The sequence below is a fragment of the Pristiophorus japonicus genome, chromosome 13 (assembly GCF_044704955.1).
Source record: "Pristiophorus japonicus isolate sPriJap1 chromosome 13, sPriJap1.hap1, whole genome shotgun sequence".
Taxonomy (NCBI): Eukaryota; Metazoa; Chordata; class Chondrichthyes; family Pristiophoridae; genus Pristiophorus; species Pristiophorus japonicus.
In genome coordinates, this window is record NC_091989.1 from 56,861,593 (window position 1) to 56,933,681 (window position 72,089).

Below are 72,089 nucleotides of genomic sequence, written 5' to 3' on the forward strand. Positions count from 1 at the left end.
GGATTGGCGAATGATACTTAAGGGGTTGACTGTGGATGGGCAATGGCAGACATTTAGAGACCGCATGGATGAACTACAACAATTGTACATTCCTGTCTGGCATAGAAATAAAAAAGGGAAGGTGGCTCAACCGTGGCTATCAAGGGAAATCAGGGATAGTATTAAAGCCAAGGAAGTGGCATACAAATTGGCCAGAAATAGCAGCGAACCTGGGGACTGGGAGAAATTTAGAACTCAGCAGAGGAGGACAAAGGGTTTGATTAGGGCAGGGAAAATGGAGTATGAGAAGAAGCTTGCAGGGAACATTAAGACGGATTGCAAAAGTTTCTATAGATATGTAAAGAGAAAAAGGTTAGTAAAGACAAACGTAGGTCCCCTGCAGTCAGAATCAGGGGAAGTCATAACGGGGAACAAAGAAATGGCGGACCAATTGAACAAGTACTTTGGTTCGGTATTCACGAAGGAGGACACGAACAACCTTCCGGTTATAAAAGGGGTCGGGGGATCTAGTAAGGAGGAGGAACTGAGGGAAATCCTTATTAGCCGGGAAATTGTGTTGGGGAAATTGATGGGATTGAAGGCCGATAAATCCCCAGGGCCTGATGGACTGCATCCCAGAGTACTTAAGGAGGTGGCCTTGGAAATAGTGGATGCGTTGACAGTCATTTTCCAACATTCCATTGACTCTGGATCAGTTCCTATGGAGTGGAGGGTAGCCAATGCAACCCCACTTTTTAAAAAAGGAGGGAGAGAGAAAACAGGGAATTATAGACCGGTCAGCCTGACATCGGTAGTGGGTAAAATGATGGAATCAATTATTAAGGATGTCATAGCAGTGCATTTGGAAAGAGGTGACATGATAGGTCCAAGTCAGCATGGATTTGTGAAAGGGAAATCATGCTTGACAAATCTTCTGGAATTTTTTGAGGATGTTTCCAGTAGAGTGGATAAGGGAGAACCAGTTGATGTGGTATATTTGGACTTTCAGAAGGCGTTCGACAAGGTCCCACACAAGAGATTGATGTGCAAAGTTAGAGCACATGGGATTGGGGGTAGTGTGCTGACATGGATTGAGAACTGGTTGTCAGACAGGAAGCAAAGAGTAGGAGTAAATGGGTACTTTTCAGAATGGCAGGCAGTGACTAGTGGGGTACCGCAAGGTTCTGTGCTGGGGCCCCAGCTGTTTACACTGTACATTAATGATTTAGATGAGGGGATTAAATGTAGTATCTCCAAATTTGCGGATGACACTAAGTTGGGTGGCAGTGTGAGCTGCGAGGAGGATGCTGTGAGGCTGCAGAGCGACTTGTATAGGTTAGGTGAGTGGGCAAATGCATGGCAGATGAAGTATAATGTGGATAAATGTGAGGTTATCCACTTTGGTGGTAAAAACAGAGAGACAGACTATTATCTGAATGGTGACAGATTAGGAAAAGGGGAGGTGCAAAGAGACCTGGGTGTCATGGTACATCAGTCATTGAAGGTTGGCATGCAGGTGCAGCAGGCGGTTAAGAAAGCAAATGGCATGTTGGCCTTCATAGCAAGGGGATTTGAGTACAGGGGCAGGGAGGTGTTGCTACAGTTGTACAGGGCATTGGTGAGGCCACACCTGGAGTATTGTGTACAGTTTTGGTCTCCTAACCTGAGGAAGGACATTCTTGCTATTGAGGGAGTGCAGCGAAGGTTCACCAGACTGATTCCCGGGATGGCGGGACTGACCTATCAAGAAAGATTGGATCAACTGGGCTTGTATTCACTGGAGTTCAGAAGAATGAGAGGGGACCTCATAGAAACATATAAAATTCTGACGGGGTTAGACAGGTTAGATGCAGGAAGAATGTTCCCAATGTTGGGGAAGTCCAGAACCAGGGGTCACAGTCTAAGGATAAGGGGTAAGCCATTTAGGACCGAGATGCGGAGGAACTTCTTCACCCAGAGAGTGGTGAACCTGTGGAATTCTCTACCACAGAAAGTTGTTGAGGCCAATTCACTAAATATATTCAAAAAGGAGTTAGATGAGGTCCTTACTGCTAGGGGGATCAAGGGGTATGGCGAGAAAGCAGGAATGGGGTACTGAAGTTGAATGTTCAGCCATGAACTCATTGAATGGCGGTGCAGGCTAGAAGGGCCGAATGGCCTACTCCTGCACCTATTTTCTATGTTTCTATGTTTCTATGAGAACTGGTTGTCAGACAGGAAGCAAAGAGTAGGAGTAAACGGGTACTTTTCAGAATGGCAGGCAGTGACTAGTGGGGTGCCGCAAGGTTCTGTGCTGGGGCCCCAGCTGTTTACATTGTACATTAATGATTTAGACGAGGGGATTAAATGCAGTATCTCCAAATTTGCGGATGACACTAAGTTGGGTGGCAGTGTGAGCTGCGAGGAGGATGCTATTAGGCTGCAGAGCGACTTGGATAGGTTAGGTGAGTGGGCAAATGCATGGCAGATGAAGTATAATGTGGATAAATGTGAGGTTATCCACTTTGGTGGTAAAAACAGACTATTATCTGAATGGTGACAGATTAGGAAAAGGGAAGGTGCAACGAGACCTGGGTGTCATGGTACATCAGTCATTGAAGGTTAGCATGCAGGTACAGCAGGCGGTTAAGAAAGCAAATGGCATGTTGGCCTTCATAGCGAGGGGATTTGAGTACAGGGGCAGGGAGGTGTTGCTACAGTAGTACAGGGCCTTGGTGAGGCCACACCTGGAGTATTGTGTACAGTTTTGGTCTCCTAACTTGAGGAAGGACATTCTTGCTATTGAGGGAGTGCAGCGAAGATTCACCAGACTGATTCCCGGGATGGCGGGACTGACCTGTCAAGAAAGACTGGATCAACTGGGCTTGTATTCACTGGAGTTCAGAAGAATGAGAGGGGACCTTATGGAAACGTTTAAAATTCTGACGGGTTTAGACAGGTTAGATGCAAGAAGAATGTTCCCAATGTTGGGGAAGTCCAGAACCAGGGGTCACAGTCTGAGGATAAGGGGTAAGCCATTTAGGACCGAGATGAGGAGAAACTTCTTCACCCAGAGTGGTGAACCTGTGGAATTCTCTACCACAGAAAGTAGTTGAGGCCAATTCACTAAATATATTCAAAAGGGAGTTAGATGAAGTCCTTACTACTCGGGGGATCAAGGGTTATGGCGAGAAAGCAGGAAGGGGGTACTGAAGTTTCATGTTCAGCCATGAACTCATTGAATGGCGGTGCAGGCTAGAAGGGCTGAATGGCCTGCTCCTGCACCTATTTTCTATGTTTCTATGTTTCTATTATTGGAGCCACTATACGTGCTCCTGCGTAAGGGTTGTGATTGGTTTTGGGGGGACTGTCAGGAATGGGCTTTCAATCGGGCGCGGAACCTACTTTGTTCAAATAAGTTGTTGACCCTGTACGACCCCCGTAAGAAATTGGTTCTGACGTGTGATGCATCGTCCTATGGGGTTGGATGCGTGTTGCAGCAGGGTAACGCTGAGGGCCAACTACAACCTGTGGCTTATGCCTCCAGGTCGCTCTCTCAAGCAGAATGGGGATATGGGATGTTTGAGAAGGAAGCACTTGCATGTGTCTATGGGGTGAAAAAGATGCATCAGTATCTTTTTGGCAGGAGGTTCGAATTAGAAATGGACCACAAGCTGTTAACATCCTTGCTGTCAGACAGCAAGGCTGTCAATGCTGTCATGTATGTAACCATCATGCAACTGTAATCTTCATGTAACTGTAACCTTCATGCAACTCCTGTACGCTGTATTTATATCTTAGAAATGCACACCCTGACCACAGGAGGTGAACTTGTGGGAGACACTCCTCACCTGGATTTCCAGGTATAAAAGTGGAGGTCCCACCCAGGGTCAGCACTCCTTGGTCCTGGGAATAAAGGTTAAGGTCACATAGTGACTGTGTCTGCAGTACATGCCTCGTGTGAGTTTGTAGTACGGTGCAGGGACACCACATTTGGCGACGAGAAACGGGAATCACCGAACCACGAGGATGGCCACCGGTAGCACAGAGGAACATTACTTTGTGGGTGAGGACTGGGACAACTTCGTGGAAAGACTCCAGCAGAGCATTGTCAGGAAAGACTGGCTGGGAGCGACAGCGGCTGACAAGCGGAGGGCGCATCTACTGACCAGCTGCGGACCACAGACGTATGCGCTGATGAAAGACCTGCTCGCACCCCAAAAGCCAACGGACAAGTCCTTTGAAGAGCTCAGCCAGCTGATCAGTGAGCATCTCAAGCTGGCGAGTAGCGTACACATGGCCCAGTACCGGTTCTACACACACCGGCGTCGGGAGGGACAATACATCTTGGACTTCGTTGCGGACCTGCGGCACTTGGCCAGCCTCTAAAAGTTCACAGACGCCTGCAGGGGTTGATGTTAAGGGACTTTTTCATTGACGGCATTAATCATGCCGGGATTTTCAGGAAGCTCATAGAGGCCAAGGACTTGACTTTAGAATGAGACGGCGTTGATGGCTCAGACCTTCATGGCAGAGGAAGAGGAGACCAAGCTAATTTACGCGCGAAGCCCTGGTCTCAACGTGGTGATGAACCAGGGAGTTAACATTGTGAACGTGGCTCAGGACCACACAGGCAGGCAAGGGCATTTTGAAACCGCCCAGGCAGCAACAGACTCTAGGGTGGGCCGCAACAGGGACAATGGAAAGTGGATCGGCAATTCACGCCATCACGAGGAATAATGTGTCCCGCGATGGGACCATTAACACTCACCATCAGAGTGCTTAGAAACAACCAAATGGGCAATCAGAGAGGAATGCCTGGTAACAGTCCCTTTGTTAGCAACAATCTCAGCTCATGCTGGAGATGTGGGGGTAGACATACTGCGAAAAGCTGCATGTTCCAGCAATATACCTGTAGGATTTGTAACCTTAGTGGACACTTGGCCAGGATGTGCAAAAAGGCTGTGGCAAGGCTAATCTGCGAGACAGAGGAACCAGACGAGGGGTCTGCAATGCAGGACGATGCCTGGGGAAAAGCCATGGATGCTGAAGTTCAGCGGGTTCACGTGGCTGACGTCCACAGCTCGTACACTAAAACACCACCCATGATGATGTAAGTTTTATTGAATGGCATCCCGGTGCACATGGAGCTGGATATGGGAGCTAGCCAGTCACTTATGAGCGCCCAACAATTTGAGAGACTATGGCCACACAGAGCTAGCAGGCCCAAACTGGAACGCATTGACACGCAGCTACGGATGTACACCAGAGATCATCCCAGTGCTGGGCAGTGCAAACTTGGTGGTAACACATAATGGATCACAGAACCGGCTGCCACTCTGGATCGTCCCGGGAAATGGCCCCGGGCTTTTGGAGAGGAGTTGGCTAGCCGAGATGAATTGGAAATGGGGGGATGTGCACGCCATTTCATCTGTGGAGCGAAGTACATGCTCATAGGTCCTACAAAAATTCGGGTCACTGTTTCAACCCGGTGTCGGAACGTTCAAGGGCACTAAAGTAGTGATACGCATCACTCCAGACGCCAGACCAGTGCACCACAAAACCAGAGCTGTGCCATATGTGATGCGTGAGAAAATTGAAAGTGAATTGGACAGGCTGCTCAGAGAGGGCATACTTTCAGCCGTAGAATTCAGCGGAAAGTCCCATCGTTCCTGTCTTTAAAGCAGATGGCTCGGTCAGGATTTGTGGCGACTACAAAGCCACCATCAACCAAGTGTCGCTGCAAGACCAATACCTCAGGTGACAGAGACACATGCCGAGGCTCAGCTACCAGAGTCACAACTGCGGCGCTCCACGAGAGAGCGTCGACCACCTGAAAGACTTAACTTTTGACACAAAAAGACGTAAGAGGGGAGGTGATGTCATGTATGTAACCATCATGCAACGGTAATCTTCATGTAACTGTAACCTTCATGCAACTCCTGTACACTGTACTTATACGCAAGAAAAGCACACCCTGACCACTCCTCACCTGGATTTCCAGGTATAAAAGGGGAGGTCCCACCCAGGGTCAGCACTCCTTGGTCCTGGGAATAAAGGTTAAGGTCACGTAGTGACTGTGTCTGCAGTACATGCCTCGTGTGAGTTTGTAGTACGGTGCAGGGACACCATAAATGCTAATGCGTCAGCTCGCATACAGCGATGGGCTCTCATGCTCGCTGCGTATGACTACACCATCCGGCACTGGCCTGGTACCGAAAACTGCGCTCACGCGCTGAGCAGGCGTCCACTGGCCACCACTAAGAGGGCAGCAGAGCAAAGTGCTGAGATGGTCATGGCTGTTGATGCCTTTGTCAGTGCAGGCTCCACCATCACAGCCCGCCAGATCAAAATCTGGACCAACAGAGATCCCTTCCTATCTTTGATTAAGAAATGTGTCCTGACTGGGGATTGGGCGCCCGCACACGTAGCATGCCCTGAGGAGGTCAGACCGTTTCACAGACGGATGGATGAGCTCTCCATCCAAACCAACTGCCTACTATGGGGCAGCCGGGTAGTCATGCCCCAGAAGGGCAGGAAAGCATTCATCAGGGAACTCCACAGCGAGCACCCAGGCATCGTGCTGATGAAGGCCATTGCCGAGTCACATGTGTGGTGGCCGGGAATTGATTCAGACCTGGGGACATTACCTAGCTGGGCACGACGTGTGCCCAGCTAGGTAATGTCCCCAGGGAGGCCCCGCTCAGCCCGTAGCCCTGGCCCACCAGGCAATGGTCGTGTATTCACAGAGACTACGCGGGCCCATTCATGGGAAAAATGATTCTCATTTTGGTTGATGCGTACTCGAAATGGATCGAGTGCATCATTTTGAATTCATGCATGACATCCACCACTGTGGAGAGTCTGCGCGCGGTCTTTGCGACCTACGGCTTGCCGGACATCCTTGTTAGCGATAATGGCCCATGTTTCACAAGCTGCGAATTCTGGGAGTTCATGTCGGGTAATGGCATTAACCATGTCAGGACAACACCGTTCAAGCCGGCCTCCAATGGCCAGGCGGAACGTGCGGACCAAATCATAAAACAAGGCATGCTCCGGATTTAAGGACCCTCCCTTCAATGCCGGCTATCGCGCCTCCTGCTGGCCTATAGGTCCCGACCGCACTCGCTCACGAGGGTCCCGTCCACAGAGCTACTCATGAAACGAACATTCAAAACTCGGCTGTCCCTCATTCATCCAGTCCTGTCCGACATTGTTGAGGGCAAGCGCCAATCACAAAACGAGTACCATGACCGAAATTCAAGGGGGAGATGTATAGAAATTGATGACCCCATATTTATTCTCAATCACGCTTTGGGACCCAAATGGCTTGAGGGTACTGTAATAGACAAAGAGGGGAACAGGATCATAGTGGTTAAACTTAACAATGGGCAGATATGCCGCAAGCATCTGGACCAAATTAAAAAAAGGTTCAGCATGGACACTGAGGAACCTGAGGAAGATTATGAGATGGTATTCACACCACCGCCAGTGAACGAGCAACAAGAACATTCAGCAGCATGCACAGTCCCTGCGGTCAGCCCGGACAGGCCAGAATCACCACAGGTGACAGACGCATACCAAGGCTCAACAACCAGAGCCCCAACTGCGGCGCTCCACGAAACTGCGCAGACCACCCGAGAGACTTAACCTATGGTCCCAATAAGATGTTGAGGGGGAGGTGATGTCATGTATGTAACCTTTATTTAACAACACTGCAATACTGTATATACGTAAGAAATGCACACCTTGACCACAGGGGGTGAACTTGTGGGAGACACTCCTCACCTGGTCATCCAAGTATATAAAGGGAGGTTCCACGCAGGGTCATCACTTCTTGGTCCTGTGAATAAAGGTTCAGGTCATGGAGTGACCTTGTCCATAGAATGTGCCTCGTGTGGATTTGTGGTATTGTGTAAGGACTTTACAGTTCTTGCAAACATTACTGATGTCAGGATGCACTCCTTTGCACAAAGACTGTTTAATACCTGAAAAGGTCTTTGGCTGAGGTAAAAACGCTACCCTCATTAAAGAGGCAGTTAGATGCTGTGATGGTTTCTCTGGAAAGATGAGCTAGATTCAAGATGGCTCCTGGGGAACTCGTTTGCTGTGCAACTCTATCCTTGGCCATCCTATGCCTTTCCTCCCCACTCTCCTCTCCCCACTCTCCTCTCCTCTCTCCCTCACCGCTGCGATTACTTGCTGAGCTTCTGACTGTTCTACTGGCTTTTCAGTTTTATTTTGCACATTTGGTTCCCAGCCAGAAATTCACTCTCCTGGGTTGTAATTAATTTCTCCACCGCTTCTGGATCGAACCTCGCCACCGTTTTTCTGCCCCGCGATCGATTCTGCACACCTCTTGGATCTTCATTCCCACGGAAATACCTCCAGCGGTGCGTCCTCCGATACGCTGCCCTTCAGATAGCTTCTGGACTCACTCACCTTAACACCTATCTCCGAACCTGGACATCAATTCGTCAATGCTGCAAACTGACTCTATCCTATCTACGTCAACTTTATCCCACCAAGGGACCTCAGAATTTAAATTTGGACTTTCTTGTTTCCTCTCTATTCCCTGTTTATTACCAGGACATGTCTATTCTAATCTTGCTGTGTAACTACACCTCTGTAACTTGGGTTTCCCTGTGTCCATTCGCATGCATGTTTTAGCTGCCGCTCCTGACATAAAGCACATTACTTCAATTATCCTTTCTTCTCCCTTCTTTTCTTCTTTTCTTTTAACACCTTCTAGGCCCCTCTCTCCTGTCATCAAGCCTCTGTACTCTGCCCTCCCAAATCCCTACCCCAACCCTTCAGCACTCCCCAATATTCCTACTATCTAGCCGCCATCCCAGGCTTGACTCCCTCTTAGATAAGTCTACAGCTTCCCTCTGTGCTTCTATGGCAACCTCCAAAAGGCCCATTGAAGCACTGCCTCCTTACGAGCACAAACCCCAACTGCCCCATCCTACTCTCTCGCTGACATTACAACCCAGCACGCCCACTGGGGGCTAACCTTACCAATCTCCTTCCTGTCTCAGTTACCACTCCCGGTGCTGACCCTGTGGACTCTGCCAGCAGATCAGCTATTACCGCCTCTCTCCGCATCTCCCTCCAGATTGTCTGTTCACTTGTGTAGAATGCCTTTACCATCCATGAGCTTATCGTGGATGATTGCATCGACATCACGGCCTTGACGGAAAGCTGGCCGACAGGTGATGACACATTGGGGTCAAAATTCAGATGCACCAAAAAGCTGGCACACCTATGAGTTTTGAAGTGGTCCGCTGGAACTCCTGGTATAGTAAGTAGATCCATTTTCATTGAAATTTGAAAAAATGTCAAAGTCCTACAGGAAATGGATCATAATTGGACTGTAACTTGGGTTTCCCTGTGTCCATTCACATGCATGTTTTGTCATTTAGACTCAAAGCCAGGCTGAATGGCTGAAAATGAGTTGCTCAGGACCTCCGCCGTTGTCAATCAGCGGTGGAGTCATGGTGACGTCACAGCGCGTGTGCGTCATCACGCTCTCTCCCCTCCGTTAAAGGGAAGCGATTCGATCATTTTTTATCTTTGGCCACTGGGCCACCAGGGCGGGTTTCGGCTGGGCCAGCGGCCTGGCACCCAAGAGGGGATGCGAGGCTGCCCGTTGGTGGCCCAGCTGAACCCAGGGTCAGTATTTTGCTGGCCAGCCGATCGGCAAGTCGGCCGGCAAAAATGTTTCCATTGCGGCCACAGCAGTGGGCCCTGCCCTTTAGGGGCGGTCGCGCTGCCAGGCTGCACTTAGTGCGGAGATGGTGCACAAGCAGAAAAATCTGCCGGGGGCACCGCGCGGCGGGGGATCGATCTATTCTGCTGAATATGGATAGGTAAGTATTTTTATTGTTTTAAATTGGCGGTGCCACCATTCGGGCGGGATGGCGTCCAGGCTGAAAAATCCTCAACCTGAATTTAGATTGGGTCAGCCTGTTGACCCCAGTGCGGCGGCCATTTGATTTTTAGGAATGGCTACCGCAAACGGGTATTAATGGGTCTCTTTGAGGGAAATGATGCCCTCTCTCGATCTCTACCCTTTCTCTCATCATGTACGGTACTGCTCTCACATTGTGATGGATGGGTTGCGCCCCCGGAATTAGGTGGATCTGCACTTTTGCTCCTTGGAATTTCCCGATGCCTGGTTTGAACAGCGAAGGAAATATTTTTAAGACCTGGGCATACGAAGTGTCGTCAGCGGGCGATAGCGCTCGGACGTCGTCCCAGTTCCAGCGTACCTTTCCCAGCCAGCTCCTGCCGAGCAGCATGGGACCATCGTTACCGGTACCATCCAGAGTGGTAGCTTGTGCACCACTCCATCGTAGGAGACCTTTACAGTAGCACTGCCGATTACAGGAATCAGTTCTTTCGTGTAAGTTCTTAGTCTCGTGCGAACTGGAGTTAAGTCTGGCCTTAAGGCCTTGTTGCACCACAACCTTTTGAAAGTCTTTTTGCCCATGATGGACTGGCTCGCGCCCATGTCCAGCTCCATTGACATCGGGAGTCCATTTATTTCAGTATTATTGGGGGACAATTTGTGGTGAATTTGTACACCCCATGTACCTCTGTCTCCTCGATCTGAGGCTCTGGTTCATCGTGATCCTCCGTGGATCTGTCCTCCTCTGCAACATGGTGGTTTGCAGGTTTAACAAGATTTGCAGCTCGCCTGCACACTCGTTGGAGGTGTCCCATTGTTCCACAGTGCTTGCAAACGTACTCTTTGAATCAGCATGAATGGAAACGATGATCACCCCCGCAGCACCAACAAGGTGTTAATGGCCTTGCATTCATCACCCTTGATGTTGGACTCTGAGACATCTGCAGACGTGCAGCTGCAGGTATGTGTGACCTGCCCTGTACGTTATGATTCGAAAACAACATCACTTTGTTCAAGTACTTGTAGCAGCACTTGTGTGCTGAGAGATTTGCTTAGTATTGTCACTGGTGGCAATGAATGCCTGGGCTATCGCTATGGCCTTACTCAAGGTTGGGGTCTCTACAGTCAAAAGTTTGCGAAGTATGGTTTCGTGGCCAATGCCAAGTATGAAAAAGTCTCTGAGCAAGTGCTCCAAATGTCCTTCAAATTCTCAATGTCCTGCAAGGTGTCTTAGCTCGCCGCCATAACTCGTCACTTCCTGGCCTTCAGACCTTTTGTAGGTGTAGAACCGGTTCCTCGCCATCAGAACGTTTCCTTCGGGTTCAAATGCTCTCAGACCAGTGTGCACAAATCATCGTACGATTTCTCCGTGGGTTTCGCTGGAGTGAGCATGAGGCCATACGTTGGTGCCCCACAGACAGCGAGGAGGATCGCCCTTCGTTTGGCAGCGCTCTCTTTCCCATCTAGCTCGTTGGCCACGAAGTATTGGTCGAGTCACTCCACAAAAGTTTCCCAATCATCTCCCTCCGAGAATTTCTCCAGGATGTCCACTGTTCATTGCATCTTTGGGTTCGCTATCTATATCTCGTCGCCAGTTGTAGTGTATGGAGAAAGAGTCAGACTGAATACTGTGAGCTCAAAGGAAAGTGTGATCTTCGTCTTTTATTGCAGGTCTCCAGAGTGCCTCTCCAACCTGTGAGGCCTCTTTAAATACCTGTGCTCCCAAGGGATTATGGGATCCCTTGGGACTCTAGGGGATAAGCTGTACAGAGTAAATACAAGTTTACATATATAACAATTACAACCTCCATTTTTACTCATCATGCCTTCTCTCCTCTGAGTTCACTGCTCTTCTATCTTCCCTTAATCTCTCACTCCATATAAACTCCCCTTCCCATATTCACGGCCACCCACTTGACCTTGCCATCTCATGTGGCCTCTCTACGATTCAATCACAGACAAAGCAATCTCTGATAACTTCCTTGAATCGCTCTCCACCCACGTCGGCCTTCCCCTTTCCAACCACACTTCCTTCTGTGTCTGCCCCTGGAAAAAACTCTCTCCCAAGTCACTTACAATGGCACTTTCAAATTCCCAACTTCTAACTTTTGGCCCTCCATTAACCACAATAATTCTGCAGCTACAGATTTGCTCAATCATACCCTGATCTTCTTGCCCGTCCCCATTAAAACCATTTCTCTCTCTCACCGTGGTCATTTCTCCTTAATATGACCCTCATCACCACTCCCATAAGTCCGAGGGACGCAGACTTGAACTTTTATGGCAGACAATTGATTTAGCCATTCAATGCCAGATCTGGCTGGACCACATGAGGCACTATCGGATCCTGTTCTCCTCTGCCAAAATTGTTCATTATTCCAGGAACATCCTGGAATGCAAAGATAACCCTCGGCTTCTCAGACTGCCCAGCTTCCCTTCCTGGCCCCCATGTTAGCTGGTATTGTTAACAGTTGCCTCTCCTCAGGCATTGTCCCCTTTCCCTTCAAATCTGCCATCATCACCGATCTCCTCAAAAAGCCCACTCTGGACCCCTCTGTCCTTGCAAACTACCACCCCATCTGCAACCTCCCTTTCCTCTCCAAAGTCCTTGGGAGTGTTGTCGCCTCCCAAATCCGTGCCCACTTTTCTCAGAACACCACGTTTGAATCTCTCTGCATTGGTACCCTTTTTTGAATGGTAAATGATGCAGCACACTGCAGAGTCTGACCCCCACCTAATCGGTCCAGATGGCAGAAGCACTGATTCAACGTGTAGATTGTGCGTTCCACCAGGATTTGAAGGAATGAGCCTCGTTGTACCTGCCTCAGCATGGGAGATCCTGCCTGGTGTTAATAAAGGTGTCCCTGGTTTCCATGCAGATATTTGTCTAGTCTATCTGCTCCTTCAAATAGTGGTGACATTATGGACACACACAAAACAAAGGCTGTAGTGGCAACTCCCAGTGTATGTTGCAGTATTGTGCAGTTTTGATGGCCTGAAAATGAATTGGATGGTGATGCAATGGGAACATTTGTGATTCACATGTGCCATAAGATTGTTGTTAGGATCCTATTGACAATATAGGTGCCATCAATGACGCCCCACACTTTAGGGAAACCTGTCATCTAATAGACATGCCGTGCCCTCTCAAGTTGTTGCTTCTTCTTCAATGAGGAAAATGACGTGCATGTTGCCCCAACAAGGAGGAAAATGCATTCCACTAGCAATAATATGCAAAGTTCAATCCAGCTAATTAAAAACAGCAGGAAGTTTCCAATTTTCTCAAATTATGCAATCTGGCTTGTAAGGTTTTTTAGTGAAAAGCACAATTGACTCCCAGCATCTATTTTATATGGGAGCTTAGCACATGAAGAACTGGCCTACAAAAGGCTACTTGGAATTAGTCATGGTAGCAATCTACAACTATCTGTAATGTAGTAAATACATTAACTATGTGCACATTTCCTGGCTACATCATTTGACTTCCTGCTGTCACATTTTTATCACACTTTTGTGTCCGCATTCATAATGGAAAATGTCTATGTAAACTCATCAATCTATAAAAACTAACTATTTGATTCTCACGAGAGAGAGGTGGAAGAGTGAGGAGCACCACGGGAGCGGCCCGAGAATTTAAAGCGAGGTGTGGTCGAGCAGCAGTTGACAGAGGTGAACGGCACGGGAAAACAAATTGCAAAGTGACATCACAGCACAAGGAAACATAAAAGATTCTGCGAGGGATTGACAGGGTTAGATGCCGAGAGGTTCTTTCCCCAGCTGGAAGGTTTAGAAATGGGGGCATAGTCTCAGGATAAGGGCTCGGCCTTTTAAGACTGAGATGAGGAGGAATTTCTCCTGTTAGAGGGTTGTAAATCTTTAGAATTCTTTGCTCCAAATGGCTGTGGATGTTGAATCATTGAGTATGATCAAGACTGAGATCGATAGATTTTTGGATTCTAGGGGAATCAAGGGGTATGGGGATAGTGCAAGAAAGTGGAGTTGAGGTCGAAGATCAGCCATAGTCTTAATGGGCCCCAAGTTTCAAGCCGCGCCTAGAACGGCGCAGTCCCGACCTGGACGCCCGTTTTTCGCACCACAAAGTGCGCCGAAAAAACCCCCTCCGTATTCTCCACCTCCCTGCAGGTCCTCTGGCCCTCGGCGCAGCGCAGCGCAGCAGGAGCTGTAGGGGGCGGAGCCAGGTCCCTGCGCTGAAAACAGTGCCGGAACCTCTGCACATGCGCGCTACAGTGGGCACGCAAGTGCAGTAGCTCCAGGCGCCCAAAACTGTGTGGGAGGGGCCCAAAGCACGCAGCCCTTAGCCCTGGCCGAATGGGCTCACTGGGGCTGCGTGATTAAGGCTCCTCCCACGGCCAGCTCCTGCTTCCTCCCGACCCGACTCGACTCCCGCTCCCCCCACCCGGACCGGACCGGACCCGACTCTCGCTCCCCACCCCTCCCCCCGCCGACTGGACCCGACCCGACTCCCGCTCCCGCTCCCCCCCCCCGACTGGACCCGACCTGACTCCCGCTCCCCCCCGCCCCCGTCCCCAGACTGGATCCGACCTGACCTCCCTCTCCCCGACCTGACCTCCCTCCCACCACCCCCCCAACATGACCCAACACCACCTACCTGTAAATCTGGTGCTGGGGATGGGCCCTGCCCAAAGTCTCGGGCCCGTTCAGCCTCCCTCCCCTTCTCCTTTCCCTCCCCCCCCACCCCCATCTCCTTCTTCCCCCCACCCCCATCTCCTTCTTTCCCCCACCCCATCTCCTTCTTCCCCCCCCCCCATCTCCTTCTTCCCCCCATCCCCATCTCCTTCTTCCCCCCACCCCATCTCCTTCTTCCCACCACCCCCATCTCCTTCTTCTCCCCCATCTCCTTCTTCCCCCCCCATCTCCTTCTTCCCTCCCCCCCAATCTCCACCCCTCCCATCTCAATCTCCTTCTTCCCACCCCCATCTCTTTCTTTCCCCCATCTCTTTCTTTCCCCCCCATCTCTTTCTTTCCCCCCATCTCCTTCTTCCCCCCTCCCCCATCTCCTTCTTCCCCCCTCCCCCATCTCCTTCTTCCCTCCCCCCCAATCTCCACCCCTCCCATCTCAATCTCCTTCTTCCCACCCCCATCTCTTTCTTTCCCCCATCTCTTTCTTTCCCCCCCATCTCTTTCTTTCCCCCCATCTCCTTCTTCCCCCCTCCCCCATCTCCTTCTTCCCCCCTCCCCCATCTCCTTCTTCCCCCCATCTCCTTATCCCCCCATCTCCTTCTTCCCCCCATCTCCTTCTTCCCCCCCATCTCCTTCTCCCCCACATCTCCTTCTTCCCCCCTCCCCATCTCCTTCTTCACCCCCCATCTTCTCCTTCCCCCCATCTCGTCCTTCCCCCCATCTCCTCCTCCCCCCCCATCTCCTCCTCCCCCCCATCTCCTCCTCCCCCCCATCTCCATCTCCTCCTCCCCCCCATCTCCTCCCCCCCATCTCCATCTCCTCCTTCCCCCCCCATCTCCATCTCCTCCTCCCCCCCCCATCTCCATCTCCTCCTTCCCCCCCAATCTCCTCCTTCCCCCCCAATCTCCTCCTTCACCCCCCAATCTCCTCCTTCACCCCCCAATCTCCTCCTTCACCCCCCAATCTCCTCCTTCCCCCACCCAATCTCCTCCCCCCCATCTCCATCTCCTCCTTCCCCCCCATCTCCATCTCCTCCTTCCCCCCCCCATTTCCAGCTCCTCCTTCCCCCCCCATCTCCATCTCCTCCTCCCCCCCCATTTCCAGCGCCTCCTTCCCCCCCATCTCCATCTCCTCCTTCCCCCCCATCTCCATCTCCTCCTCCCCCCCCATTTCCAGCTCCTCCTTCCCCCCCATCTCCATCTCCTCCTTCCCCCCCATCTCCATCTCCTCGTCCCCCCCCATCTCCATCTACTCCTTCCCCCCCATCTCCATCTCCTCGTCCCCCCCCCCCATCTCCATCTCCTCCCCCCCCCATTTCCAGCTCCTCCTTCCCCCCCATCTCCATCTCCTCCTTCCCCCCCATCTCCATCTCCTCGTTCCCCCCCCATCTCCATCTCCTCCTTCCCCCCCATCTCCATCTCCTCCTTCCCCCCATCTCCTTCTCCCCCATCTCCATCTTCACCCCCAACCATCTCCTCCTTCCCCCCATCTCCTCCTTCCCCCCCATCTCCTCCTTCCCCCCCATCTCCTCCTTCCCCCCCATCTCCTCCTCCCCCCCCATCTCCTCCTTCCCCCCCCATCTCCTCCTTCCCCCCCCATCTCCTCCTCCCCCCCCCATCTCCTCCTTCCCCCCATCTCCTCCTTCCCCCCATCTCCTCCTTCCCCCCCATCTCCTCCTTCCCCCATCTCCTCCTTCCCCCCCATCTCCTCCTTCCCCCCCTCTCCTCCTTCCCCCCCTCTCCTCCTTCCCCCCCTCTCCTCCTTCCCCCCCTCTCCTCCTTCCCAACCCCTCTCCTCCTTCCCACCCCCAATCTCCTCCTCTCCCCAATCTCCTCCCCCCAATCTCCTCCCCCCCAATCTCCTCCTCCCCCCAATCTCCTCCCCCCCCAATCTCCTCCCCCCCAATCTCCTCCCCCCCAATCTCCTCCTCAATCTCCTCCCCCCCCAAATCTCCTCCCCCCCCAAATCTACAAGGCATAAGTCAGGAGTGTGATGGAATGCTCTCCACTTGCCTGGATTAGTGCAGCTACAACAAGACTTAAGAAGCTTGACACCACCCAGAACAAAGCAGCCCACTTGATTAGCACCTCATCCACTACCTTAAACATTTACTCCCTCCACCTCCAGCGTACCGTGGCTGCAGTGTGTACCATCTACAAGATGCACTGCAGCAACTTACCATGGCTTCTTCAGCAGCACCTCCCAAAACTGCGACCTCTACCACCAAGAAGGACAATGGCAGCAGACACATGGGATCATCATCACCACCACGTTCTCCTCCAAGTCACACACCATCCTCACTTGGAAGGATATTGCCATTCCTTTATCGTCACTGGATCAAAATCCTGGAACCCCCTTCCTAACAGCACTGTGAGAGTACCTTCACCACATTCGTCTAATCAGTAGAAGAATGGCAGGGCACCTCAGTCCCATCAAATGCATATCCTTTACCATGTGAGAAGTCCAAGATGCTTCTCGTATCCTAGTCAACCATACGTGTAGAAAGTAGCACCAGCTGGAGGAGCTCGAGCTCCGAGTTTCGGTGTTTGAACAGCGGCTGGTGTCACTGCAGTGCACCTGCGAGGCTGAGAGCTACGTGGATAGCATTTTCAGGAGGTGGTCATCATGCAGCTGAAGAGTTTGCAGGAAAGGATGGAATGGATGACTGCCAGACAGACAAGGAGGACCAGACAGGTAGTGCAGGAGTCCCTCGAGTTCTCTAACTAATATTCAAAATACTGATGAGGGCGATGGTCCCTCTGGGGAGCACAGACAGAACCAAGTCCATGGCACCATTGTGGCTCGGGTGGCGGGGGAGGTGGTGTAGGAAGGTCAGGAAAGTAATAATTAGGGGAGCAGACAGGTGTTTCTGCGGCTGCAGACATGACGCCAGGATGGTATTTCCAATTTCAGTACCAATGACATAGGTAAAAAGAGGGATGAGGTCCTGCACGCAGACTTTAGGGAGCTAGGAAAGAGATTAATAAGCATGACCTCAAAAGATAATAATCTCCGGTGGAGGGAGTGAATATTTAAGGTGGTTGATGGGGTGCCAAAGAAACGGGCTGCTTTGTCCTGGCTGCTGCCTAACTTTGATTGTCGTTGGAGTTGCATCATCCAGGCAAGTGGAGAGTATTCCATCATAGTCCTGACTTGTGCCTTGTAGATGGTGGAAAGGATTTGGGGAAATCAGGTGAGACACTCACTGCAGAATACCCAGCCTCTAACCCGCTTTTGTTGCGAAAGTATTTATGTGGCTGGTCAAGTTAAGTTTCTGGTCAATGTGACCCCCAGGATGTTGATGGTGGGGGATTCAGCGATGGTAATGCCGTTGAATGTTAAGGGATGGAGGTTAGATTCTCCCCTGTTGGAGATGGTCATTGCCTGGCACTTGTGTGTTGCGAAATACTTGCCACTTATCAGCCCAAGCCTGAATGTCGTTCAGGTCTTGCTGTATGTGGGCATGGAATACTTCATTTTGGGAGGAGTTGCGAATGGCACTTGTGGTGTACCTGCACCATACTACAAACTCACATGAGGCATGTACTGCAGACACAGTCATGACATGACCGTAATCTTTATTCCCAGGAGTCTGACCCTGGGTGGGACCTCCCCTTTTATACCTGGAAACCCAGGTGAGGAGTATCTCCCACAAGTTTACCCCCTGTGGTCAGGGTGTGCATTTTTAGGGTATAAGTACAGTGTACAGGAGTTGCATGAAGGTTACAGTTACATGAAGATTACCGTTGCATGATGGTTACATACATGACATCACCACCCCCCATACGTCTTTTTGTGTCAAAGGTTAAGTCTTTCAGGTGGTCGACGCTCTCTCGTGGAGCACCGCAGTTGTGGCTCTGGTGGCTGAGCCTCGGCATGCGTCTCTGTCACCTGAGGTGATTCTGGCCTGTCCGGGCTGGCCGCAGGGACTGTGCATGCTGTGGATTTTCCTCGTTGCTCGTCCGCTGGCAGTGATGTGGGTGACATCTCATACTCTTCTTCAGGTTCCTCCGTGTCTATGCTGAACCTTTTCTTTACTTGGTCCAAGTGTTTGCGGCATATCTGCCCATTGTTTAGTCTGACCACTATGACCCTATTCCCTTCTTTGCCAATTACTGTGCTTTCAAGCCAATTGGGTCCCAAAGCATGGTTAAGAACAAATACCGGGTCATCCATTTCTATACACCTCCCCCTTGAGTTTCGATCATGGAACTCGGTTTGGGACTGGCGCTTGCCCACAACAATGTCTGCCAGGGCTGGGTGAATGAGCGACAGCCGCGTTTTAAGCGTGCGTTTCATCAGGAGTTCCGCTGGCGGGACTCCCGTGAGTGAGTGCGGGTGGGACCTCTAGGCCAGCAGGAGGCGCGATAGGCGGGACTAAAGGGAGGGTCTTTGGATGCGTAGCATGCCCTGTTTTATGACTTGGACCGCACGTTCTGCCTGGCCATTGGAAGCCGGCTTCAACGGCGCTGTCCGGACGTCTTTGATACCATTGTCCGACATAAACTCCTGGAATTCATGGCTGGTGAAACACGGGCCATTGTCGCTGACCAGGATGTCCGACAAGCCGTGGGTCGCGAAAACCGTACGCAGACTCTCCACGGTGATGGATGTCGTGCACGAGTTCAATATGATGCACTCGATCCATTTCGAGTATGCATCGACAACGATCAGGAACATTTTCCCCATGAACGGGCCTGCATAGTCTACATGAATACATGACTATGGCCTGGTAGGCCAGGGCCACTGGCTGAGTGGGGCCTCCCTGGGGGCATTGCCCAGCTGGGCACATGTCATGCACCTGCGAACCCAGGTCTGAGTCAATCCCTGGCCACCATACATGTGACCGGGCAATGGCCTTCATTAACACGATGCCAGGGTGCTCGCTGTGGAGTTCCCTGATGAACGCTTCCCTGCTTTTCTGGGGCATGACTACCCGGCTGCCCCATAGCAGGCTATCGGATGGAGAGCTCATCCACCCGTCTCTGAAATGGTCTGACCTCGTCGGGGCACGCCCTGTGTGCGGACGCCCAATCCCCAGTCAGGACACATTTCTTTATCATGCATAGGAGGGGGTCTCTGTTGGTCCAGAGTTTGATCTGGCGGGCTGTGATGGGGGAGCCTGCGGTGTCAAAAGCCTCAACGGCCATGACCATCTCAGTGCTTTGCTCCGCTGCCCCCTTGGTGGTGGCCAGTGGGAGCCTGCTGAACGCGTCAGCGCAATTTTCAGTGCCCGGCCGGTGCCATATGGTGTAGTCATACACAGCCAGCGTGAGGGCCCATCGCTGTATGTGAGCTGACGCATTGGCATTGACAGCCTTGCTATCGGACAACAAGGATGTTAACGGCTTGTGGTCCGTCTCTAGCTCGAACTGTCTACCGAAAAGGTACTGGTGCATCTTTTTCACACCGTATACACAAGCGAGTGCTTCCTTTTTGACCATGCCATATCCACGCTCTGCCTGGGAGAGTGACCTGGAGGCATAAGCCACCGGTTGGAGTTGGCCGTCGTCATTACCCTGCTGCAACACACACCCAACCCCGTAGGACGATACATCGCACGTTAAAATCAGTTTTTTTACAGAGGTCATACAAAGTCAAGAGTTTGTTAGAACACAGCAGGTTCCTCGCCTTATTGAAAGCCCGTTCTTGACAGTCCCCCCAAAGCCATTCACAACATTTACGCAGAAGCATGTGTAACAGCTCCAACAATGTGCTTAAGTTCGGCAGAAAGTTCCCGAAATAGTTCAAAAGTCCCAGGAATGATCGCAACTCCGATGTGTTGCCAGGCCTGGGCGCCCGGTGGATCGCCTCCATTTTTGATTCAGTGGGTCGGATCCCATCTGCGGCAACCCTCCTGCCCAAAAACTCGACCTCTGGGGCCAAAAACACACACTTGACCTTTTTCAGCCGCAAGCCTACCCGGTCCAGTCGGCGTAGCACCTCCTCCGGGTTGTGAAGGTGTTCCTTGGTGTCTCGACCTGTTATAAGAATGTTGTCTTGGAATACAATTGTTCCAGGAATAGATTTAAGCAAGCTTTCCATGTTTCGCTGAAAGATAGCTGCCGCCGAACGAATGCCAAACGGACTCCTGTTGTAGATAAATAATCCCTTGCGCGTCGTGATGGTGGTCAGAAGCTTGGATTCTTCAGCCAGTTCCTGAGTCATGTAGGCCGAAGTGAGGTCCAGCTTCGTGAACAGCTTGCCACCTGCCAGCGTGGCAAAAAGGTCCTCCGCTCTCGGGAGTGGGTATTGGTCTTGCAGCGACACTCGGTTGATGGTGGCTTTGTAGTCGCCACAAATCCTGACTGAGCCACCTGCTTTAAGGACAGGAACGATGGGACTTGCCCAGTCGCTGAATTCAATGGCCGAAGTTATGCCCTCTCTGAGCAACCTGTCCAATTCACTTTCAATTTTCTCACGCATCACATACGGCACCGCTCTGGCTTTATGGTGCACTGGTCTGGCGTCCTGAGTGATACGTATCACTACTTTAGTGCGCTTGAACGTTCCAACATCGGGTTGAAACAGTGACCCGAATTTTTGTAGGACCTGTGAGCATGAACTTCGCTCCACAGATGAAATGGCATGCACATTCCCCCATTTCCAATTAATCTCGGCTGGCCAACTCCTCCCCAAGAGCGTGGGGCCATTTCCCGGAATGATCCAGAGTGGCAGCCGGTTCTGTGATCCATTATGTGTTACCACCAAGTTTGCACTGCCTAGCACTGGGATGATCTCTTTGGTGTACATCTGCAGCTGCGTGTCAATGCATTCCAGTTTGGGCCTGCTAGCTGTGAGTGGCCATAGTCTCTCAAATTGTTGGACGCTCATAAGTGACTAGCTAGCTCCCGTATCCAGCTCCATGCGCACCGGGATGCCATTCAATAAAACTTTCATCATCATGGGTGGCGTTTTAGTGTACGAGCTGTGGACGTCAGCCACGTGAACCCACTGAACTTCAGCATCCATGGCTTTACCCCAGGCATCATCCTGCATTGCAGACCCTTCGTCTGGTTCCTCTGTCTCGCTGATTAGCCTCGCCACAGCCTTTTTGCACATCCTGGCCAAATGTCCACTGACGTTACAAATCCTACAGGTATATTGCTGGAACATGCAGCTTTTCGCAGTCTGTCTACCCCCACATCTCCAGCATGAGCTGAGATTGTTGTTAACAAAGGGACTGTTACCAGGCATTCCTCTCTGATTGCCCATTTGGTTGTTTCTAAGCATTCTGATGGTGGGTGTTAATGGTCCCATCGCGGGATGCATTGTTCCTCATGATGACGTGAATTGCCAATTCCCTTTCCATTGTCCCTGCTGCGGGCCCACCCTAGAGTCTGTTGCTGCCTGGGCGGTTTCAAAATGCCCTTGCCTGCCTGCGGGGTCCCTAGCCGCATTCACAATGTTAACTCCCTGGTCCATTGCCACGTTGGGACCAGGGCTGTGTGCGTAAATTAGCTTGGTCTCCTCTTCCCCTGCCATGAAGGTCTGAGCTATCAACGCCGCCCCTTCTAAAGTCAAGTCCTTGGCTTCTATGAGCTTCATGAAAATCCCGGCATGATTAATGCCTTCAATGAAAAAGTCCCTTAACATCTCCCCCCTGCAGGCGTCTGTGAACTTTTAGAGACTGGCCAAGCGCCGCAGGTCCGCAACGAAGTCCGAGATGCATTGTCTCTCCCAACGCCGTTGTGTGTAGAACCGGTACTGGGCCATGTGTACGCTACTCGCTGGCTTGAGATGCTCACTGATCAGCTGGCTGAGCTCTTCAAAGGACTTGTCTGCTGGCTTTTGAGGTGTGAGCAGGTCTTTCATCAGCGCATATGTCTGTGGTCCGCAGCTGGTCAGTAGATGCGCCCTCCACTTGTCAGCCGCTGTCGCTCCCAGCCAGTCCTTCATGACAAAACTCTGCTGGAGTCTTTCCACAAAGTCGTCCCTGACCTCACCCACACAGTAACGTTCCTCTGTGATACCGGTAGCCAGTCTCGTGGTTCGGTAATTCCCATTTCTCGTCACCAAATGTGGTGTCCCTGCACTGTACTACAAACTCACACGAGGCATGTACTGCAGACACAGTCGCTACGTGACCTTAACCTTTATTCCCAGGACCAAGGAGTCTGACCCTGGATGGGACCTCCCCTTTTATACCTGGAAACCCAGGTGAGGAGTGTCTCCCACAAGTTCACCCCCTGTGGTCAGGGTGTGCATTTCTCGGGTATAAGTACAGTGTACAGGAGTTGCATGAAGGTTACAGTTACATGAAGATTACCATAGCATGATGGTTACATACATGACAGCACTGAAAACTGCAATCAGCGAACTTCCTCACTTCTGACCTTATGATGGAGGGAAGCTCATCGATAAAGCAGCTGAAGATGATTGCGTCTCGAACAATACCCTGGGGAACTTCTGCAGCGATGTCCTGGGGCTGAAATGATAGGCCTCCAACAACCATAACCATTTTTCTTTGTGTTAAATATGGCACCAGCCAGTGGAGAGTTTCCCCCGAATCCCTTTGATTATTGATTTCACTTTTACTTTTACTAGGGCTCCTTAATACCACACTTGGTCAAATGCTGACTTGATGTCAAGGGTAGTTACTCTCACCACACCTTTGAGAATTCAGATCTTTTGTCCATGTTTGGACCAAGGCTGTAATGAGGTCTGGAGCTGCATCGGTGAGCAGGTTATTGGTGAGCAAGTGCCGTTTGATAGCACTGTCGACGACCCCTTCCATCACTTCGCTAATGATTGAGAGTAGACTGACGGGGTGTTAATTGGCCGGATTGGATTTGTCCGGCTTTTAGTGGACAGGACATACCTGGGCAGTTTTCCACATTGTCAGGTAGATGCCAGTACTAAACTGGAACAGCTTGACTGGAGGCCAATTAGCAGGAAGCTGGTCTGATGACATCATCTGATGACACATCATCAGCCGGTTTCCTTAAAGGGACTGTGACTATTTTTGACTGTTCTTCAGTCAGTGTTTCTGCAGCATTGAGGTGCTGCAACACTGACAAGCACTGCACAAATGTGCACGGCTGCACCCAGGCTCTCCCATGACTCCCTCCAGATGTTTATGGAGGGAGTTACAACACGAAGGGAGGTTCTCTTTCTTTCCAATGAACAGAAGATACCACTCCAGGACACCAACTGTCACTCACTAAGCCACTTCCAAAGGTGCACACAAATCTGTCCAAGAACATAGTGTTCAAAATAAAGATTTCAATGTTTGACAACACATTAGCAGAAACTCTACATGAACATTGGCGAAAATCCAAGTGCCTCCCCAGGAGACCAACGCAGACTGGTTGCACATTGCACAGGACAGCACAAGCAGGGATGTCGTCAGGAGGAGCTGGCTGCAGTGCCACAAACCTTTCGATGATCTCAATAGTTCATGAAACATTACTGTAAAGCCACACAACCTCATCCTGCTGTGCCATTCATCACATCCCCATCACTCTGCCTTCCCTGCCATACTCCTGCACATCTGTACACACACCAACTTACCTTGCACCTCCACCCACCCCTCTCTCTCTCTCTATCTGTCTACCTACATTTTCACTTCCCCATCTCACTAGTCACCCCTCACACTCATCCTCATCTTTGTCCAATCATACCAACTAACAACACGCAAGGGTAGGCACTTGGGTTTTAGCCAATGTTCATGTAGAGTTTCTGCTAATGTGTTGTCAAACATTGAAATAGTTATTTTGAACACTGTGTTCCTGGATAGATTTGTGTACATCTTTGGAAGTGGCTTGGTGAGTGGTAGTGAATGGTCAGACATAAGGGAACCTGCATAATGGTGAGGAGTGTGAAATGAATGGCTTGGGCATTGCAGAGAAGCTTTATGGAGCTGGTGTGGGGTGGTGACAACCTGGCACATCATGTGGCAGCCAGGGTGTACAGCATCAAGTGAAGTAAATGTAACCATGGTGAGCCATCCTACGGGTCCCAGGCATCAATGTGGTCGGGTGCTGATGGCTTGTATCCTGTGCAGCATCAGGTGATTGCAAAGAAAGTTGGTGTTGTTGTTGGTGGTGGTGCTGCTGGTGTGCCTGGTGATTTTGGTGTTGGGGCTGGTCAGGTCTGAAACTCACAGAAGCAGGATTGGAGTGGGATTCCAACCCACTGTCAATCAGGGCCATTTTGACAGCGGGCCCGCATCCAAATCCGTACTGGCGGGCCTGGGAAGATTCCAGCCGATGGGCGGAATGGCTTCCTTCTGTGCCGTCAATTTCTATGATTCTATGATTCTATGATTCTTTCAAAGGATTTTCTGAACTTTGTTTATCCACTATTTTTTCCTCAGTAACTGTAATTTCTAAATAAGCGCTTAACCAAAGTAAAGAAAATACTTCACAACATGATTGCTGTTGTATTTGACCCAGAGATGAACTTCCGACCACATATCCACACCATCACTAAACCACCTACTTTCACTTCCATAACATCGGCCGACTCCGCCCCTGCCTCAGCTCATCTGCTGCTTACAACCTCAACCATGCCTTTGTTACCTCAAGACTCGACTATTCCAACGCTCTCCTGGTCGTACTCCCATCTTCCACACTCAATAAACTCAAGTTCATCCAAAACTGTGTTGTCCCATTCACCCATCACCAATGTTCCCTCTAATATTTTTTCCATGTGCGGTCCGTTTAACTAGCTGTGTGGCCCATTCAAATTTTCACACATGCTTTATTTGGTGAGCAGCCTGCGTGGGACCTCCAGACCACTGCGCAGCCACACAGCTTAGTGGGAACAATGCCCATCACCTCCGCACTCGCTGACCTACATTGGCTCCCAGTTGAGCATGCCTCGATTTTAAAATTCTCATCCTGGTTTTCAAATCACCTCCATGGACTCGCCCCTTACTATCTCTACAACCTCCTCCAGTCCTACAACCCTCAGATATCTGTGCTCCTCAAATTCTGGCCTCTTGACTATCCCTGATTTTAATTGCTCCACCATTGGTGGTGGTGCCTTCAGCTGCTGAATAAGCTCTGGAATTCCCTCCCTAAACCTCTCCACATCAATTTCCTCATTTCAGGCAGGGGGAGGGTGAAGGGGGGGGGATGGAAGATGGGGGGCAAGGTGGGGGGGAGGGGGATGGGGGGATGGGGGATAGAGGGGATAGGGAAGAAATAGGAGCACACCATTTTGCCCCTCGAGCCTACTCCGCCATTTAATAAGTTCATGGCTGATCTGATCTTGGGCTCAGCTCTACTTCTCTGCCCTCTCCCTATAACCCTTCAACTCCTTATCATTCAAAAATCTGTTTATCTCCACCTTAAACATATTCAATGACACAACCTCCACAGCTCTCTGGGACAGAGAATTCTACAGATTTATGACCCTCAGAAGAAATTCTTCCTTATCTCAGTTCTAAATGGGCAACCCCTTATTCTTAAACTATACGCCCTAGTTCTAGATTCCCCACAAGTGGAAACATCCTCTCTGCATCTAACTTGTCGAGCCCCCTTATTATCTTATATGTTTCAATAAAATCACCTCTTATTCTTCTGAACTCCAATGAGTATAGGCCCAACCTGCTCTACCTTTCTTCATAAGCCAACCCCTTCATCTCTGGAATCAACCTAGTGAACCTTCTCTGAACTGCCTCCAATGCAAGTATATCCCTCCTTAAATATGGAGACCAAATCTGTACACAGTACTCCAGGTGTGGTCTCACCAATACCCTGTGCAGTTGTAGCAGGACTTCCCTGCTTTTATACTCCATCCTCCTTGCAATAAAGGCCAACATTCCATTTGCCTTCCTGATTACTTGCTGTAACCTGCATACTAACTTTGTGTGTTACATGCACAAGGACCCCCAGATCCCTCTTTACTGCAACATTTTGTAATCTATCTTCATTGAAATAATAATTTGCTTTTTTATTTTTTCTGCCAAAGTGGATAACCCCACACTTTCCCACACTATACTCCATCTGCCAAATGTTTGCCCATTCACTTAGCCTGTCTATATCCCTTTGCAGATTCTTTGTGTCCTCCTCACAACTTGCTTTCCCACCCATCTTTGTATCATCAGCAAACTTGGCTACATTACACTCGGTCCCTTTATCCAAGTCATTAATATAGATTGTAAATAGTTGAGGCCCCAGCACCAATCCCTGTGGTACCCCATTAGTTACCATTTACAAACTGGAAAATGACTCATTTATCCCGACTCTCTGTTGGTTAGCCAATCCTCTATCCATGCTAATATATTACCCCCAACCCCGTGAGCTCTCATTTTATGCAGTAACCTTTTATGTGGCACCTTATCGAATGCCTTCTGGAAATCCAAATACACCACATCCACTGGTTCTCCCTTATCCACTCTGCTCATTACATTCTCAAAGAACTTCAGCAAATTTGTCAAACATGATTTCCCTTTCATTAAACCATGCTGACTCTGCTTGACTGCATTAAGATTTTCCAAATGTCCTACTACTGTTTCCTTAATAATGGACTCCAGCATTTTCCCAGCGACAGATGTTAGGCTAACTAGACTATAATTTCCTGCTTTCTGTCTCTTTCCTTTTTAAAATAGGGGCGTTACATTTCCAGTTTTCCTATCCACTGGGACCGCTCCAGACTCCAAGGAATTTTGGTAGATTACTACTAATGCATCCATTATCCCTGCATTCACTTCTTTTAAGACCCTAGGATGCAAGCCATCAGGTCCAGGGGACTTGTCCACCTTTACTCCCGTTACTTTACCAATACTTTTTTTAAGAGATAGTGATTGTTTTAAGTTCCCCCTTCTCTATAGCCCCTTGATTATCTATTATTGGGATGTTTTTAGTGTCTTCTCCTCTGAAGACCAATACAAAATATTTGTTCAAAGTCTCTGCCATTTACCTGTTCCCTATTATTAATTCCCCAGTCTCATCCTCTAAGGGATCAACGTTTACTTTAGCTACCCTCTTCCTTTTTATATACCTGTAGAAGCTCTACTATCTGATTTTATACTTCTTGCTCTCATAATCCATCTTCTCTCTCTATTATTATTTTTTTAGTCATCATTTGCTGTTTTTTTTTTAATTTTCCAATCCTCTGGCCTCCCACTAATCTTGGCAACATTGTATGCCATTGTTTTCAATTTGACACCCTCCCTTACTTCCTTAGTTAGCCACGGGTGGTTCTTCCTTCTCTTACAGTCTTTCCTTTTCACTAGAATACATTTTTGTTGAGAGTTATGAAATATCTCCTTAAATGTCTGCCATTGCTCATCAACCACTTACACTTTAATCTATTTTCCCAGTCCACTTTAGCCAACTCTGCCTTCATACCTTTGTAATCGCCTTTATTTAAGATCAGGACACTGGTTTGAGACCCAACTTTCTCATCCTCCAACTGAATTTGAAATTCAACCATGCTATGATCAGTTTTTCCGAGAGGATCCTTTACTATGAGATCATTTATTAATCCTGTCTCATTACACAGTACTTGATCCAAGATAGCCTGCTTCCTGGTTGGTTGCACAACATACTGTTCAAAGAAACCATCCTGGATGCACTCTATGAACTCTTCCTCAAGGCTACCTTGGCCAATTTGATTTCTCCAATCAATGCGAAGATTAAAATCGCCCATGATTATTACCGTGCCTTTCTTACAAGCCGCCATTATTTCTTGATTTATACTCTGTCCAGCAGTTTAGCTGCTGTCAGGGGGCCTACAGACTACACCCACCAATGACTTCTTCCCCTTGCCATTTCTCAGCTCCACCCAAACTGATTCCACATCTTGATCTTCTGAGCCAATATTGTTTCTCACTACTGCTCTGATTTTCTCCTTTATTAACAAAGCTACCCCATCTTCTTTTCCTTTCTGTCTATCCTTCTGAATTGTCAAATACCCCTGAATATTCAGTTCCCAGCCTTGGTCCCCTTGCAACCACGTCTCGGTAATGGCTATCAGATCATACCCATTTATATCTATTTGTGCCGTCAACTCATCTATCTTGTTACGAATGCTGCGTACATTCAAATAAAGAGTTTTTAATTTTGGCTTTTTACCATATTTCCCTGTTTTGACCCCACTTTCTGATACACTCTGATTATTATTTTCCTCAACGTTACCCTGCTCTATTACCTTCTCCTTACTCTTTGACTTTTTAAATTTCCGCTCATCTGAATCCTTCCCCACACGATTTAGTTTAAAGACGGGGCGAGACGGAAAGGTGAGCGGGAAGAGTAGGAGAGAGAGAGAGAGAGAGAGAGAGAGAGAGAGAGAGAGAGAGAGAGAGAGAGAGAGAGAGAGAGAGAGAGAGAGAGAGAGAGAGAGAGAGAGAGAGAGAGATCACGAGGGTGGGGGAGAGAGCGAGAGGGAGAGAGAGAGAGATCACGAGGGTGGGGGAGAGAGCGAGAGGGAGGGGGAGGGGGAGAGAGGATGGGGAGAGAGTGAGAGGATGGGGGAGGGGGAGAGAGTGAGAGGGAGGGGGAGAGAGCGAGAGGGTGGGGGAGGGGTAGAGAGAGAGAGGGTGGGGGAGGGGTAGAGATAGAGAGGGTGGGGGAGGGGTAGAGATAGAGAGGGTGGGGGAGGGGTAGAGATAGAGAGAGAGAGGGGGGAGGGGTAGAGAGAGAGAGAGAGAGAGGGTGGGGGGAGGAGAGAGGGTGGGGGAAGGGGTAGAGAGAGGGTGGGGGAAGGGGTAGAGAGCGCGGGTGGAGGGAGGGTAGAGAGAACGGGTAAGGGGGAGGGAAGAGCGAGCAGGTGGGGTGTAGGGAGAGCAAAGCTCTTCTTTCCTTCATGTCAAGTTATTTTAGCTGTTATAAAACACCAGTTGCCTATTGGAGCTGCCTAATTGGCTGACTTGTATTTTGTTGACATGAAAGGTCAATGCTAATAACTTGCACCTGTGTGGCAGAGATTCTAATTTCTAACACCTGTGGGAGAGTCACGCAGGCAATTTTGATCTCTATTCTAATTTGACTTGTTTTTAAGAAAACAAACTAAATTTTGAAAGCAAATGAAACTTAATTGGAAAAAATCATATGGAGGTAAGTTATCAGGGGGGGGAAGGGAGAAATTGAGGGGCCTCTGCACTCTCGATCTTGGAGTGAGTGGAAGTGGAAGTGGATGGAGGGTTAAAGGTGGTGAGGGGAATGGAGGATAAAGGGGTTGAAATAAAAAACAAAATTGCTGGAAATGATCAGCGGGTCAGGCAGCATCTGTGAAGAGAGAAACCGAGTTAATATTTCAGGTTGGTGACCTTTCGTTAGAACTGGAAAAAGTTAGAGATGTAACAGGTTTTAAGCAGGTGCAGCGATAGGGGAAAGGGGCAGTTGATGAAAGAACAAAAGGGAAGGTCTGTGACAGAGAGATTAAATTACAAAAGGTATGATTGAACAAGACAAAAGGAGATGGTAATGGGGCAAGTAAAGAAACAAAAGGTGAGTCTAGAAGAGGTGTAAAGGGGAATGGCAGAATCATCAAGAGCTGCCATCTGAAAAAATATGGGCAGAGGTTATGATCTGAAATTGTTGAACTCGATGTTGAGTCCAGAAAGCTGTAAAGTGCTGATGATGAGATGCTGTTCGTCAAGCTTGCATGAGCTTCATTTGGAGCAGTGTAGGAGGCCGAGGATGGAGTGGTCAGAATGGGAGTGGAGCGCAGAATTAAAGTGACAGGCGACCGGAAGCTCGGGATCACGCTTATGGAGGTGTTCTGCAAAGGGCCAACCAATCTGCATTTGGTCTCCCCAATGTAGAGGAGATCACATCGTGAGCAGCGAATACAGTCTATTAAATTGCAATAACTACAAGTAAATTGCTGTTTGGGGCCTTGGACAGTGGGAAGGGAGGAGATAAAAGGGCAGATGTTGTATCTCCTGTGCTTATACGGAAAAGGTGCTGTGGGAAGGGGAGGGGGTGTTGGCGGTAATTGAGGAGTGGACCAGCGTGTGGCGGAGGGTATGGTCCCTTCAGAATGCTGAAAGGGGAGGGGATGATGTGTTTGGTGGTGGGATTGCACCGGAGGTGATGGAAATGGCGGAGGATGATCCATTGAATGTAGAAGCTGGTGGGATTAAAGGTGAGGACAAGGGGAACCCTGTCATGGTTCTAGAGGGAAGGAGGTGAAAGGGCTAAGAGCAGAAGTGCGGGAAATGAAACTGAGGCAGTCGAAGGCCGTGTCAACCATGGTAGAGGGAATCCTCGGTTGAGGAAAAGGGACGACAAATGTACAAGCATTAGTATGGAAGGTGGCATCGTCAGAACAGATGCAATGGAGATGGAGAAACTGGGAGAATTTACAGGAAGCAGGTGGGAGGAAGGGATTGGGTGCATGTTTCATAGGGGAACAGTTAGGGACAGTAATGTGAGTAAGGGGATGTTCGGAAAGGGAATGGGTTGTGCAAAGATGAAGGGATAGGCGACAAGATGTGAGTGAAAGGGGTGGGGGACGTACGAGAGAGTGGAGAAGGGAGCTTCGCTGGGGCATATTCTCCCACAATCCCCATTCCTAATGCAGCCTGCTGCTGTTGGTGGCTTTGTTCCCTCCCACACCACATCACCCACTGCCTCCCGCCCATAGAAAAGGATAGAGAGCAGCAAAAAGAATTAAAGGGAGGGAAGTAGAAGAGAAGAAAAGAGAGAAACAGAACCAGAGAAACAGCAACATGAAGATAGCAGACACAGATACAAGCGAGAGAATATATTTTGCAACCTACCATATGGAACATCAGAGGAATTCAGCTAGTAACATTTCTGAGACCTCACAATTTAATAACTATTTGAGAATACCTAAAAGTAGCATCCAAAGTGTAACAGTGGTGCTTGCTTCCATTACTTTTATAATGTAATATCACCTATTCAGTCCTCCCCTCAGCAGTGACACTGTGGGCTGAGTTGCCTATGTCTGCCTACCATTTGATTTCGGCCCTACCTGCCTAGTTTTACCTTGGCCTATTCACTTCTCTTCGACATCTGTGCCTGCCATCATGCACCTCTTCCTTACCTTGAATTTGCACTGAACTCTCTCTCCCCGTTTCTATTCACCTCTATAGTATACACCAGTTGGTGAACCCGGCTGCTACTCTTTCCCACCACACTGACCTTCTCTTCACCATTTGCCACAACCTATTCATGCAATTACACATTTAGCTCTCCCAATATCTAGCAAATCTCCCCTCCTCTCATCACACGTGCCTTTGCTACTTCTTGTTAATATTCCTCAAATTGTAGCACAACTCCTATCTCCACAAACGCGTTTAACACATCGCTATATTAAATACTGTATAAGCATGCTATATAATATATATATATATATATATAATGGGCCGCCCCGACCTGTGTGAGTACACCATTGCAGGTCGGGGCTATAAATAGAGCTGGAGCGCTGGGTCCTAGAACATCGTGGGCGAAGGTGTGGCGAATGAGCGTACGGGCCCAGAAGAGCCGAGGGCCCAGGGGCAGCACGGACCAGCCCACACTGCGATATGTGTGCGCGCTAGGTCCGTGCAGCAGAGCAGTCCTGGTTAATCCTTGCCACTGGATAAAGGCCTAGCTTTGTCAAGCCCGTGTGGTGGCGGATGTGCAATGGTCATCACACGTTAAAAAAATTCACGCACAGGCATCTTCCATCCCCTCAACTGGAGTTCAGAACTGGAACATCGGGTCCTTCATTGAAACATCTGTGAACTCTCGTGGAAGCAAGTCATCCTCGTTCGAGGGACTGCCTATGATGATGATGATGATGATGATTTTATATATATACTGTATATAAATTCATCATAGGCAGTCCCTCGGAATCGAGGAAGACTTGCTTCCACTCTTAGGTGGCTGTACAGTCCAATATGAGAACCACAGTCTCCGTCACAGGTGGGACAGATAGTCGTTGAGGGATGGGGTGGGTGGGACAGCTTTGCCGCACGCTCTTTCCGCTGCCTGCACTTGATTTCTGCACGCTCTTGGCGACGAGACTTGAGGTGTTCAGCGCCCTCCTGGATGCGTTTCCTCCACTTAGGGCGGTCTTTGGCCAGGGTCTCCCAGTTGTCAGCGGAGCTGTTGCACTTTATCAGGGAGGCATTGAGGGTGTCCTTGTAACATTTCTGCTGCCCACCTTTGGCTCGTTTGCTGTGAAGGAGCTCCGAGTAGAGCACTTGCTTTGGGAGTCTCGTGTCTGGCATGCGAACTATGTGGCCTGCCCAGCGGAGCTGATCAAGTGTGGTCAGTGCTTCGATGCTGGTGATGTTGGCCTGGTCGAGGACGCTAATGTTGGTGCGTCTGTCCTCCCAAGGGATTTGTAGGATCTTGCGGAGACATCGTTGATGGTATTTCTCCAGCGACTTGAGGTGTCTACTGTAATATAAATTACCACAATGCTGTATAACAAATTGTACATGTACGTATCAATGTACCATTTTTAATTCCTAATTAATTTATTTTTAAAGCACGCTACCATTATATCAAACCATGTACATAACTTAATCTCAATCCTCTTAAAACTGTTATAGTCTCCCCGGTTGGCTTTTATGTTCTTGTTGGACTCTTCTGTAATTTGATCATCTGGCTGTGTTGCTTTTGCATTCGCTCCTTTTTTAGATAGGTGATGAAGACACAGCGACAGACAGATGAAGGAGGACACTCGAGCATGAGGCCTTATGCTAGAATGTTTAATGTCATTCCGATCAGGATGCAGGGAACTCCACCAAGCAGCATGCATTTTTAATGAAACACAATGGACAGATCCTGTCAAAGATGCGGGCGCACTTGGTAATTGGAAATGCAGTAGGCCATGGGAAAGATTTAGCTTAGGCCTTTAGGAGTCCTGTATAAATGATCTTTCTGTGTTTACAGCAACCATCAGAGTCCATTTCACATGACATCTGTTCTCGCTACGCTTTTCTCCTCTTGGCCTCTTGTTACATAATCAAATACACAAAAAAACCTAGAAATATGGCTGTTGTGGTATAAATTACATACATGAATACACTTGTGCTAAATTAAACTGGTATTATATTCATTCTAACTTCCACTAATCCTTATTTATTACGAGAGGATTGTGAAGGAGATGCCTAGCATCAATATTTCAGTAACATCTTATTTCTTGGATCAGTTCCAATTCTTTCTTGTATAAATGTTTTGTGTTCATGCTTCTGCATTCCCCAGCCATATTGAACAATTTATTTATTTAAATGACATACCTGCAGTGAATGTCAATACCTGTCACCTCTACACCCGAGACCCACACACACATTGACTTTCCAGCAGGGTCCCCACTGAATTACAATCTGTAGCAAAAACCATGTCTGATTTCTCCCTGCTGTCGCTGAGGGTTATTGAGGTCAACTGTAGCAATTTCACTGCTACCTCAGTACAGGCCAGAGATCAGACCTGGAACCTTCCTGGGCGGTGTGCCTCAGTAACAGAGAACAGTATCATTTATCCATCAACAAGCCCCAGCGGTTGGAATTTTATAGCCCGCTTATATTAGCAAACTGCTTCTGAATGAAGGGGCTCTGTAATATATGGCAGTACTTTAGATGCTGAAATAGACCATCTACCCTGTCTGTCAGCAACAATGGAGCAATTGCAGCTGCACCAACTTGTGCATGCAGAGTTATTAAAAGCCACACTTTGCAATGCCCTTATTTCGGCTGTAAACCTTCCCCAGTAAGGAGGTCCCTACTGTTATGTTTGGAAATATCTAGCTTCTTTTATATGTAGAATATTCCTGTTAAAGAATATCAGAAGCAATACAAGAAAGCTGTGGGGGTATGATTGCTACCATATGCTTACTCCCAATAGGGGGTCATCTAATGTTCAGTTAAAAATATCCAAGTACCATACACATGAACATACAAAGACCAGTTGGTCCATCAAGCTTGCCCCACACTCATGATGATGGAGCCACATAAGAATTAGAAGCAGAAGTAGGCCATACGTCCCTTCGAGCCTGCTCCGCCATTCAATAAGATCATGGCTGATCTTTGACCTCAACTCCACTTTCCCACCATTTCCCTTGATTTCCCTAGAGTCCAAAAATCTATCAAGATTCACAACCCTCTGAGTGAAGAAATTCCTTCTCATCTCAGTCTTAAACCGCTTATCCTGAGACTATGCCTCCTAGCTCTAGACTCTCCAACCAGGAAAAACAACCTCCCATCTACCCCGTCAATCCTCTTCAGAATCTTGTAATTTACAATGAGATCACCTCTCATTCTTCTCCAGAGAGTATAGGCCCATTCTACACACACTCTCCTCATAGGACAACGCTCACATCCCAGGGATCAATCTAGTGAACCTTCGTTGCAACGTCTCAAAGTCAAGTATGTTCTTCCTCAGATAAAGAGACCAAAACTGTACATAGTACTCCAGGTGTGGACTCATCAAAGCCCTGTACCATTGTAGCAAGACTTCTTTACTCTTGTATTGCAACCCCCTTGCAATAAAGGCCAATGTGCCATTTTCCTTCCTAATTGCTTGCTGTACCTGCATGCTAACTAGCTGTGTTTCTTGTATGAGGACATCTAAATCTCTCGGAAAACCTACATTTAATAGTTTCACGCCATTTAAAAAATATTCTGTTTCTCTATTCTTCCCACCAAAGTGAATAACTTCACATATGTAGAAATCTACAAAGGGATTTACACCGGCTAAGTGGGCAAACATTTGGCAGGTGGAGTATAATGTGGGAAAATGTGAGGTTATCCACTTTGGCAGAAAAAATAGAACAACAAATTATAATTTAAATGGAGAAAAATTGCAAAGTGCTGCAGTACAGAGGGACCTGGGGGTCCTTGTGAAGGAAACACAAAAGGTTAGTATGCAGTTACAGCAAGTGATCAGGAAGGCAAATGGAATGTTGGCCTTTATTGCATGGGGATAGACTATAATAGCAGAGAAGTCCTGCTACAACTGTACAGGATATTGGTGAGGCCATACCTAGAGTACTGTGTATAGTTTTGGTCTCTGTATTTAAGGAAGGATATACTTGCATTGGAGGCTATTCAGAGAAGGTTCACTAGGTTGATTCCGGAGATGAGGGGGTTGACTTATGAAGATAGGTTGGGCCTATAGCATTAGATTTCAGAAGAATGAGAAGTGATCTGATTGAAACATATCAGATAATGAGGGGATTTGACAGATGGATGCACAGAGGATATTTCCACTCATAGGGGAAACTAAAACTAGGAGGGCATAGTCTCAGAATAAGGGGCCGCCCATTTAAAATTAAGATGAGGAGGAATTTCTTCTCTCAGAGGGTTATGAATTTGTGGAATTCTCTGCCCCAGAGAGCTGTGGAGCTGGGTCATTGAATATATTTAAGGTGGAGATAGACAGATTTTTGAGTGATAAGGGAATAAAGGGTTATGGGGAGCGGGCACTGAAGTGGAGCTGAGTCCATGATCAGATCAGCCATGATCTTATTAAATGGTGGAGCAGGCTCGAGGTGCCAACTGGCCTACTCCTGCTCCTATTTCTTATGTTCTTATCTGCCACCTTATTATCCACTCACTTAACCTCTCTATATCCCTTTGCAGGCTCTTTGTGCTCATCTCACAGCTTACTTTTCCATCTAATTTTGTATCGTCAGAAAACTTGAATATATTACACTTTCCCTTCATCTAGGTAACTGTTATAGATTGTGACTAGCTGAGGTCCAAACATTGATCCTTGCAGCATCCCACTAGTTACAGCCCATCAACTGGAACATGATCCATTTATCCCTACTCTCTGTTTTCTGTCCGTTAACCAATTCTCTTTCCATGCTAAATATAGTGCCCCCAACCCCATAAGCCTTTATTTTGCATAGCAACCTTTTATGTGGCACGTTATCAAATGCCTTTTGCATATCCAAATATAAAACAAAAATGTTTTATAAATGTACTAAGAGCAAGAGGATAACTAAAGAAAGGGTAGGGCCTATTAGAGATCATGAGGGTAATCTGTTTGTGGAGGCAGAAGATGTGGGTATGGTTCTTAATGAAAAGGGGAGGCAGGAGTGCGAGCAGCGGGAGTCCGGGGACAGCGGAGCATCCTATAAAGGCCCAGCGTTCGTTGGAGAGGTGGGAGTGCGAGCAGTGGGAGTCCGGGGACAGCGGAGCATCCTATAAAGGCCCAGCGTTTGTTGGAGAGGTGGGAGTGCAAGCAGCGGGAGTTCAGGGACAGCGGAGTGGCCTATAAAGGCCAGCTGGTGCAGCTGCAGCAGGGAGGCAAAAAAGTAGTACCAAGAAATCGAATGGTGACGTCACAGCCAAGGGGGTAAGTGATTGGCTGGTGATTGGCAACTAGTTTTTAATTTTCTTTATCTTTTCTTTATCAGTAAGTAACCTTGAGCATTGTTGTTGCCAAATTAAGTTTATCTAAGGGTTAAATCATGGCAGGAGAGCTCGGACATGTGTTATGCTTCTCCTGTACTATGTAGGAAGTCAGGGACGCTTCCGGTGTCCCTGACGACTACGTGTGCGGGAAGTACATTCACCAGCAGCACCTGACAGACCGCATTGTGACACTAGAGCTGCGGGTGGATTTACTCTGGAACATCCATGATTTTGAGAATGACGTGAATAGCACGTTTAGTGAGTTGGTCTTACCGCAGGTAAAGGGTACACAGCCAAATAGGGAATGGGTGACCAACAGGAAGAGCAGTGCAAAGAAGGTAGTGCAGGGGTCCCCTGCGGTCATCCCCCTGCAAAACAGATACACTGCTTTGGGTACTGTTGGGGGGATGACTCATCAGGGGAGGGCAGCAGCAGCCAAGTTCATGGCACCATGGGTGGCTCTGCTGCATAGGAGCGCAGGAAAAAGAATGGGAGAGCTATAGTGATACAGAATTCAATTGTAAGGGGAATAGATAGACGTTTCTGCGGCCGCAACTGAGACTCCAGGATGGTATGTTGCCTCCCTGGTGCAAGGGTCAAGGATGTCTCGGAGTGGGTGCAGGACATTCTGAAAAGGGAGGGTGAACAGCCAGTTGTCATGGTGCATATAGGTACCAACGATATAGGTAAAAAAACAGGATGAGGTCCTATGAGACGAATTTAGGGAGCTAGGAGCTAAATTAAAAAGTAGGACCTCAAAAGTAGTAATCTCAGGATTGTTACCAGTGCCACGTGCTAGTCAGAGTAGGAATTGCAGGATAGCTCAGATGAAATACGTGGCTTGAGGAGTGGTGCATAAGGGAGGGATTCAAATTCCTGGGACATTGGAACCGGTTCTGGGGGAGGTAGGACCAGTACAAAGCGGACGGTCTGCACCTGGGCAGGACCGAAACCAATGCCCTAGGGGGAGTGTTTTCTAGTGCTGTTGGGGAGGTTTTAACCAAATATGGCAGGGGGATGGGAACCTATGCAGTGAGATAGAGGGAAGTAGAATGGGGGCAGAAGCAAAAGATAGAAAGAAGAAAAGTAAAAGTGGAGGGCAGAAAAACCCAAGGCAAAAAGCAAAAAGGGCCATGTTATAGCAAAATTCTGAAGGGGCAAAATGTGTTAGAAAGACAAGCCCGAAGGCTCTGTGCCTCAATGCGAGGAGTATTCGGAATAAGGTGGACGAATTAACTGCACAGATAGCAGTGAACGGGTATGATGTAATTGGCATCACGGAGACATGGCTCCAGAGTGACCAAGGCTGGGAACTCAACATCCAGGGGTATTCAACATTTAGGAAGGATAGACAGAAAGGAAAAGGAGGCGGGGTGGTATTGCTGGTTAAAGAGGAAATTAATGCAATAGTAAGAAAGGACATTAGCTTGGATGATGTGGAATCGATATGGGTGGAGCTACGGAATACCAAGGGGCAGAAAACGCTAGTGGGAGTTGTGTACAGACCACTAAACAGTAGTATCAAACAAGAAAATAGGGATGCATGCAATAAAGGTACATCAGTAATCATGGGTGACTTTAACCTACATATTGATTGGGCTAACCAAACTGGTAACAATGTGGTGGAGGAGGATTTCCTGGAGTGTATTAGGGATAGTTTTCCAGACCAATATGTCGAGGAACCAACAAGGGAGCTGGCCATCTGAGACTGGGTGATGTGTAATGAGAAAGGACGAATTAGCAATCTTGTTGTGCGAGGCCCCTTGGGGAAGAGTGACCATAATATGGTAGAATTCTTTATTAAGATGGAGAGTGACACAGTTAATTCAGAAACTAGGGTCCTGAACTTAAGGAAAGGTAACTTCGATGGCTTGAGGCGTGAATTAGCTAGAATAGAATGGCAAATGATACTTAAAGGGTTGACGGTGGATAGGCAATAGCAAACATTTAAAAATCACGTGGATGAACTTCAGCAATTGTATATCCCTGTCTGGAGTAAAATTAAAATGGGGAAGGTGGCTCAACCGTGGCTAACAAGGGAAATTAAGGATAGTGTTAAATCCAAGGAAGAGGCATATAAATTGGCCAGAAAAAGCAGCAAACCTGAGGACTGGGAGAAATTTAGAATTCAGCAGAGGAGGACAAACGGTTTAATTAAGAGGGGGAAAATAGAGTATGAGAAGAAGCTTGCCGGGAACATAAAAACTGACTGCAAAAGCTTCTATAGGTATGTGAAGAGAAAAAGAATAGTGAAGACAAACATCGGTCCCTTGCAATCGGATTCAGGTGAATTTATAATGGGGAACAAAGAAATGGCAGACCAATTGAACAAATACTTTGGTTCTGTCTTCAAGAAGGAAGACACAAATAACCTTGCAGAAGTACTCGGGGACCGAGGGCCTAGTGAGAAGCAGAAACTGAAGGATATCCTTATTAGGCAGGAAATTGTGTTAGAGAAATTGATGGGATTGAGGGCCGATAAATCCCCGGGGCCTGATAGTCTGCATCCCAGAGTACTTAAGGAAGTGGCCCTAGAAATAGTGGATGCATTGGTGATCATTTTCTAACAGTCTATCAACCCTGGATCAGTTCCTATGGACTGGAGGATAGCTAATGTAACATCACTTTTTTTAAAAAGGGAGGGAGAGAGAAAGCGCGTAATTATAGACCGGTTAGCCTAACATCAGTAGTGGGGAAATTGTTGGAATTAATTATTAAGAATGAAATAGCAGCGCATTTGGAAAGCAGTGACAGGATTGGTCCAAGTCACAATGGATTTATGAAAGGGAAATCATGCTTGACAAATCTTCTGGAATTTTTTGAGGATGTAACTAGTAGAGTGAACAAGGGAGAACCAGTGGATGTGGTGTATTTGAACTTTCAAAAGGCTTTTGACAAGGTACCACACAAGAGATTGATGTACAAAATCAAAGCACATGGTCTTGGGGGTAATGTACTGGATAGAGAACTGGTTGGCAGACAGGAAGCAAAAAGTCTGGATAAATGGGTCCTTTTCAGAATAGCAGGCAGTGACTAGTGGAGTGCCGCAGGGCTCAGTGCTGGGACCCCAGCTCTTTACAATATACATCAATGATTTGGATGAAGGAATTGAGTATAATATCTCCAAGTTTGCAGATGACACTAAACTGGGTAGCGGTGCGAGCTGTGAAGGGTACGCTAAGAGGCTGCAGGTTGATTTGGACAGGTTAGGTGAGTGGGCAAATGCACGGCAGATGTAGTATAATGTGGATAAATGTGAGGTTATCCACTTTGGGGGCAAAAACACGAAGACAGAATATTATTTGAATGACGGCAGATTAGGAAAGGTGGAGGTGCAACGAGACCTGGGAGTCATGGTTCATGAGTCATTGAAAGTTGGCAGACAGGTACAGCAAGCGGTGAAGAAGACAAATGGTATGTTGGCCTTCATAACGAGGGGATTTGAGTATAGCAGCAGCGAGGTCTTACTGCAGTTGTACAGGGCCTTGGTGAGGCCGCACCTGGAATATTGTGTTCAGTTTTGGTCTCCTAATCTGAGGAAGAACGTTCTTGCTATGAGGGAGTGCAGCGAAGGTCCACCAGAATTTTTCCCGGGATGGCTGGACTGACATATGAAGAGAGACTGGATCAACTGGGCCTTTATACATTGGAGTTTAGAAGGATGAGAGGGGATCTCATAGAAACATATAAGATTCTGACGGGATGGGACATGTTAGATGCGGGTAGAATGTTCCCGATGTTGGGGAAGTCCAGAACCAGGGGACACAGTCTGAGGATAAGGGGTAGGCCATTTAGGACTGAGATGAGGAGAAACTTCATCACACAGAGAGTTGTTAACCTGTGGAATTCCCTATCGCAGAGAGTTGTTGATGCCAGTTCATTTGATATATTCAAGAGGGAGTTAGATATGGCCCTTACGGCTAAGGGGATCAAGGGGTATGGAGAGAAAGCAGGAAAGGGGTACTGAGGGAATGATCAGCCATGATCTTATTGAATGGTGGTGCAGGCTCGAAGGGCCAAATGGCCTACTCCTGCACCTATTTTCTATGTTTCTATGTTTCTCATACTTTGCATCTGTTTTCACAAAAGAGAGAGGTAATGCAGACACTACTATCGAGGAGAAGTGTGAAATATTAGATGAAATAAACATAGTGAGAGAGGAGATATTAAAGGGTTTAACAGCTTTGAAAATGGATAAGTCCCCAGGCCCGCATGAAATATATCCCAGGCTGTTAAGCGAAGTAAAAGAGGAAATAGCAGAGGCTTTGACGATCATTTTTCAATCCTCTCTGGCTTCAGTTGTGGTGCCAGAGGACTGGAGGACTGCTAATGTGATACCTTTGTTTAAGAAGGGAGAAAGGGATTGTAATGTCTGTAAGCTTGTAATGTTTGTAGCTCCACACTGTGGATGTGGACGTATTGTGTACTGCAAGTGCACAGTTAATAATAAACAGAGCCAGGCAGATTTCCGGAGGCTTCCAAGAGAGCTGCCTGCCATGTCGGAATCTGTATGTGCTTGTGCTTCATGAAAATATCACATTTGGCGATGAGGATGGAATTTTTCAGATGATTTAAAGCTTAAATTTTGTTGTTGAAGGATTCAGTCAGCTGATAGAGAGACTTTGGAAGTTTCTGTCTTTGGAAAAAAGCTGCAAAATCCGAGGTAAAATACAGCACATGGTGTGAACAGCTAGAGATTAAAATGGCAGGTGTAATCGGACATTTGGGGGAATATTGACATGACCGGGAACGTTTTAAAGCGTATGTGGATTGGTTCGAAATGTACTTCACTGCAAATAACATAATCGAAATTCCAGACAATGCAGTCCAGAACTGGGCTGTGTTGGAACGTAAGAAAGCGATTTTCTTATCGGAGGCGGGTCCGACATTGTACGATACCTTTATAAATCTGCTTGTGCCTGACGAGCCAAAGGATGCAACGCTTAAAGAGATTTTAACGAAGCTGGAGCAACACTATAACCCCATACCATTAGAAATTGCTGAAAGCTATCGTTTCGGGATTCGGAATCAAAAGGCTGATGAAATATCAGTGATTACATCGTAGCATTAAAAAAGCTATCAATGCATTGTAATTTTGGAAACTTTCAAAACCGAGCATTATGGGATCGATTTGTTTGTGGGGTGAAAAATGATGCGATCAGAAGGAAGTTATTGACAACGGATGACTTGACTTTTGCGATTGCTTGTCAGACAGCGAGGTTGATGGACATGGCCGAACAATATTCCCGAGAATTAAATAATAATTACGGTCGTCAGTCAACCGAGGTAAATCACCTGAAGGTTCAAAGTAAAAGACAGTGGCGGCCCAAAGTCTCAAAAACTGGAAATTCTAACAGAGCGTCGAAGTCGTGCTATAGGTGCCTGGGACAACACATTGCTCAAAGTTGTCCATACGTGAAGGCAGAGTGTTTCTTCTGCAGAAAGACTGGGCATCTTGTGAAGGCATGCCAACTGAAGGTTAAACCAGCTTTCAAAGCTATGAGTCCAGCGTTCAAATCAATGAGTAGAAATTCCAAGAGACTACATAGCATGGAAGAACAACAACAGAACGAGGAGATGTTAGAGTTACACGTCATCAGGAGCACGAGGTTAACGGACAGCGATTCGGAAAGCATAAAAATCTACATAGATGTTGTGGGATTCAAGATACCAATGGAAATTGACACGGGTGCATCCATGAGTGTTGTACCAGAGTCGCTGTACCTCGACAAATTGCGTGATTTCCAACTGGAGAAATCCAAGATAGAGCTGCGAGGCTACTCGGGAGAGAAAATTCCTGTGGTAGGTCGTATCATCGTATCGGTGAAATATAAAGATCAATTTCAGAACTTGCCTCTAATAGTAGTGAAAAGAGACAAGTCTGCCTTACTATAGGAAGCAATTGGTTGAGCTCACTGAAGCTGGATTGAAGTACGATTTTCTGTGTGGAAGTGAGATTTTCATCAACAGATGAGGTTATCAAGAAGTATCCGAAGGTGTTCTGCGAAACGGACAGTCCGATCCAAGGCTTCAAAGCGAGTGTCAGGGTACAGAAGGACGCTAGATCGGTTTACTACAAGCCACGTTCTGTACCATATGCACAAGGAGAAAGTTGAGCAAGATCTCAAAAGACTAGAGACTGAGAACATTATTTGTAAGATAGATTGATATAATTGGGCTACACCCATTGTTGTTGTACCTAAATCTGATGGTAAGGTAAGATTGTGTGGTGATTATAAAGTAACCGTAAACCAGGTTCTAGAGGGTAATGTCCCCAATACATTGCCGAATATAGAAGATTTGTTCACAACACTGACAGGTGGTCAGATCTTCTCAAAACTGGATCTTACAAATGCCTACTTACAGCTTGAACTAGATGAGAAGTCCAAGTCATGCTTGACTATAAATACTCATCTAGGCCTATATCAATTTAATAGGCTACCGTTTGGAGTGTCTTCCACCCCTGCCATATTTCAAGGGGTGATGAACCAGATTTTGCAAGGTATTGAAGGGGTAGTATGTTATTTGGATGACATACTAATTTCAGCACCAAATAGGCAAATTCATAATAACATATTGAATGAAGTCCTCAAACGGCTAGAGAAGCACAGAGTACGAGTGTCTGCTCATAAGTGTGAGTTATTTAAAAACTCAGTGGAGTAATTAGGGTACAGAGTAGACAAAGATGGTTTACATCCAACCATGGAAAAATTGGATGCAATTAGAAATGCACCCACTCCCAGGAATGTCACTGAACTTCGTTCATTCTTGGGTCTTTTGAACTATTATGGGAAGTTCCTACCAAATTTGGCTACAGTATTACATCCACTGAATGAACTTTTGAAAAAACATGTCCATTGGAAGTGGTCAAAAGAATGCGATACAGCATTCAAGGAATGTAAAAGCAAATTGGTAGAGAGCACCATGTTAGTTCACTATGACATATCTAAGGAGATTAAGCTAGCCTGTGATGCCTCTCCATATGGAGTTGGGGCAGTAATCTCTCATGTATTAAGTAGTGGGGAGGAGAGACCAATTGCTTTTGCTTCCCGCACTCTCAGTGCCAGTGAGAGTAATTATGCGCAAATTAAAAGGGAGGCTTTGGCATTAATTTTTGGGGTCAAGAAGTTTCACAAATACTTGTAGGGTCGTAAGTTTACCATCGTTACAGACCATAAGCCCCTAACAGCAATCCTCCATCCAAAGTCCCCAGTTCCAACATTAGCTGCAGCCCGAATGCAGAGATGGGCTTTGATTTTGTCAGTATATACATATGATATTGAATACAGAAGATCAGCTGATCACAGTAATGCTGATGCAATGTCTGGATTGCCTTCCCCATCACAAGTTACACCCGATAGGGAAGAAGTGTTTTATTTTTCATACATTGATGAACTGCCAGTCACAGCTGAAGAGATTTGTAGAGCAACCAAACGTGACCCAGTGATGTCAAAGGTGTATGAGTACATTGCAAATGGATGGCCAAACCAAGTAACAGACAAAGATACACATCCATTCTTCATTCGTAAGAATGAATTATCAGTAGGTAAAGATTGTATCATGTGGGGTGCAAGAGTGGTTATACCAAATAAATTCGGGTTCAAATTATTAGGAGACCTCCATGACCAGCACCTGGGAATGTGCTTGACCAAGAGTTTTGCACACAGTTATTTATGGTGGCCAGGTCTTGATAAAGATATAGATTACATCGTGAGTCAGTTTACGACATGTCAATCAGCAAGGAAACAACCACCAACAATACCATTACCACCATGGAAATTGCCTCCCAGGGTATGGCAAAGGCTACATATTGATTTTGCTGAGTTAGAAGGACAACAATTATTCATTGCGATTGATAGCCATTCGAAGTGGGTTGAGGTGTTCCCAATGTGGAAAATAACAATAAGTAAAACATTGGACATTTTATGAAAATAGTTTTCTTCATTTGGCCTCCCTGAAGAGATTGTTTCGGATAATGGACCACAATTTCGTTCAGAAGAATTTGCACAATTCACGAGCAAAAATGGTGTGAAACATACCAAGGTTCCACCATACCACCCTGTTTCGAATGGTGCAGCAGAACGCACTGTACAAATTGTAAAACGTGCCCTCATAAAACAAATGTTAGATCCAAATCCAAGGAAACGACAGTTGTCAATGGATCACAAATTGGCCAATTTTTTGTTTACATATCGAAATACTCCTCAAACAACTACTGGTAGAACACCAGCAGAGTTGTTTCTCAAACAACAGCAATGAACCAGATTCTCGTTAAAGCCAAATTTGACACAGTCCGTAGAAGAGACACAATTAAGACAGAAAGAGAATCATGATAGAGGTAGAGTAAAAGCGAGAAGAGTGAAATTAAACCAGAAGGTGAGAGTGAAGAACCATCACCATAAATGGTTAAAGTGGTTACCAGGAAGAGTGGTGAAGATATGTGGTCCTCGCACATATTTGGTAAAGATGTTTGATAATGGACAGGTTAGGCTTGTTCATATTGATCTTATTTTACCTACAGATATGGAAGGAGTTGGAGGTGGGAATGATTCAATTATTTCTGACACATCAGATAGCTTTGATACACCAGTAGCAAATCCTAAATCCAATGTACTGGAAACAAATCCAGGAGAGAATCAGAATGAAAGTCTGAGTCCAAGTCAGGAAAACAAAGAGCATGAAGTTAGTGAGTTCAAATGAAAATCAAGGCAATTCCATGGAGGAAAACGTTCCTCAGGATGAGCCTCGAATGAGTGTGAAATCGACACCAGGCTTGGAAGGTTCTGTTCAAGAGCGAAGATATCCTCTTCGAAACAGAAAACAAGTGGTAAAGTTAAATTTGTAAATATGGAAAAAATAAGTTTATATCCTGTGTTATGTATAAACATGAAAGTTATATATGATGTTTGTTATAATAACTTCTTCATTAAGGAGGGAGGTGTAATGTCTGCAAGCTTGTAATGTTTGTAGCTCCACACTGTGGATGTGGATGTATTGTGTACTGCAACTGCATAGTTAATAATAAACAGAACCAGGCAGATTTCCGGAGGCTTCCAAGAGAGCTGCCTGCCATGTAGGAAGCTGTGTGTGCTTGTGCTCTGTGAAGATATCACAGGGATAGACCAAGTAATTACATGCCAGTTAGCCTACCCTCAGTGGTGGGAAAATTATTGGAAAAAATCCTGAAAGGCACGGATTAATCAAGGACAGTCAGAAAAGGTCATGTCTGACTAACTTGATTGAACTTTTCGAGGAGGTAACCAGGATGGTCGATAAGGGCAATGCGTATGATGTAGTGTATATGGATTTTAGCAAAGTTTTTGATAGTCCCACATGGCAGACTGGTCACAAAAGTAATAGCCCAAGGGATCCAGGGCAAAGCGGCAAGTTGGATCCAAAATTGGCTCAGAGGCAGGAAGCAAAGTGTAATGGTTAATGGGTGTTTTTGTGACTGGAAGGACGTTTCCAGTGGGGTTCCGCAGGGCCCAGTATTAGATCCCTTGCTTTTTGTGATTATACATCAATGATCTCGACTTGAATGTAGGGGCTCCAAAAGAGGTACCTGCAGAGATGGTGGATGCATTGGTTGTGATCTTCCAAAATTCCCTTGATTCTAGAATGTTCCGAGCAGATTGGAAGGTAGCAATTGTAACCCCGCTATTTAAAAAAGGTGGGAGAGAGAAAACGGGGAAGTACAGGCCATTTAGCCTGATATCAGTCGTTAGGAAAATGCTGGAATCTGTTATTAAGGAAGTGGTAACAGGGCACTTAGAAAATCATAATATGATTAGGTAGTCAACATGGTTTTGTGAGGGTGCTAACAGGAGGTGCAAAGCAGCCACATTTCTACCCCTTTAAGTTCCTCACTCGCATTAGCCCCTTGGTTCCCCACTATTATTGGTATGCTTTTTGTGACTTCTACTCTGAAGACAGATGCAAAATACTTGTTTAAAGTCTCTGCCATTTACATATTCCCCATTATAATTTCATCTGTTTCAGCCTCTAAGGGACCGATGTTTAGTTTTGCTACTCTCTTCCTTTTCACATACTTGTAGAAGCTCTTATAAATGGTTTTCATATTTCTTGCGAGTTTACACTCCTATTCTATTTTCTCCCTTTTTATCAATTTTTTGGTCATCTTTTGCTGGTTTCTAAAGCTCTCCCAATCTTCAAGCTTACTCCTATTCTTTGCAACATCATAAGCCTCTTCTTTTAATCTAATACTATTCTTAACTTCTTTAGTTGGCCATGGATGGATCACTTTTCCCATGGAGTTTTTATTTTTCAATGGAATGTATATTTGTTGAGAATTTTTGAATATTTCTTTAAATGTTTGCCACTGCTTATCTACTGTTATAGCTTTTAATCTAATTTCCCAATCAACCTTAGCCAACTCACCCCTAATACTTATGTAATTGGCTTTATTTAAGTTGAAGACTCTTGTTTCAGAGTTAAGTATTTCACTCTCAAACCCAATGTGAAATTCTATCATGTTATGATCATTCTTCTCCAGAGGATCCTTTACTATGAGATTACTAAATAACCCTGCCTCATTACACAATACAAGATCTAAAATAGCCTGTTCCCTGGTTTGGTTCCATGAGGTATTATTCTGGGAAACAGTCTCAAATGCATTCCATGAACTTGTTCTCTAGACTACCTTTGCCAATTTGATTTGCCCAGTCTATATGAAGATTAAAGTCCCCATGATTATTGTATTACATTTGTTATAAGCTCCTATTATTTGTTGATTAATACTCTGTCCAATGTTATAGCTACTGTTTGGGGACCTATAAACTACTCACACCAGGGAAATTGATGGGATTGAAGGCCGATAAATCCCCAGGGCCTGATGGACTGCATCCCAGAGTACTTAAGGAGGTGGCCTTGGAAATAGCGGATGCATTGACAGTCATTTTCCAACATTCCATTGACTCTGGGTCAGTTCCTATGGAGTGGAGGGTAGCCAATGTAACCCCACTTTTTAAAAAAGGAGGGAGAGAGAAAACAGGGAATTATAGACCGGTCAGCCTGACCTCAGTAGTGGGTAAAATGATGGAATCAATTATTAAGGATGTCATAGCAGTGCATCTGGAAAATGGTGACATGATAGGTCCAAGTCAGCATGGATTTGTGAAAGGGAATTCATGCTTGACAAATCTTCTGGAATTTTTTGAGGATGTTTCCAGTAAAGTGGACAAAGGAGAACCAGTTGATGTGGTATATTTGGACTTTCAGAAGGCTTTCGACAAGGTCCCACACAAGAGATTAATGTGCAAAGTTAAAGCACATGGGATTGGGGGTAGTGTGCTGATGTGGATTGAGAACTGGTTGTCAGACAGGAAGCAAAGAGTAGGAGTAAACGGGTACTTTTCAGAATGGCAGGCAGTGACTAGTGGGGTGCCGCAAGGTTCTGTGCTGGGGCCCCAGCTGTTTACATTGTACATTAATGATTTAGACGAGGGGATTAAATGCAGTATCTCCAAATTTGCGGATGACACTAAGTTGGGTGGCAGTGTGAGCTGCGAGGAGGATGCTATTAGGCTGCAGAGTGACTTGGATAGGTTAGGTGAGTGGGCAAATGCATGGCAGATGAAGTATAATGTGGATAAATGTGAGGTTATCCACTTTGGTGGTAAAAACAGAGAGACAGACTATTATCTGAATGGTGACAGATTAGGAAAAGGGAAGGTGCAATGAGACCTGGGTGTCATGGTACATCAGTCATTGAAGGTTAGCATGCAGGTACAGCAGGCGGTTAAGAAAGCAAATGGCATGTTGGCCTTCATAGCGAGGGGATTTGAATACAGGGGCAGGGAGGTGTTGCTACAGTTGTACAGGGCCTTGGTGAGGCCACACCTGGAGTATTGTGTACAGTTTTGGTCTCCTAACTTGAGGAAGGACATTCTTGCTATTGAAGGAGTGCAGCGAAGATTCACCAGACTGATTCCCGGGATGGCGGGACTGACCTATCAAGAAAGACTGGATCAACTGGGCTTGTATTCACTGGAGTTCAGAAGAATGAGAGGGGACCTCATAGAAACGTTTAAAATTCTGACGGGTTTAGACAGGTTAAATGTAGGAAGAATGTTCCCAATGTTGGGGAAGTCCAGAACCAGGGGTCACAGTCTGAGGATAAGGGTTAAGCCATTTAGGACCGAGATGAGGAGAAACTTCTTCACCCAGAGAGTGGTGAACCTGTGGAATTCTCTACCACAGAAAGTAGTTGAGGCCAATTCACTAAATATATTCAAAAGGGAGTTAGATGAAGTCCTTACTACTCGGGGGATCAAGGGTTATGGCGAGAAAGCAGGAAGGGGGTACTGAAGTTTCATGTTCAGCCATGAACTCATTGAATGGCGGTGCAGGCTAGAAGGGCTGAATGGCCTGCTCCTGCACCTATTTTCTATGTTTCTATGTCTCCACCCAGACTGATTGTACTTCCTGATCTTCTGAGCCAAGATCCTTTCTCACTACTGTCCTTATGTCATCCTTAATTATCAGGCCTACCCCCATCCTTTTCCATTCTGCCTTTCCTTTTGAAGTGTCAAGTACCCAGGAATATTTAGTTCCCAACCTTGATCACCTTGCAACCCATGTCTCTGTAATGGCTATTAGATCAAAGCCATTTATCTTTATTTGTGCTACTAATTTGTCTATCTTGTTATGAATGCTTCATGCATTCAGATAAAGAGCCTTTAATTTCAACTTTTTAACCATTATTCCCTGCTTTCACTTTGTTCGCTGATACACAATTACCATTAAACTCGCTGTCCCTTCCTGTCGCACTCTGCTTATCTTTACCCAAATCGCTATACTGCTCCGTTGCCTTGACTTTTCTCTTTAGATTTCTAAATTCCCTCTCAACTGACCCCTCCCCCTCCCTTTATAGTTTAAAGCTTCATCATGACTAGACACCTCCCACTGTCTGCAGCCATATAATCTCCTGAGAGAGGGAAAAAACCTAGGGCTAGTAAGGGAGTATATACTCTGAAAATTCCTCTGCAACCCCTTTAGGCGATTGAAATCAGTGCAGGATATCACGTGCACGTATCACTGACAGATGATATGTTCATGTGTTGAGATCACATTTTTGCCTATCCACAGAAGTCAAAAATATGATTTTAAAATTGTTGGCATGTGTGGATGTTAGGAAACTCAACACACCTGTGGCCTAAACCAAAATGGCAGACCAACCCACAGTGTGGCAGTGGTACAGTATTTATTTGCTTTTTCCACCCATGGTGTTTTGCCTCTGAAGTAGGGAGCAACACCCCCTCCCAACAGAAACAAAACCTAAAAGTTAAGTGGAGTACCAAAGTGCAGAAGCTATCGAAGTTCTACTTGGGATAAAGATTGGGATAAAGATTACCACATCCCAACCACTCATAGTAACCACATTTTATTTATGGGTTAATTATTTTCCCATTTTGCTGAGCACAATTCAAAAAATAAAGCAAAAGCAAAAAAATGTGCATTTTGACAATATAAATAGTATATTGATTCGGAATAAAGCTTTCAAGGTTGGTTTTGTGTATGGCTCATAAGTTCAAACTCTCTTCAACATTATGCTTATGCTGACAGCAACAGTGCTTAAAGATATGTTTGATGGCTTACAGCAAATGTGTCTCATCTAAAGATTTATTTCAGTCATCAGATCACAGAAATCGGGATTTATTTATGCAGCGTCAGCCTCTAGATTGATTGTGGTTTTACGGATAGTGGCTGATTCTATTGTATCGATGATAGCTTGAAAAAAGTCAAAAATGGGCAAACGTCACCTGAATTATTCATGTTTAATATTGCTTGGTAACACTCAAAGTACTTGGATGATTTTTATTTTAAATTGTCAAAATTCACAAACTGAAGTCATAACAAGATAACACGGTTATAACTAACTTCTGAATTCAGGGGGTGACATTGCTTTTCAGTTCCATTTCTCCACCTCATCAAGTGACCAATGGGAATTGAGCCCATGAAATTTTAAACAGGAAGTTTAAACAAAACAAAGCTAATGATACTAATGTCACAAAAACTGTAACCTGGAAATTACTGTTGGGAGGAAGGCACTTATTAACACTGCAGCACTGAAGACATGTTGGGTTTGTCGAGCTTATTATTGCTGGCATCATTAGTGCTTGAACCCGAACCAAGGCTTTCACTTCCCACATATACAGTGGCTCCTAATCCCCATTTCAAACCGTCGTTACATCAGAGGCTGTAGACTGCTTGGATGTACTGGCAGCTGATCTGCACTAAAATAGAGCTGCAATGTACAGCAGTAATGTGTATTGAATTCAATGCTTCACTTATGCTGCAATTGGCTGAGGAGGGCGAGCAAGAGCAATAAGGATCTGCCTGTGTTGTGGCACACAAAGTGTACATTGAGCTATTTTAAGTACTCAGTATTCATCATCATCATCATCATCATCATCATAGGCAGTCCCTCGAAATTGAGCAAGACTTGCTTCCATTCTAAAAGTGAGTTCTCAGGTGGCTGTACAGTCCAATGCGGGAATTACAGTCTCTAACAGGTGGGACAGACAGTGATTGAAGGAAAGGGTGGGTGGGGAGTCTGGTTTGCCACACGCTCCTTCCGCTGCCTGCGCTTGATTTCTGCATGCTCTTGGCGACGAGCCTCAAGATGCTCAGCGCCCTCGCAGAAGCTCTTCCTTCACTTAGGGTGGTCTTGGGCCAGAGATTCCCAGGTTCCGGTGGGAATGTTGCACTTTATCAAGGAGGCTTTGAGGGTGTCCTTGAAATGTTTCCTCTGTCCACCTGGGGCTCGCTTGCCATGTAGGAGTTCCGAGTAGAGCGCTTGCTTTGGGAGTCTTGTGTCAGGCATGTGGACGATGTGGCCCGCCCAACAGAGCTGGTTGAGTGTGGTCAATGTTTCGATGCTGGGGTTGTTGGCCTGAGCAAGAACACTGACATTGGTGAATCATAAAATGATACAGCACAGAAGGAAGTCATTTGGCCTATTGTGATTGTGCCGGCTCTCTGGTAGAGCTATCCAATTAATTCCACTCCCTTCTCTTTCCCCATAGCCTTGTATTGTTTTTCCTTCAAGTATTTATCCAATTTGAATGTTTCTATTGAATTTTCTTCCACCACCCTTTCAGGCAGTGCATTCCAGATCACAACAGATCACTGTTTAAAAAAACTATTTGCACATGTCGCCTCTGGCTCTTTTGCCAATCACCTTAAATCTGTGTTCTCTGGTTACCGACCCTTCTGCCACTGGAAAACATTTCTCCTTATTTACTCTATCAAAACCGTTTATGATTTTGAACACCTTTGTCAAATCTCTTCTTAACCATCTCTGCTCTAAGGAGCACAACCACAGTTTCCCCAGTCTCCTCAGAACTGAAGTCTCTCATCCCTGGTACCATTTGAGTAAATCTCTTCTGTACCCTCTGCAAGGCCTTGACATAAGAACATAAGAAATAGAAGTAGGAGCAGGCCATTTGGCCCTTTGAGCCTGCTCTGCCATTTAATAAGATCATGGCTGATTATCATCCTACCTAAAGTGTGGTGCCCAGAATTGAACACAATACTCCAGCTGAGGCCCACCCAGTGTTTTATAAAGGTTTAACATAACTTCCTTGCTTTTGTACTCTATTCCTCTGTTAATAAAGCCATGGATTGCATAAGCATTTTTAACAGCCTTCTCAAATTGTCTTTCCACCTTCAAAGATTTGTGTACCTACACTCCCAGGTCTCTCCGTTCCTGCACCCCATTTAAAATTGTACCATTTAGTCCATATTGCCTTTTATTCTTCCGACCAAAAATGTTTCACTTCATACTTCTCTGCATTAAATTTCATCTGACAGTTGTCTGCCCATTTTACCAGTCTGTCAATGTCCTCCTGAAGTCGGTTATTTTCCTCCTCATTGTTTACTATATTTCCAAGTTTTGTATCATCTGCAAACTTTGAAATTGTGCCCTGTATACCCAAGTACAGGTCACTAATATTTATCAAAAAGAGCAGTAGTCCTAATATTGACTCCTGGGGATCACCACTGTATACTTTGCTCCAGTCTGAAAAACCACCATTCGCCACTACTCTGCTTTCTGTCCCTTAGCCAATTTTGTATCCATGCTGCCACTGTCTCTTTAATCGCATGGGCTTTTATATTGCTAACAAGTATTGGATGTACCATGGAATTTCAGGAAAATTACCTTAGGATTGGAATTCTGGACCCGAGTGGTGCTGATGTGCACTGAGTGCAGAGGAGGTGGAAAATTAGGTACAATATCCATGCACCGTAAGTGCCCTGGATTTTTCGACGAGACTGCGCCAGGGACACAGGAGGCTTGTGCTGCACCATGGCACAAGCCTCATTTGACCTCCTTAATTTGATGGATTTTGGATGGTAGGGAGTGGGGAGTGCCCTTGCTGCTCTGAGAGTTAAAATGCATTGCGTTGTTGTCAGTGTGTTTTTACAAGTTAGACCAAAGCATACACCTGCAGGCACACAGCCAACAGATTTACCAACCGACCAACGTCACTCCAACAGTTTATCTGGTCATTATCTCATTGCTATTTGTGGGAGCTTACTGTACACAAACTGGCTGGCACATTTCCTTCATTACAACAGTGACTACACTTAAAAAATACTTCATTGTGACGTCCTGAGGTTGTGAAAGACACTATTCTCTTCTTTCTTTACACTTAGCTGTTTGCCGTAATTTAGCTGAGCTCGATTTTGGGTCTCTTTGCTTTCTTTGTGTTGAACTTTGGTTGTCTTATTATATGCTTGTTATGGATCATTCAATTTTTGTGTATTTTTAATTTAAGTTTTGTTCTCTGACCAATAAAAATAGCGGGGCTGAAATTGCCCTTTTTTACAGCCCCATTAGCACCACCTGGGGGCACTAACAGGCCACAATGGTGTTACCGCCCGGGAGAAGGGGCCACTGCACCAGTAGCTCGCACCCCGCAATTAGCGCCCCAGGCCGGCGCACAGCTGGTGATGACGTCATCGCCGAGCGTGCCGATCCCTTACTGTCCCATACCGATCTCTTTGCTTCCTACGGGGGAAATTGGCCCACGCCAGTCTTGTGGTCCACGGGGCAATGTCAATGCCAGGGCGCGAAGCTGGCAGACATCCACCACCGGGACGCCCCTTAAAGGGGAGGCCTTTAGCGCCTTGGGCCGTCATTTTATTTTGCCGGCCGACTCTTGCACGGTCCGCCAATGGTGGCCCTCGCTTCGACTGGGCCGCCATCGTGCAGCCCGGCATTCCGTTTTAGGTGCTGGGCCGCTGTCCCGGTCGATTGCATCCCTGGTGGCCCAGTGCCTGTCCACTAAAGTACCTGCAGAGTGCGCAGCGGCCCTCCCCTTTAAACGAAGGCGAGGGGCATTGTAGTGTGTCAGCGCTATGTGGAGCATCTGCGTAGTGCTGGTGTCCTCAGCCCGGCGCTGAACTCAGCACGGTGCTGCCGCCCCGGAAGCACCCCTCTAAGAAAGCGGAGTACCAGAGACCGCGCCGAAGACAGCGTTCCGCTTCCTTTGAGGGACACAATTCCCAATTCCACGTCGGGGTCTGACTTCCGGGCTGGGCAATAAAAGTTCTGGCCCTGGAAGGTTACCACTCCCAATTGGGATATGGGGCAATTTCTCCCCCAGTGTGTCTAAAATTGGCAAAAATACCCTGTGGTAATGTAGTCATTCCTTTGGGAATTACCCTTGGGGAAATGGGGAATGAAGGGGATTTATATAGCTAGAAACAGGTGCATATCCCTATTCAAATGGATGACCACGTGGTGTCCAGGGTCATTTTTTCAAAGAGTATCGAGGGCTTCCGCTATATTGTGCTCCTCCAGTTCCTTTGCCTGTGGTCAAAAAAAGATTGTTTTTTTTTTAGTTTTATTTTGAGCTGACTGTTTCTTGAGGCCAGAGCTACGCAATCTTCCCAATACAAGAATGCCTGGACTTTGTCCTAGTGACCACCAGTGCAAGGGTTCCTGGGAAGGTGAAAGGCATGGCAAGCCTTAATATAGGTTGCCTTGTATTCGTGTTGAGCAGAGAAAAGGGTGTGTAAAGAAAGAAAAGCACCTCAGACAAGTCTGTAGCTGGTTGAAGGGAAACTCTGTGTCTTGCAGGCATGTCATTGCAGAAAATTGTAAAGAGAATAATTCATGAATCGCTTATTTTGGCAAGGTATTGAAATGTTTTCTCATCTGGGAGGAGGACCACTTTGCTGCAAAAACTGCATTCACCTGCTCGACCACCTATTCACCGACATCCCTTATTGCAGTTTGGTGAAGAGTGTGGTCTTCATATCCCCAAAATGGCAAGCCTCCTGTCACCTCCCTTAACATGAGCTTCCTTCATTTCCTCCTGCGAAATGCCTGACTCCTGTATCAACTCATCCCAATTCACAACAGAAGACCAGAACGGAACAATTACTCAGCAAAACTGGAAGCCAAGAATAAGCTAATACAAAGTGCAAAAGGACAAAATTCAGAAAGGGAAGTAAAGCTCACCAAAAGAAGGGCTAGAATTAGAAACTTCAGGACTTTGCAGCCAAAGGGAAGTCCAGATGCTGCTTTAAGAAGTGGCACTTGCTCAGTTATGCCCCCAAGGTGTGCAGTTATGGCAGACGGGTGAGAAAACCCACACAAAATTCACCCCAGACTCAAACATGGGACATGTGCAGTGTTAACATTATTGCCTCCCAGGCTAAACCACTTAATTCGTAATCTTGATTTGGGCTGGATTTTCAGTTTTGATGTTTTTGGGGTGAAAATGGCGGCGGGGTGGGAACATTAGCGGCCGGGAATAGCTTGCACCTCAGTTGGTAAGCTTGGGTAGCTGGGTCCTGCATCGGGGGTGCAGCGCTAAGGGAGGCAGTGTACACCTCTCTTAGGGCGTTGGGATGGGAAATTCCCAAGCTAAACAGCGGTGCCAGGAGCGCTCTGAGATACACCTGGAGGGGTGAAAAAAAAAACTAAAATTAATACCACAATAACATTCCCAAAACATTGCCCACGTCAACACAACACAAGCGCCAAAAAAATTAAAAGAAAAAACAATCACACTTACCTTAGGAGTCGATTACCTACCTCTCAGTTGTCGGCATCATTGGACCGCCCTGATTTCCCAGGCCGTCAGTGCGAGGCGTGCTTTGCTGCGTACGGGTCGGGCCAGTGTCGCAACCAGGGGCATTGCACAATGGGCGCAGCTCTTCCGGGCGGTCCTGCTCTGTGCCACTGTCAAACCGGACCCGAGGATCCCTGCGGGGTGCTGGAGACTGACCGCCCGGCCAAAACACCTCACCGTCACCGGGGCGAAAAACAGATCGGAGGGGACTCGGAAATCCATCCTTTAGATCCTTGGCTGAGGCTTAACCTCCCATCACCAAGACCACTGCTCATAACCCTACCTCAGTCCCTTTGTTACTGAAAATCTTATTTTTTGCCTCCAGACTTGACTACTCCAGACCTGCTGGGCTCCCATCCTCCATAACTACAAATTGTCCAAAGCTCTTCCTCACATATCCTGCTCAGTATTAATTCACACTCACCAACCCATTTCATCCTTGTGGGCCTACACTGTCCTCCGGTTACCAAAATATTACACTTGTAATCCTTCTCCTTGTCTATAAATCCCTGCATACCCTTGACCACCCTATCGCTGAAATCTCCTCCAGTCTAGTATCCATTCTTCTAATTCCAGCCTTCTGTGCATCTCCTCATCTTTCATTCCACTATTAGTGGCAAAGCATTCTGACACCTCAGTTCAACTCTCTGACACTCCTTCCCTCAACCTCTCTGTTGCTGTACCTCAGTGTTCACGTTTTAAAATCCTCCTGAAGACCCATGTTTTTGACCAAGCTTCTGATCACCCTCTTAATCCTCTCCTTTTGAATGCCCTCCATTCTCCTTGCATCTATTTGTGAAGTGCCTTGAGACATTTTCTTTCATTTAAAGCTGCTATGTAAATGCAGTGTGATTATTTGCACCCTGGACTCCACCCTTGATGTGCTACACTGGGATAGCGAGAGAGAGACTGGGGAGAGGGGGGGAAGAGAGAGAGTGGGGCAGAGAGAGAGGGAATCGGAGGGGAGAGAGAGGGAACTCAGGGAAGACAGATCACATTCTTCCAACCCCATCCCCTTTACACCCACACCCAATTTCTTGGAAAGCTCGGTGCGTGTGACAAGTGACATAATTGCAGTGGTTGAAGTCCGGAAGTCACGACACTGTCACTATTCACTTCATACCCAATAAACCAGTTAACAATCTGTGACCCACACACAATGCCCCATCTATGGTGTGGCGGGGAGGGGGGGGGGGCTTAAGGTCAGGAACTTGGGCTGGGATGGGGCAGGAACTTGGGCTGGGATGAGGCAGGAATTTGGGCTGGGATGGGGCAGGAACTTGGGCTGGGATGGGGCAGGAACTTGGGCTGGGATGAGGCAGGAACTTGGGCTGGGATGGGGCAGGAACTTGGGCTGGGATGGGGCAGGAACTTGAGCTGGGATGGGGCAGGGAGGGGCTGGGATGGGCCAGGAACTTGGGCTGGGATGGGCCAGGAACTTGGGCTGGGATGGGGCAGGAACTTGGGCTGGGGCAGGAACTTGGGCTGGGGCAAGAACTTGGGCTGGGATGGGAGCATGAACTTGGGCTGGTGAGTGTCAGGAACTTAGGATGGGGGATGGAGCAGGAACTTTGCAGTAGTGGGGAGGCTTTTACCTGTGACAGTGAGCTCTCTCCTGTCTGGCAGTCAGAATGGCTTGAATTACACTTTGCAAAGTCACTGATTACATACGCAGGGCAGTTTTAATTACACATTCTAGAGAAACTGCTGTGTGTGTCTTATCCTCCAATGGGACCAATCAGCAATCAGGTCATGTGATCAAGGGGACCCAATCAGAGCATTTTGCCATTGCAAATAAATGTGTTGCAAATAAGCCTGTTGCTTATCCTTCGTGGCTATCGAAAGGAATAAGCTTGCTGGCTGGTTGCAGGGTTTCACTGCCAGCCTGTTGGGGTTCTAGTGGCACTACACCTCTGTGTTGTGCATTCTGACGGGCCATACAGCTGAGCCATTTATGTCCTCCCTGTCCCCTGGTGCCTGATTCTGCTAACTTGTAACAAATTTAGTGCCACTTACACAGAGAGGTTGATGGCCTAGATGTGACATTGTCTTGCGAGAGAGAGCCATTTCACGTTATTGCGGCTGGGACCTCCCTTAACATGCCCACTGATCTGCCCGAGATCAGATCTTTGGACAGCTACGAGGTCTGTGAATCCTTGGCTCAAGGCTGGTTGTATCTGATATCCCAGCATGTTGAAGCTGGGAGAATATCTTTAAGCTTTGTGCCTGAGGCCGCTACAGCTAGAGGAGTTGACACGTGGTCCACTGCAGAGAAGACAAGTATCCATTCTTCTACCCATGCCACCAGTTAACCTTATATCATGGGTCTTAATCTTCACAAATTGTCTCTTCTGGCATTATGTCAAACACATTTTAAAAGTCTAAATGAACAACATCTAAAATCCTTTCATCCTTCACTTTTGCTTCTGATGTCCATTAGGTAGAGGATTCCTTTCATCATGCCTGGTTTCTGCTCCTCCTTTTGGCTTTTTGCCTCCAAAACTTTCACTCCTGATTTAACCAGAGCTGTTCCAAAGTTGTCCCAACATTCTTCAATAGTACATTCTTCTGCTTCTCTTTCTGTTTCTCATTGAAAGTCTCATTATTATTTCACACATGGATTTAAATCTATTTCATGTCACAGATAATTATTCACTAAGAATAATGGTAAATTTCTATTTGCGTATTCCTGGCATTTATCTTTGTCAGTCATTATGGAAAGTTGTGGGCTCCATGCCAGAAGCATGTGAACAGAAAATGTAACCTAAAAGTTAAGATGCATGCAAATTTTGTGCTCAAAATGAAATTACAAATTAGGTGATCTTTATTCAGTTGTGTTCTAAATGACGCGGTTAATTAATTGTCGTAATCATTTACCCCTAACTGCTGATTATCCAGTAGACCTTTCAACCTATAATAAAACACAGAGTAAAAAATTACCCTTTTTATTATGTGTATTTTTTTTCAGAATTTTACATATTTCGAACATATTTGATGGAGGTGTATATTTTGATCTCTTGCTACTTGGAGTGTTGTGTACTCTGCACTGGATTCACCAACATGGTTGGTGTGGTACACAAGGCATTGTTTATTGTGCCAGTGCAATTTGTTAATTCATGGATGTGGAAGCTGAATGGAGTTGAAGAGGGGGATCATAAGAGAACCTGCTTAAACTAACTGGTGCTTACAATCACTGTCCATTGCCATGCTTAACTTAAATTGCTGCTGCTAACTTCCTTCCCTGTCCTGTATCAGCCTGATGTCCCCGCCTGTTATAGAAACATAGAAACATAGAAAATAGGTGCAGGAGCAGGCCATTCAGCCCTTCTAGCCTGCACCGCCATTCAATGAGTTCATGGCTGAACATGAAACTTCAGTACCCCCTTCCTGCTTTCTCGCCATAACCCTTGATCCCCCGAGTAGTAAGGACTTCATCTAACTCCCTTTTGAATATATTTAGTGAATTGGCCTCAACTACTTTCTGTGGTAGAGAATTCCACAGGTTCACCACTCTCTGGGTGAAGAAGTTTCTCCTCATCTCGGTCCTAAATGGCTTACCCCTTATCCTCAGACTGTGACCCCTGGTTCTGGACTTCCCCAACATTGGGAACATTCTTTCTGCATCTAACCTGTCTAAACCCGTCAGAATTTTAAACGTTTCTATGAGGTCCCCTCTCATTCTTCTGAACTCCAGTGAATACAAGCCCAATTGATCCAATCTTTCTTGATAGGTCAGTCCCGCCATCCCGGGAATCAGTCTGGTGAACCTTCGCTGCACTCCCTCAATAGCAAGAATGTCCTTCCTCAAGTTAGGAGACCAAAACTGTACACAATACTCCAGGTGTGGCCTCACCAAGGCCCTGTACAACTGTAGCAACACCTCCCTGCCCCTGTATTCAAATCCCCTCGCTATGAAGGCCAACATGCCATTTGCTTTCTTAACCGCCTGCTGTACCTGCATGCCAACCTTCAATGACTGATGTACCATGACACCCAGGTCTCGTTGCACCTTCCCTTTTCCTAATCTGTCACCATTCAGATAATAGTCTGTCTCTCTGTTTTTACCACCAAAGTGGATAACCTCACATTTATCCACATTATACTTCATCTGCCATGCATTTGCCCACTCACCTAACCTATCCAAGTCACTCTGCAGCCTAATAGCATCCTCCTCGCAGCTCACACTGCCACCCAACTTAGTATCATCCGCAAATTTGGAGATACTGCATTTAATCCCCTCGTCTAAATCATTAATGTACAATGTAAACAGCTGGGGCCCCAGCACAGAACCTTGCGGCACTCCACTAGTCACTGCCTGCCATTCTGAAAAGTACCCGTTTACTCCTACTCTTTGCTTCCTGTCTGACAACCAGTTCTCAATCCACGTCAGCACACTACCCCCAATCCCATGTGCTTTAACTTTGCACATTAATCTCTTGTGTGGGACCTTGTCGAAAGCCTTCTGAAAGTCCAAATATACCACATCAACTGGTTCTCCTTTGTCCACTTTACTGGAAACATCCTCAAAAAATTCCAGAAGATTTGTCAAGCATGATTTCCCTTTCACAAATCCATGCTGACTTGGACCTATCATGTCACCATTTTCCAGATGCACTGCTATGACATCCTTAATAATTGATTCCATCATTTTACCCACTACTGAGGTCAGGCTGACCGGTCTATAATTCCCTGTTTTCTCTCTCCCTCCTTTTTTAAAAAGTGGGGTTACATTGGCTACCCTCCACTCCATAGGAACTGATCCAGAATCAATGGAATGTTGGAAAATGACTGTCAATGCATCCGCTATTTCCAAGGCCACCTCCTTAAGTACTCTAGGATGCAGGCCATCAGGCCCTGGGGATTTATCTGCCTTCAATCCCATCAATTTCCCCAACACAATTTCCCGACTAATAAAGATTTCCCTCAGTTCCTCTTCCTTACTAGACCCTCTGACCCCTTTTATATCCGGAAGGTTGTTTGTATCCTCCTTAGTGAATACCGAACCAAAGTACTTGTTCAATTGATCCGCCATTTCTTTGTTCCCCGTTATGACTTCCCCTGATTCTGACTGCAGGGGACCTATGTTTGTCTTCACCAACCTTTTTCTCTTTACATACCTATAGAAACTTTTGCAATCCGCCTTAATGTTCCCTGCAAGCTTCTTCTCGTACTCCATTTTCCCTGTCCTAATCAAACCCTTTGTCCTCCTCTGCTGAGTTCTAAATTTCTCCCAGTCCCCAGGTTCGCTGCTATTTCTGGCCAATTTGTATGCCACTTCCTTGGCTTTAATACTATCCCTGATTTCCCTAGATAGCCACGGTTGAGCCACCTTCCCCTTTTTATTTTTACGCCAGACAGGAATGTACAATTGTTGTACTTCATCCATGCGGTCTCTAAATGTCTGCCATTGCCCATCCACAGTCAACCCCCTAAGTATCATTCGCCAATCTATCCTAGCCAATTCTCGCCTCATACCTTCAAAGTTACCCTTCTTTAAGTTCTGGACCATGGTCTCTGAATTTACTGTTTCATTCTCCATCCTAATGCAGAATTCCACCATATTATGGTCACTCTTCCCCAAGGGGCCTCGCACAATGAGATTGCTAATTAATCCTCTCTCATTACACAACACCCAGTCTAAGATGGCCTCCCCCCTAGTTGGTTCCTCAACATATTGGTCTAGAAAACCATCCCTTATGCACTCCAGGAAATCCTCCTCCACCGTATTGCTTCCAGTTTGGCTAGCCCAATCTATGTGCATATTAAAGTCACCCATTATAACTGCTACACCTTTATTGCATGCACCCCTAATTTCCTGTTTGATGCCCTCCCCAACATCCCTATTACTGTTTGGAGGTCTGTACACAACTCCTACTAACGTTTTTTGCCCTTTGGTGTTCTGCAGCTCTACCCATATAGATTCCACATCATCCAAGCTAATGTCTTTCCTAACTATTGCATTAATCTCCTCTTTAACCAGCAATGCTACCCCACCTCCTTTTCCTTTTATTCTATCCTTCCTGAATGTTGAATACCCCTGAATGTTGAGTTCCCAGCCCTGATCATCCTGGAGCCACGTCTCCGTAATCCCAATCACATCATATTTGTTAACATCTATTTGCACAATTAATTCATCCACCTTATTGCGGATACTCCTTGCATTAAGACACAAAGCCTTCAGGCTTGTTTTATTAACACCCTTTGTCCTTTTAGAATTTTGCTGTAAGGCTCTAATTAGTGACGCAAGCTGCCAGTTGCTTCCACAATTCCAAGTGGAGGCCATACATCACCCATCCTAATTGGCATGTTCTAAAGGTCTTTCACTCACGATTGCTATGTGGAAATCTGAACTTTGACACAATGGAGGAGTGGCGGAAGTGAAGAGCGTACACATGTTGCTGGAGTATGTGCTGCTGGAAACGTTAATTTCTATCACCTATTGAGCTGCATCTGCAGGGTCTCCATGGCTGTTTGTGAGATTTGTGGCTTCCTGATTCACCATATAGAATGACTGGATTAGGACTCATGGCCAGAATGCATGCAATAGTGTGCACCCAGCAGTGATTACATGAGATGGTGGAGTTTATGGAGTCTGTTCCACATGTTGACCACTGTTTCCCTAAAGAAGAATTTGCTAATATTAATCTTAATTTGAATCTAGGTCCCTCCCCTTGTTCTACTTTCTCAATTTCACTTAATGTAATATTCTGGAAAGCCCAGGTTTCTCCAGTCTTTCCTCATGCATCAGCCATTGGACACCAGTGATCAACCTCATGGCTCTACGCTGCAATAACTCCAGCACGTAAATGTTTGTTTCTCAATGACCAGAACTGAACGTAATGGTCAAGGTTTTATCTGACCAGAGCACTTTGGTCACAACTTCTTTTGACTTGACTATGTAGTTCAGCATTCTGTTGGCTTTTTTGATTGCTGCCCTGCATTGGGTGGACATGCTGAGTGACACGTCGAAGACACCTACTTCTCTTTCAGCTTCATCCTTTAGCTATTTAAAAAACATTCATGGAGTATGTGTCTTGAATATTTTTTTCTTATGTGAAGTACCTTCCACTTGTCAGCATTAAATTTCATGTGCCATTGCTCAGTCCACTTATATATTTTATCCAACTCATTCTGAAATGTTTGAGTTGCTTCCTCTGATTCCACTGTCCCTCATAGTTTGGTATCATCTTCAAATTTGAGCACTTTACATAGAGAATCTGAATCCAACTCATTGATGTAAATTAGAAATAGTAGTGGTCCCAGCACTGAGCCCTGATATGACAGACTCAATAACCCCATCACCTCCAAAACCAACACAACTCCTTTTAATAAGTGCTCATTCCCAGATTTACCTTGAATCCCTACAGAGTTGTATTTGACTAATAGCCTTTCATGTGGAAATCTGTCACATGCCTTTTGAAAGTCAAGTTACACCACATCATGGGGCTTACCTCGGTCCACTGGGGTTATCATTTCCTCAAATAAGTTGAAGAATTTGGTCAAGCAGGATCTAACTCATCTAAAACCATGTTGACTTATTGTTTGTTTAAGTTACTATTGTTACAATTATCTTCAAGTTTGATCCTGCTAATTAATTCCATTATTTTACATGGGATAGAAGACTAATGAGTCTGTTTTGTTCCTTTCTTTTATATTGAAGTCACTAATTATGCTTGGGATATCATTTGGGCTGGCATATTTCAGAATATTTCCTATTTTGTGCTCATCCTCTATTTCAGTACTGGTTTTCATCTATTCTCTCACTACCCTCTTAGTTTATGGTATTGATTTCTTTTGTTATGCTTTTTACAAGGTCTCTCCTTGCCTTTTGATCACCCCTTTAATGTGTTTCTGCATTTTCCTATACCCATCTCCTTTTTCAATGCAGGATTTGTGGAGGTTGTCTTTCCTTCGTATCTAATGTTTAATTTATTTAGGATTACATTTGTTTAGTCTGAGTTTGTTAATTTTAAGAGATATATTTATCCAGCATGCTCAGCATTATTCATTTAAAGGTGTTCCACTTGGCATATACTGAAATATTGTTGAACAACCTACCACAATCCATTTGCTTTATTTGTTCCCTCATTTCTTTAAATGTTGTCTTTTTAAAGTTATATACTGGAGTCCTGGTCGTAGGCATTTCTGACTCCCACATCAAGTTGATCATTTTTTGGCTGCTATTTCCCAGGGTGCTACAACTTCAATTTCCTGTATGTTATGGTAGGAAAGGCTTTCTCAAAGAGCTTGGCCCTTAGCAAGTTTGGCTGTAGTTCAAAAAATGTGGGTAACAATCTGCTCTTGAAAGGCAGTAGTTCACCATAAAAACAGAAATTGTAGCAGTGACAGAAAAGTTGCCAAATTGTTCACAATGGCACAGCGGAAACATACAGGCAATATTGCTTCTGTTGGTGCTGAAGAGTTGGTCCTGTTGTAGGAGGTGCTCCAAAGGCGAGTGGCTCCTTTGGGGGCTGAAGGCCATCTAGCAGTAAAAGCACAGGTGGAGCGAGGTCTAATGACTGATTCAATGAAGTCATCCAGCTTCTGGCTATCTGGCTGCAAATGAGGGCAAAGTATTCTGGCATCAAGAGGAAAGTAAAGCTACCTTCATTGACCATGGTACAAATTCAACTTATAAAACACCTACACTCTCTAGAAGGTACCAGTTGAAGCTTTGTGCACAACCATTGCCCATTGGCATGCATTCTTTTATTGCACGCAAGTTGTATGGCACACAATTCTTGAAGGTGGAGGTGGCTGCTGAGGATCAGGAAACACATACTGAGGTGTCCAGATCAACATGCTCCTCTGTTGTTAATGAAAGCTATTGATGCAAAGGAGCGCCTTACTTTCCAAAGAGTTATCCACACTGTTTCTTCTCCTTCACAGAATGTGGCATTTGGAATGCCACAGAATAAAGGCATAATGTTTACTTCCTGGATAATGGCCATTGACGTGCATGATGTGTCTGTCAGATACAACCTGAACAATAATTGAATGTAAACCCTTTCACTTCATGAAGCCCCTGGGATTGATATGTAGAGCCCTGATGCTCACATGCGTACTACGTACAAATCTCTGAACTCAAGGGAATCCTGCCAGCTGCTGAAAGCTGTGCAAGCTGTCCAAGATGTCTCTTTTCTGTAGGCAAAGGGATGGAAGAGTTGCCTTTCCAAACCAGCAGTTGTCGTTTTCTTGGCACTGCCTAATGTGACAGTCTGATGTCCCTTGGGCTGGTTTGGAAGGATGCAGTAGCATGAAAGCTTCATGCTGTGCTAACCTTCACTTCTATGGAACAGCTGTCCCTGCCGCTGTGTGCAGTCCATTGTACAGCAGGTGGTCGGTGGGCAAGCATCACGAGAGCAGGCCGGGTGCGACACTACAAAAAGCGGATCGGAAGGAGCCAGAAGGTCGGAGGGCAAGCATCGCGAGAGCTGACCGGGTGTAGTGCTTCAAAAGGCAGCGGCAGATCAAAAGGAGCCTGAGATTGCACATCCTGTGGCATGTGGGAAGTCCTGGACGCTTCGCGCAGCCGGGACGACCATGTGTGCAGGAGGTGTCTCCAGCTGCACCAACTCGAACTCCGCGTTTTGGAGCTTGAACGGCAGCTGGGGTCACTGTGGTGCAACCGTGAGACTGAGAGCACATTTTTAAAGGTGGTCACGCCGCAGCTTAAGAATGTGCAGATAGAGAGGGTGTGGGTGACTGCTGGACAGAAGAGAAGGACTAGGCAGATAGTGCAGGAGTCCCCTGAGTCCATCTCGCTCTCCAACTGTTCTGAGTACCGGTGAGGACAATGGCGCCTCTGGGGACTGCAGCCAGAGCCAAATCCATGGCACCACGGGTGGTTCAGCTGCACAGGGGGTGGGGGGTGGGGGGAGGAAGAAGAAGAATGGAAGAGCTATAGTGGCAGGGGATTCAATAGTCAGGGGAACAGACAAGCGTTGCTTGGGCAGCAGACGTGACTCCAGGATGGTATGTTGCCTCCCTGGTGCCAGGGTCAAGGATGTCACCGAATGGCTGCAGGGCATTCTGGGGAGAGAGGGTGAACAGCCAGAGAGTGTGGTCCATATCGGGACCAATGACATAGGTTGAAAGAGGAATGAGGTCCTGCAGGCAGAGTTTAGGGACCTAGGAGAGAGATTAAAAAGCAGGACCTTAAAGGTAGTAATCTCCGGATTACTCCCAGTGCCACGAGCTAGTGATTACGGAAATAGGAGGATAGAGCAGATGAATGCGTGGCTGGAGAGATGAAGCAGGAGGGAGGGCTTTAGTTTCCTGAGGCATTGGGACCGCTTCTGAGGAAGGTGGGACAAGCTGGACGGGTTTCTCTTCAACAGAGCCAGTACCAATATCCTTGCGGGAGGGTTTGCTAGTGCTGTTGGGGAGGGTTTAAACTAGCTTGGCAGGGGGATGGGAACCTGAAAATAGATTCAGTAGGGAGGGGAGTAAAGCTGGAATTAGAAAGCAAAAATGGAGTTTGAAGTTCAGAGGAAACAAGCAGGAAAAAAGGGTAAAAAAAACAAATTTAAAAGCTTTTTGTCTAAATGCACATAGCATTCGTAACAAAGTCGATGAGTTGACAGCACAAATAGATACAAATGGGTATGATCTGATAGCCATTACAGAGACGTGGTTGCAAGCTGAGCAGGACTGGGAACTAAATATTCGGGGGTATTTGACAATTTGGAAGGACAGACAGAAAGGAAAAGGATGTGGGGTAGCTCTGTTGATAAAGGATGGAATCACTGCAATAGTGAGAAATGATATTGGCTCAAATTATCAGGATGTTGAAACAGTTTGGGTGAAGATAAGGAATAATAAGGGGGAAAAGTCACTGGTGGGCATTGTCTATAGGCCCCCTAACAGTAGCAACTCTGTTGATCAGAGTATAAATCAAGAAATAAATAGTGGGGGCTTGTAAAATGGGTGATTTTAACCTCCATATTGATTGGAGAAATCAAATTGGTCAGGCTAGCCTTGAGGAAGAGTTCATAGAGTGCATAAGGGATGGGATCCTTGAGCAGTATGTAATGGAACCAACCAGGGGGCAGGCTATCTTAAATCTGGTCCTGTGTAATGTGACAGGATTAATAAACAGTCTCCTCGTAAAAGAGCCCCTTTTAATGAGTGATCATAGCATGGTTGAATTTCAAATTCAGATGGAGGGCGAGAAAGTTGGATCTCAAACCAGCATACTAAGCTTAAATAAAGGAGACTACAAAGGTATGAGGGCAGAGTTGGCTAAAGTGGACTAGGAAAATAGATTAAAGTGTAGGGCGGATGATGAACAGTGGCATACATTTAAGGAGATTTTTCACAACTCTCAAGAAAAATATATTCCAGTGAGGAGGAAAGGGTGTAAATGAAAAGATAGCCATCTGTGGCCAACTAAAGAAATAAAGGACGGTATCCAATTAAATACAAGGGCATACAAAGTGGCCAAAACTAGTGGGAGGACAGAAGATAGGGAAGCTTTTAAAAGCCAGCAAAGAATGACTAAAAAAATGATTAAGCAAGGGAAGATAGAATATGAAAGTAAACTACCACGAAATATAAAAACAGATAGCAAGTGTTTCTACAGGTATATAAAAAGGAAAAGAGTGGCTAAAGTAAATGTTGGTCCCTTAGAGGACGAAACCAGGGAATTAGTGATGGGAAACATGGAGATGGCAGAAACTCTGAACAAATATTTTGTATCAGTCTTTACGATAGAGGACACTAAAAATATCCCAACAGTGGATAGTCAAGGGGCTATAGAGGCTATAACACAATCACAATCACTAAGGAGGTGGTATTCAGTAAGATAATGGGACTAAAGGTGGATAAATCCCCTGGACCTGATGGCTTGCATCCCAGGGTCTTAAGAGAAATAACAGCAGGGATAGTGGATGCATTGGTTGTAATTTATCAAAATTCCCTGGATTCTGATGAGGTCCCAGCAGATTGGAAAACTGCAAATGTAACGCCCCTATTTAAAAAAGAAGGCAGACAAAAAGCAGGAAACTATAGAGCAGTTAGCCTAACATCTGTCGCTGGGAAAATGTTGGAGTCCATTATTAAAGAAGCAGTAGCAGTTCATTTGGAAAAGCATAATTCAGTCAGGCAGAGTCAGCATGGATTTATGAAGGGGAAGTCATGATTGACAAATTTGCTGGAATTCTTTGAGGATGTAATCTACAGGGTGGATAAAGGGGAACCAGTGGATGTCGTGTATTTGGACTTCCAGAAGGCATTTGACAAGGTGCCACATAAAAGGTTACTGCACAAGATAAAAGTTCACAGGGTTGGGGGTAATATATTAGCATGGATAGAGAATTGGCTAACTAACGGAAAACAGAGAGTTGGGATAAATAGTTCATTTTCGGGTTGGCAATCAGTAACTAATGGGGTGCCGCAGGGATCAGTGCTGGGACCCCAACTATTTACAATCTATATTAACGACTTGGATGAAGGGACCGAGTGTAATCGAGCCAAGTTTGCTGCTGATACATAAATGGGAGGAAAAGCAACATGTGAGGAGTTCACAAAAAACTACAAAAGGACATAGACAGGCTAAGTGAGTGGGCAAAAATTTGACAGATAGAGTATGATGTTGGAAAGTGTAAGGTTGTGCACTTTGGCAGAAAAAAAATCAAAGAGCAAGTTATTATTTAAATGGAGAAAAATTGCAAAGTGCTGCAGTACAGCAGGACCTGGGGGTCCTGGTGCATGAAACACAAGGTTACTATGCAGGTACAGTAAGTGATCAGCAAGGCCAATGGAATCTTGGCCTTTATTGCAAAGGAGATGGGGTATAAAAGCAGGGAAGTCTTGCTACAGTTATACAAGGTATTGGTGAGGCCACACCTGGAATATTGCGTGCAGTTTTGGTTTCCATATTTACGAAAGGATATACTTGCTTCGGGGGCAGTTCAGAGAAGGTTCACTAGGTTGATTCGGATAATGAGGGGGTTGACTTATGAGGAAAGGTTGAGAAGGTTGGGCCTCTACTCATTGGAATTCAGAAGAATGAGAGGTAATCTTATCGAAACGTATAAGATTATGAGGGAGCTTGACAAGGTAGATGCAGATAGGATGTTTCCACTGATAGGGGAGACTAGAACTAGGGGGCATAATCTTAGAATAAGGGGCCACCCATTTAAAACTGAGATGAGGAGGAATTTCTTCTCTGAGGGTTGTAAATCTGTGGCATTCACTGCCTCAGAGAGCTGTGGAAGCTGGGACATTGAATAAATTTAAGACAGAGATAGACAGTTTCTTAACCGATAAGGGAATAAGGGGTTATGGGGTGCGGGCAGGAAAGTGGATCTGAATCTATGATCGGATCAGCCATGATTGTATTAAATGGCGGAGCAGGCTCGAGGGGCCGTATGGCCTATTCCTGCTCCTATTTCTTATGTTGTTAACTCTGTGGCAGTCTTTCTTGCAAAGGGGTTGATCACAAGGATGTACAGGATTGATCCTCCAATCCTAATCATGGCATATAATGAAAAAAAAGAAAGACTTGGATTTACATAGCACCTTTCATGACCACTAGACATCTCAAAGCGCTTTACAGTCAATGAAGTACTTTTGGAGTGTAGTCACTGTCGTGATGTCAGAGACACGGGAGCCAATTTGCACAAAGCAAGCTCCAAAAAACATCAATGTTATATTAACCAGATAATCTGTTTTTTGTTATGGTGATTGAGGGATAAATATTGGCCAGGACACCAGGGATAACTGCACTGTGCTTCTTCAAAATAGTGCTATGGTATCTTTTACGGTCCGCTTGAGAGAGCAGACATCTCATTCAAAAGACGGTACCTCCAACAATGCAGCACTCCCTTAGCACTGCGCTGGAGTAGGACTTGAACCCACAATCCTTCTGACTCAGATGCGAGAGTGCTTACCACTGAGGCACAGCTGACACGTAATGATTGGTTAACTGGGATTAGCTCTGTGAATCAATCATGTCATATGATGATTGGTAACTCAGGTTGGTTCTCCAGAGTTAATCATGCCATATAATTAGGATTGAGTCTCCAGCGCTAATCATGCCATATAATGATTGGTTAACTGGGATTGATTCACAGTGATAATCATGTCATATAATTGGTTAATTCAGATTGATTCGAGAGAGCTAATCTTACCATATAATTGGTTAATAGGGATTGAGGTTCCAGAGCTAATTATGCCATATAATGATTGGTTAACTGGGATTGATTCACAGTGATTATCACGCCATATAATGATTGGTTAACTGCCTACAAGATAATGGCCATTGATGTGCATGACATTTCTGGTTCGATACAACCTGAACAATAATGAATATAAACCCTTTGGCTATAGTGCAGTGGGGTTTCTGGGGCTTTGGAAGCATTGGCAAGGAAATGCCAGGATTTTTTAATTCTAAGAGAAGTGGTGATAGCACTGGTGTGGGGTTGCTGATTTGGTATAGAATAGTAGGGTAAGGTCCTTATGGTGTCTCAGAATAAGAGGGAAAGGTTCCTAGGTTAATGCTGTAGTGTTGGGGGAGAGGGTCATGGGATCTGGTATATATGAAAGCGGGTGTGGTGTGGGAGGAAGGTGTCTGTGAGCATAAGCGTTTGTCATTTTCCTGGGGTTTATGCAGCTCTTCTGCTGAAGTTATGGTGGTTAACTTGTACAGATATTCCTGAGCGCTCTGCCCATAATTTTCCAATTGTGTGCCGGCTGTGTGTGAGGGGCAATATGGGGCCTCATAACATTTACGTGACTATTCTATCCAAAGCCTTCATTTCATTTTAAGGTAATTGTTTCAGCTTGTATGCTCTTTCTTCAAAGCCTCGCCCACTCGTAGTGGAAATCATGCATAGGGTTCATGATTTTTTTGATCTATTGCAAGGCTGCACACTGGGATTATGCAAACAGAAAATTTACCATTATTGTTTCTCATATCTAACAGGATACCTGGTGTGTGCTGACAGCTCAGATGTACTAGATTTTTACATAAATAAGATGGAAATGTGTTTTTTTTCTTAATTTGTTACAGTTTGTTTCAAATAAAAAGACAAAATGGTAGAAAGACACAACAGGCCTATTGGAATCTGTAAAAGAAAAGTAATATTTATACTTTGGGTGTAGGCCCTTCACTCAACTAAAAATGCAGGTCATTAACCAGTACTGTTTTTTAAAAACCCAGTTGGAACTCAGACTTAAATGGTAGCTCAGCAGGAAGTCATGATTGAATTTATTGTAATGGAAGCCTCACTCTAAGCCGGTTTGTATTGATGAATTCACTGGCAGGTTACATTGACAGATGCACCCTGAACATAAGCATTTCACACTAGATTTTGGTGATACCTGCTAGTAAATTTTGAATGAGACAAATCCTGCTTTTAATCCACTTGCACCTAAATAGACAGAACTATAATACAATTATTACTCAGCAATAATGTGGGGAGAATATATGAGCACTTTCCTGAGATTCCAAATTGATCATGAAATTGATACATGCTGATGATTTTATTGCACAGAGGGATTATGTCATTTACTATCTCATGCTGGATTTTCCTGTAGCAACCCTCATTGATTAGAGGAAGCCTTATGCATGTCATTTTGTGACAGTCAATTCTAATGAATCAGAAGGGTTGGGAATGCTGCCTGATGTGTGGCCACTTGGGAGTACCAGGTTCTTCACTTTCCTCAACATAAGTATAATCAGGAAAAATAGGAAAGCATACACATCAGACTGCCTCCAGTTGAAGGATAGCTCATCTATTCTCCAATGATCTGCACAAAGCAACACATTTTCTGTATAAACCTTTATGATCTTTTTACACATGAGATGTAGTCAATTGCATAGCACCTGATAGCTCTTACCTCCCATATTGGTACATTTACTGGCAAAACAACAGGATGTATCTAGAGAGAACTACAGCAACGATACATGTCTTATTGTTGGCTGGTGGTTGAGCGGGGCACGGAAAGACACGTGCACAAATTTCCAAGTTATGTATTTGCTGTGTTCCAGAAACCCTGACTTTGCCTGGTGTAAATAGGCCAGTATCTTCGGCCATTCATTGAGCAATCTCCAACTGGACCTTTAAGGGCCATTTGTTAGACCACTCAACATCCAGTAAAAATGGGCAGAACAGCGGCAGTACATGCTCTGCCATTTGTGTATCAAAATTGCAATCAGTGTCCTATA